At 42.6% G+C, this 71,833-nt stretch overlaps 1 protein-coding gene and 1 long non-coding RNA gene across 8 annotated transcripts; one reads left to right on the top strand and one right to left on the bottom strand.

Annotated features, from left to right (window-relative positions):
* Positions 1 to 18,021: 18,021 nt before the first annotated feature.
* Positions 18,022 to 22,511, bottom strand: LOC129079978 (uncharacterized). The gene is made up of 3 exons (XR_008530120.1): positions 22,459 to 22,511; positions 20,287 to 20,360; positions 18,022 to 18,156 (listed from the first exon to the last, which is right to left on the bottom strand). It is a non-coding gene; the product is annotated as an uncharacterized LOC129079978 (long non-coding RNA).
* Positions 22,512 to 47,665: 25,154 nt separating this feature from the next.
* On the top strand, positions 47,666 to 70,865 carry BCL6 (BCL6 transcription repressor). 7 transcript variants are annotated; one of them, XM_054585101.1, is made up of 11 exons: positions 47,666 to 47,724; positions 52,189 to 52,264; positions 58,188 to 58,226; positions 59,029 to 59,200; positions 60,777 to 60,998; positions 62,488 to 63,459; positions 63,850 to 64,037; positions 65,441 to 65,608; positions 66,684 to 66,814; positions 66,920 to 67,057; positions 69,668 to 70,865. In XM_054585101.1, exons 4-11 carry the CDS (start codon positions 59,040 to 59,042, stop codon positions 69,809 to 69,811), a joined length of 2,124 nt encoding a protein of 707 aa, XP_054441076.1. In that variant the 5' UTR covers positions 47,666 to 47,724; positions 52,189 to 52,264; positions 58,188 to 58,226; positions 59,029 to 59,039; the 3' UTR covers positions 69,812 to 70,865. The 7 variants fall into 7 exon arrangements, with proteins under 7 accessions (XP_054441076.1, XP_054441074.1, XP_054441080.1 ...); XM_054585103.1 differs by lacking the exon at positions 47,666 to 47,724 and adding an exon at positions 51,388 to 51,963; XM_054585099.1 differs by lacking the exon at positions 52,189 to 52,264 and having other exon boundaries at positions 47,669 to 47,724.
* Positions 70,866 to 71,833: the final 968 nt, after the last annotated feature.

Raw genomic sequence — 71,833 nt, 5'->3', positions numbered from 1 at the left:
CGAGCTCCCGACACTCCATGCACACCTGTTATGATGAGAGCAGTATTGCCATCCCTCTCCTCCTAAGGCCACCAAATGTGATTGCTCATCTCTGTAGCCTCAACCTCTAGCACAGTGACCCACACATTGTGCATGGTCAAAACTTGTTGGTAAATAGTGAATTGGTCAATTAATAAATCCAGCTTCTGTCTAGCTTTGATTTCAAGGTTCTTCCTGGCACTGAAGTCTTTCTCCCTATAAAGTACACCCAGTGGTCCACGATCTAAGGAATATTCTGCTCTAGACACCTCTTGCTCCACCTACAAATGCATCCCAGGATTATTCCATCAGTTGGATGTAGCAGGCTTTGCTGGCCCCTGGAAGGTCCTTGAAGCCTGTTCAGATTCCCAAGGGTCAGTTTCACCAGACAGAGGGGTGCCATCTAACTGGGTCTGGGGATGGGCCTGTCATTAGGGTGGTGACTGGGCCAGGAGAGGTGACACTGGCAGAGGAAGACGGATTTTGTCAGGGTAAAAAGCTGACTTTGCCCTGTGGCTCATGGCCCCCTAATAGCATAATGATCGTGTGAAAGTCCTTGGCCTGGCCTGGCTGGGCACTGAGAACTGGCAGCACCAGGCCTGGCACAGGAGAGCCCCACCCAGGTTAATTGATCTGTTTCTATCCTCCAACAGTCCCTGGACAGGAGTCAGCACATTTTCTTCTGTGTACAGATCTTCCCTGTGCCAGGCACACAAGAGAAAGTTTCCTGAGCTGAGCAGGTCAGGCAGGCTTTAAGTTGTCCATGTCTTGTTTGTGCTCCCACACCCCTTCATTTCTTTCCCATTTCTCTTTTTCTCTCTCTAAATATTCTTCTCATTCTCACTCTAGTTCTTTCTTTATGGATGTCTATGTCTTTCTCTTTTTCTCATTTTAACTTACGTGTCTTCCTTCCTCCCTTCCTTCCTTCTTTCCCTCCTCCCTTCCCTCCTTTCTTCCTCTGCCCCTCCCTCTCTCCCTTGCTTCCTGTATTTATTTGTTCTCAGTCTTTCTTAACCTCTGTCTCTTATTCTACACCCTCTGTTCAGTCTCTTCTTCTTTGTCCCATCCACAAGGACTTCCTCTTGCTCTCCATCCCTGTGCCACCTCATCATCACCAGCATTGCAGGACCCTCCCCTTTGCTCTCCTTCCTGCACTGTTGGAAGTCAGATGACTCTCTGTACTATCTCCCCCTCCTTCTCCTCCAAGCCTCTGAGCAAAGAGGCCCCATAGTCTCCCACTCTATCCAAAATTGTTTCAGGTACCACCCCTGGCGCCTGACCTTTACCAGGATCCTCTCCCAAGGGCCAGGCTGACCAATGTTAATGCACAGAGAACAAATCCAGGCTCCTGGCCAAGCCAGAGGAGGGTTGGCTCTGGGAGGCCCTCATGCTGAGAATGGCAGCCCGAAGTTTAGGAGTTGGCTTCTTGCTCTTTTCTCCCATTTTCTAAGTTTGGGCAGGGTCCCTCTGGGTACTCCGGCCACCTAAGTGTGCTCATGGAGGAACGCTATGAGTTTACAGCCATAAAGACATAAGGACAGAGATTTGCCCGTTCTCTGACTTTTCCTGATTCCTCATAAAAGTTGAAATGGAGGCCATTGCTAATCTTATCATTGTTCTGAGGGGTTTTGAGAGCACAATATAGGTACAGACAAAGTGTCTCTTCCTTCCATTAATTTATTCCATTAACATTACTGCGCAGCATTTCTGGGCTTGGAAACTGGGATACAAAGATGATGCTTCTTGTTTTCAAAGAGATTATGACTTAAGAGAGGACATGGATCTGTACACTGGGAAATTAGAAAAGCTTTGGGTAATTGCTAAGGAAAGTATGGATAAGATGTTAGAATATAAATGGACTAGCATATGGGAAGATACACAAAAAGAAGACATGTGAGTCCTTAATTTTTGTAAAAATGAAAAATTGTGTATAGTATTCTCTTCCCTGGTCTGCAGGAGATACATTCCAAAACCCCCATGAAATGCCTGAAACCACAGATAGTACTGAACCAATATATACTATGTATTTCCATATACACACATACCTATGATGAAGTGTAATTTATAAATTAAAGTAAGCAATTTGACAGATGGATTTTTTTCTTACTGTAGATCTTGGACCTCAGCACACTTTTTTTCTTTAGTAAATTGAGAACTGTCACCTTTACACTGAAAGAAAGCACCTAACAGCTTCTCTTTGGCATCCCGACTTGCCAGCATCATTAGTCTTGTGCTTTGAGGCCATTAAGTAAAATAAAGGTTACTTAAACACAGGCTCTGCAATACCACAGCAGTAGATCTGATGACTGAGAAGCTACTAAGTGACTGACATGTGGGCAGTGTGCGCAGCATGGGTACTTGGGTACCCTAAACAAAGGGATGATTCACTCCCCAAACAGGACTGAATGGGACAGGGAGTAATTTTATCATGCTACTCAGAATGGCACACACTTTAAAACATATGAATTGTTTATCTGAAACTTTCCATTTAATATTTTCAAACTGAAGTTGACCACACGTAACTGAAACTATGGAAAGCAAAACGGTGAATAAGAGAGGACTACCATATATGCAAGGTGCTCAAGAGGACGGGTATTAATTACAATGGAAAAAAGTTAAAAACTTGGGGAGAAAAAGTATGAAAAGAATGAGTGAAGCCTTAACAAAAACTAATGGGCAAAGATTTAATTTGCTTCCTACCTCCACAAAACCCTACTGATATTTTTATTTATTTATTTTTAGAGAGAAGGAAAGAAAAAGAAACACTGATAGGTTGCCTCTCACATACGCCTAGACCAGGGACGGAACTTGCAACCCCAGCGTGTGCCCTGGCTGGGAAACGAACTGGCAACCTTTTGTTTCACGGGACAACATCCAATCAACTGAGCCACTCTGGTCAGGGCTACTGATATTTTTATTTAAAGTCAATGTATATTCATCAATCCCTAAATCCCAATTCCAGGTTAGACATAGTAAAGACAGAAGAAGAAAGACATGGTAAAAAGATTTCGAACCAAGAGGTTGAGTCACAGTTGTCTTTAACGTGCTACTTTGAGCAAATCCCTTCTCTTTTAGCCTTTAATTATCCCAAGGTCCCATCAACTTTAAATGGAATATTGTTTTGTAGACTGGTAGCCATATGGTGGGGTCTGCCATGACCCTACCAACAGAATCTTCTGGGTCCTCCATATCAGTCCTATGTTCCTAAAGCCACAATCTTTTGGGAAAGAAAGTGTGAGGTGTATTTTCACAGATTTTATAAATGAGGAATAGAAGAATATTTGAGTCCTATACCCCACCCCACCCCCAACCTACCATTCATCCCATCTTTCCCGGCAAGTAGATGGAAGGAAGCAGAGTCGAAGATTTGAGTTATATCTAAAAAAACAAAAACAAAAAAAAACTGTATGGAATGAAGCAAGAAGATAACCCAGTTCAGCTCCTAATTTTAAGGTTGGGGAAAATGAGGCCCAGAAAGAGCAAGTGGCTTGGCCAGGTTCATAGGTCGGGTTAGCGATGCAGCTAGAATTCAGAGTCCTACTGAGTCAGCCGCCAGTGCTGTGTTACCCCAAATGTTTCCACATCTCCACCTCAGTTTCTCTGGTGCTCCATGGCCGTTTTGTCTCCCCACTTGGACACCCAATGCCAGCAGTAAGGCTCCATCCTTGAATGAAGTGTACTATGTTCCACAGAGCACACCAAGGGCCTCATTTAAGTCTGTACTGGTGAGTTCATGAAAACTGCCATCCTTCTTCCAGGTGAGTCATTGAGACTTTCTCCAACAGGCAGGTGTCCCATTGGCAAAGGTCAACACTGTTCCATGGAAGTGTATTTCTGGGGGCAGGTCTGCTGACAATCTTGAGGTATAGTGAATTCTCTTCTCACCCATGCAGAGGATGGGGTGAGGTACAATGTAGAGGTAGGCCAGAGGAGATGGAGCCCTACCTGTGTATTTGCTAGAGGACACACACCCCCCAGTTTCAACCAGGACAACCTGTCCAGAATCATGATCCTCCCTCCTAATCCTCAGGAAAGAAAACTGATCCTTTAGCCATTGAAATAACTGGTATCAGGAAGGGCGAGTGGAAGTCATCATTGTGGACATTTATATAAATAATAATTTTCCAGTGGGAACTGTGAACTGTCCTTGTCTCTTCTATTTTTAAATGCTAATTGCTTCTGATTTTGTTTACATAGGCGGAGCTAATAAGAACGTTTGCTTATAACCATTGAACTTAATGTATCTGTTTTTGGACACTTGTGATTTATTTTTGCACACATGCTCCAAACTGATGCTAATTACTTTCAAGGATCAGGGTTTCTATTCCAAGAGAGATGACGATAGAATGTCAATTTGCAGTCTCTGAGCATAATGTCCCAATTATCAATGCATTCCAGACCAGAATGGACTTGGCACCTTCTGGAAGGGATTTGGCTGCACTTTTATCAGCCAGTCCCTGGATGCAGCTTTATTCAAACTTGCTTTCTAGTAACTTGTGGGTATGCCTATACTTTCCTCTGTCTCGAAGGCCCTTTAGTGCCATATCAGAATTCCAAATACCTATCTTTTCATGTCCAAGTCCAATACTTTTCTCTCAGAGCCTTCTTTGATAGCTTTAGCTGAAGATAAATTTTATTTCCTACTAAAGCCCCAGAACATTTTGCTGATTTCTTCCTCAAAGGACTTAGCACTTCCTGCATTATGTTGGAATTATTTATTCACCTCTTATCTCCTTTCTTCATTATAAGCCTCTTAGTGACAATACTTTATCTGAGTTATCTTTGTCCCCACTGTATGCTGAAACTTCTCCAATGCCCTGTATGTATGAAACGCTTTGTGCATTGATTTAATTGAGGGTTTTTATCCCTAATATTCTGCTTGTTCCAAAAAAGATTTTAAGATAGTTTTAAATAAATATATATGAAATACAGAATTAAATACACATACACACATACACACACACACACACAAAATGACTAAAGTTTATAATCAGTTATATGAAATACATCTGGATAAGCCAACTTTTAACTGTCATACCTAGAAAAAAACAAAAGTCTGTGCAGGGGTTGGTGGGGGAGGATGTTTAAGGAATAGTGACAAAGGATTTAAAACTTGACCACTACCAACAAAGAAACCAAAACTTCTGATAGGATGTTTGCTCAATACAATGTTAAGATGAGCACAGTGGATGAAAACTATACTGCTGGGGGAAAAAGTTCACTTATTATGTAGAAGCATATAGTAAACAAGGAGGCGGCCACAGAGGAGAAAGAATAAACAGGTCTTTCCTAATTTGTTCACTTATTCATCCAACGAACTTTTATCGAGAAGCCTGTATGTCAAACACTGTGTTCACACTGTGTGTACAAAGATGAAAAGGAACATCCTAGTTTAACTGTTTAGACCAGAGTTCAGCAAACTATGCGCAATGGGCCAAATCTGCTCACCATCTGTTTTTGTTAATGAAATTTTATTAGAACACAGCCATGCCCATTCATTTATGTATTGTCTATGGGTTTTTTTACCCCCTCTGCAACTGCAGAGTTGAGTATTTCTGACAGAGACCCAATGTCCTGCAAAGACAATGTCCTATAGAGTGTTGGGGAATGAGGAAAGAGGGAGGAGTTAAAAGATGACAAGATTTCTTTTGAGTAACTGGATGGAAAGTAGGGCTCTTTGCTGACATGGGGAGCACATGAGGAATAACAGGTTAAGAGAAAGGAAAAATATTGACTTAATTTGGGGCACGCCAAATTAGGGGTATATATGAGATCTGTACCAGGAAGTTAAATAAGTGGCTTTGAATCTTGGGTGGGTAATCAATCTAAAAATCTTATATTGGGAGTCATTAAAATCCAGAGGGTAATATAAGCCATTAGAGTAGATAAAATTCCCGAGGGAGAGTATGTTGAGTGAGAAAAGAAGAGGGTCAAAGAAAAATATTTAAAAGCCTGATGAATGCCAACATTTAATAGAAGAACAGAGTTCAACTACTGCTTAAAAGAGACTGAGAAAGAACATCCGGGAAGATAGGAAGAAACCCAGTTACAGTTCAATGTCACAGAGCCCAGGGACTTGATCTAGCAAGGGCAAGAGTTTCAAATAATTAAGAAATGTCTACTGCAATAAAGATTGAAGCATAGATATAGTCAGGACAAATTTACGATTGCTTTCATGACAGCAACTCCAGTAGAATGGCGAGAGCAGAAGCAAGACGGCGGGGAGCTGAATCATGAATAGGAGGTAGGAAGTGGAGACAGGCAGACTGTGTGTGAAGGAATTTAGGTAGGTAGGACAGCTGCTGAGAGTCAGCAGGGTGGGGGGTTCTTTTCTGTTTTTGTCTTTTTCTTAGGTGAGGGGAGATTTGATCAGGCTTCAGTATTAGCTGGGAGGAAACAATAGTCTCATTTTAACAAATCACTAAGAAAACTTGGCTTCTGCAGATGACTTCATGAGTGCTGTCCTCTTAGAAAAAGAGAATCTGGTAACCCAGTGTGTTCTCTTTTGTAGTTAGTTTCCAAGAAGCTTAGAATCAAATTCAGTTCCCCCTAGATGTCTGGTAGTATTTACAGCCACTTCCTTCATCTGCTTTCTGTTCTGTTTTATATCTCAATATCTTATTTTTGAAGAATAATTATCGTGAACAGTTTACAAGGCACTTTCACACATGATATCTCACAGCATCCATCCCCCATTCGGCACAAATTTAATGAGTGCCTGCTGTGGCCATACACTTTGCGCCGTGAAGCACACACAATGATGAGCAAAACAGCACAGTTGTTACTTTCACAATCTGGTTCAGGAGATCAGACATTAGTATGACTGAATTATCATACTAATAATTAATAGTAGTAAGTAGAGCAAAAGGAAATGCTAGGAGTCCTAAGACTCTGAGTGGTCAGGAAAATATCCTTGAGACTGAAGGATGAAAGAGATGCCGAGATGGTTAGGGTAACATCCAGTCAGAATAAAATCTGCTCTGTGGAAGCCCTGTAAGTGGTCATTCAGTTCCTGCCTGGACACTTCCAGGGGTAGGAACCAGTGCTGCATTCTGGAGGAGTGCTAAAAGTCAAAATAGAGCAAAATTTGGCTCATGTAGCCTCTGCCTAGAGATTAATACCTTGAGCCCACACAAATAAGCTTAATTCTCTCTAGCATGGCTTTTCACAGCTGAAAGATGACAGCAATAAGCCCCCCATTCACATACTTATAGATAGATCGATTCTCTCACAGTGAAAAACAGGTTTTCCTTTCTTTTGTTTCCCAGTGATGTCATGTTTAAAGACACTTCTGTTTGTTTGCAAATACCCATTCTTAGCTTCTTCTACAGAAACACAGCTCGTTGCTTTCATACACATAATTGTTAGCTAGATACCTGGATGTCCAGAAGAGAAGAGGAAAAGCCCCTTACACTTTAGCTTCTCTTGCAGCTAGATGCAGCACATTACAATGTTTGCCAATAAGCTCTCATAAAAGGAAAGGGAAAAAAGCCCTGATTTGTAAAATTTGCCAATTTCAGTGGTGTTAATTCCTCCATTGCTAATTTCAAGCTACCAACATGACCCACTGAACAAGGAGTTGGGAAGAAATGCACACAGTCAGCTGTCACATGCCTTAGGAGTGGGACCATAAGATTAAGTTTTCAATGGAATGAGAGTGGAAGCAATGTGCATAACTGTTCAGTTGTGCCTTATGTGGAAATGAGTGACCTCTACTTACCCTTTTCCTTCTGCCATGGTCTGGAATACAGATATAGTGGAGAATCCATTTTATACCATGTAGACAGGACATCATTCTAGAGGCAGTGGAACAACCAGATAGGAGGAGCCTGGCTTCCAAATATTTGAGCCTTAGTTTCCTTGTGGGTGTCTTTTTTTCTTTTTTCATGTAAACAAGAAAGGAATTTCTAACTTGTTTCAGCCATTACTACTTTGACTCTCTGTTAGAACAACTGAAATTATATCCCAACTTAAAGAATCATCCATTACAAAATGGCAACCAGACCACAGCTCTATCATCATGCGAAATACAGCTATTTACAAGGCACAGTGTGAGCAGGCAAACTAGACATCCTCCCTGCTCTGGGGATCTCAGCCCAGACCAAAGCTAGCATGCAACCAAAGTGCTATCAGGCAAGGTAGAGGTCATGGATGCTCTGAGGCACTGCAGATTGTCAGCCACACAGATTTAAAGGAAGTGATGACAACGACGACAACAATGATAATGATGATGATGTAGAAGAAGAAGAATGAAGCAACATTTGAACTCAACCGTCAAAGAGAGTTAGAATTTTGACAAGTAGAATTGAGTGACAAAGCTTTTCTGGCAGAGGGGTTTTACCTTTCATTCAGATTTTAGATTCCAATCATTCTGAAAATGTGATTCCTCAGAAAATCCCTAGACTGTTATTTTTCCTTCTTTAATAGAACAAAGTAATACTGTAAAACTATGACAAAAATGTTTCAAATTTTTCAGAGGATCAATTGTTTTCTGAGTTTCTGATTCCTGTCCCCCCGCCCCCGCCATTTACAATGAAGCCCTTGATTTGTTTATTTCAAAGCATTTTGGTGGATTAATTAAAGCATTCCTCTAAGTGCTTTCCTAAGCAGTATATTCTGGGCTTATTTTGAATTACCAAAGGTGCATAGACACTAAAACTTCATTCCTTTAAAAGCAATCTATAATGCAAACTTTTCATTAATACTAAGACACCTCTCTTCCCATTAGTTTTACTTAAGGAAATAAATGAAGTCTTATTTATTTTTTAATTGCTTCACAGTACCCAGTATAGCAGTGAGCACAAGAGAAGCTCTCAGGAAATACTTATTAGTCTGAACAGAAGTCACAGAATTTGACACAATAAAGGAGGATGTTGGGAATGTGAGGTGAGGAAGGGATCATATAAATGGTTTGGAGATGTGAAGAACATGCCCACGTGTTCACAGTAGACAGGAATGAGCCAGCAGATCCTGGCACCAACGCCCCATTCTCCTCTCCCCTTCAGCTTACAGGTCAGAAAATAGAGGTCCTCAAGAAAAGTGGCCTTGATTTCCACAACTGGGTCTAGCTTTCCAGTGTCTTTCCAAGCTAGCTAATCCTTGTTTCCAATTTTTTTTTCAAAGTTGTGTTACAATAACTGTAATAAAAAAAATCTCATGCAGTTTTTTGACATTCATATTCACACTGTGTTTCTTCCTCAGAAAATTAATGCACAAATATCCATGAAGTAATAGGAACAAAGTCACATATTGGAATTCTGAGGCTTGAAAGTGTAGCTCCTTTTTGTAAAGAAAAAAAAAACTTTAAAGTTTGGAGGTTCTCCTAAGCCATCAGAGTATCTAGGTATTATCTGTTTCACTTATGCCCCTCTGTAGAGTTAGAGGACACAAGTCAGGCAGGCAGATTTCTATAGCCAAAGCAAAGCAGAAGAACCAGAATTCCCTCGGGGCTCTGAGGTTAGAGGGTGAGAACGAGCAGAGAGATCAAAGAACCAGGATGGTGCAGTCAGGACGGTGTGGATAGAACCCAGTTCTTGTTAGGTGCTGAAAGAAGACTGGGTGGGGTTCTTCATAGGAGCAGTGATGAATGACACACTTGAACCCCTCTAGCATATCAGTAACAAAGTGTATTTATAAGGAAAACTTTTTAGGGAGGAAGCAGAGTGCTGGACTGAGAATCAGCTTCTGGTCAAAACTTAGTAAATTTTGCGTAATTTGGACAATGTATCTCCCTTCTGAATCTCAGTTTCTACATCAAAAAAGTGGGATCTCTTCCATGTCTAGCAACCTGTGCCTCTTTCATATGTTAAAAGAACAATATTTATATTTCTGAGAGAATTTTAACTTTTCTGATTGAACTATATACTCTACCATTAACTACTATAGAGACTTGAGAATTATTTTCTTTTGCTTCTATTGCTTAAGAATTGGCTAAATTATTCAGCTTACAACCCATTTAATGATTCAAGTCATGTGAACCAAGAGAAGTGATATAGAATATTACTTTATTTTCAAATGTTGTAAGGAAAAACTGCATATATACTTAGCAAGATAATAATTATTTGCATTACTCTGGAGAGGTAGAAACAGTCATCTAAATTGAAATTCAGTCTACATTTTCCTGAACTCTACCATAATTCAAGACTTTAAAGATAACTTATCTTTAAATTTGGCACAGAGAGTTTTCTTTATTTGGAGCAAACAGTATAGATAACTGTGGCTCAAGCCACAATCGTTTTAGGCTTAAACTCCTGGAATAGCCTATTAATCCATCTTCCTTCTTCTTACCACATACACCTCCCTTCTCTGCCCACCTACCAGGTCTATGTCCACTTAGCAGCCAAGGTGATCCATTCAAAACTTCAGTCAGATCATGTGACACTTCTGTTCAAAAAACAGTGCCAGATACTTCCAGTCTCACTCAGAGACAGAGCCATAATCCCATCTAGATCTTGCAAGGCCCAACAGCCTCCCTTGCTTCCTCACAGACCTCAGGAATTCTGTCCTAGCCATATGGGCCTCCTGGCACTTCCCAGGATACCCAAGCATCCTCCCACAACAAGACCTACTCAAATGATATTCCTCCATCTGGAACACTCTTCCCCCAAGTGGCAACACCATGCCCTCCTTCCTTCAGACCGTGGCTCAAATCCCACTTATACTAAATAGTAGCCCTCTGCCTCCATTGCTCTTTAATCTCCTTCCTCTAATGCAGTCTTTTGTACAGTGTTTTTCATTGTTGTATTTTCTATCTATGTCTTTTTGTCTTTTTCTTCTCACTAAACTATAAGCTCTCTGGATTCAGAGATTTTTGTCTATTGTATTTATTCATTCTTGTAACTGTAGTGCTTAAAAGTGTAAGTGGCATATAGTAGGCATTCAATAAATATTTATTAAGTGAATATTCATAATGAGCTACTTTTTTCATATGTTGATGATTTTTTTCCATTGGGCAAGGTGTACTCTCTCTAAAAGAACAATTCAAATTAAGAAAAATCTGTTTTTTCTAAGATATAAAAACAGTGGCTACAAAAAATATAAAAAGTGCCTCTGAGATCATTACCAACAATGGCAGAGTTCAAGGTACGATGGAATGGCAGAGTGAGTGGTCAACTGAAGAAAGTTCGGGAGATTTAAAGACCCAGAAGTTCTATCCTGTCATCCACTAGGGAGCCATTTTTACCAAGTTGTGGAGCATATACCATAACCAGTGTTTTTCTTATCTCCTGGGAAACTTAATTTTACAGGTGATATGTAACTATGTGCTTCAGGATGGTGACTATACTGATGTGAAGATCTTTCCTTAGATTGTAAGGCCATCATATCTTACTTAATTCTATGAGTGTTACATTATCAGATGGCTTGGACTCAGGCAGGCATCATTCCTGTTTAGCTGGCTGAGCCATCAGGAAATATCAGAGGTGCACAGAGAGAGCACCTGGAACAAGGCCCAACGCCTTTGTGGAAGATTTCAAATCTGGGCTCAACCACTTTACACTGGGTGGATTAATAAAAGCCAGTTAACTTCCCCAGACCACAGTCCTTTCTTCTGCAAAATATGAGTCATAAACAATTCTTGTTCTACTATCTCATGGAGTGAAAATTTCTCAAAGTACGTAAGATTACATACAAACTGCTCAATAAATGACTAAATCAATGACTAGGTCCTTTGGTTGATTCCTGGAAAGAATGTTGGGCATGTATAGGTAAACAATCTCACCTGAGTCCTGCCTATCACCCAGACACTGAAAATGGGGGCGGGGAGGGACAGAAATCCAGTTTTATGGCATCTAATTTTCAGTGCTGTTCTTGGGGATTTGTTCATTCATCCAACAGCATCTAATGAGCACCTATTCTGTGTAGGGCATTGACCCTCAGATTTTGTGGGAGAATAGACTTGAAAATAATCTAGCACTTGTCCTTAAGGAGCTCACACAGAATAGTAGGGAAGACCACACATACCCCAAAAAACTTCTAATCAACATAGAAAGGAATTTGTCAAAAGACACACCTCTGAAATGAAATCAGTTCACATGGCCTTTGGCAGTCACTTTAGTTCTCTGAGCCTTAGTTTCCTCTTCTGCAAAGTGTAATAATCACAGGGTGATTGTCAGAATCAAGATGAGATATTATTTTGTTTAGGTGCTTTGTAAACTGCATTGTCATCCAAGCGTCATTTCTTCTCTGTCTCCTTCTCTTCTCCTTCTCTTCCTCTTCCTCCTCTTTCTTTTGCTTCTCTTCTCCCCCTTCTCTAGTCTCCATCTTGATCCTTCTCCTTTTCTCTATTCTCTTTGCTTTGAGAGGTACTCCACTCTCCATCACTGAGATGTTCTCAAGTAGCTGGGTCTAGTGTGATCATTAAAGTAACAGCTGGGTTGGAAATCTTTTGACCCAACTGGTTACCTTATTGTAGCACATGATCGGCTAAGAGTTTTAGTGGATTTAACCCTTACCTGATTTAAAACTTTTTTTTTCATTTTGTTGATACACAAAAAGATATAGAATGGAATCCAAGTGAATAATGACCCTTATTTTCTAAGGGTTTAAATATAATGAGAAGGAGGAGAGGAATTGTTGAGATATAAAATATAAAGTGCTCAATATTTCAAATCAATTAGCATTTAGGAACTAAATAGACACACCCACAGCTTCTCCGTTCATCCCTTTTATGTTATCTTTCTCCAGCGAAACCTTGGTTCCCTGGAATTTATAATAGACTATCCAGGCTTAAAGGAACCTTAGACATCAGATTATTTTATGTCCATTTTTTTAAATGGTAAACTGAAGCCCCCCCCAAAAAAGGAATCTGACCAAGGTCATAAAACTGAATTAACAACAAAAGAATCTAGAACTCAGTTTCCCTCGTTCTCATTCAATTATTTTTCCCTACCCCTTGGGCCAGCCTCCAGGTCCAATGGACTGAGTAGTTACAGACTCATGTTCTTCTATAAGCTCTCCTCATTTCTCTTTATTTTGGGTTGGATATCCTCACTCTTCCTCCTCACCAACCCCCACACAAACCTTCTTTCTGGGTCATACCTATGATAACCAAGGCTCTTGGGTCTTCAGGACCAGCAAAGCCAAAGTTGGACTCATGAATAGCCAGGCATCATGTTCCCTGTGCTCCATGCTTAAATCCCCACAGTAAGCACTGTCTCATTTAATCTTCACAAAAATCAGTGAGGTGTCATTATTTCAGTCTTACAGGCTAGTCAACTAAAGCCTCATTACACTGCCTTACTCACCCCCCCAGTTACAGCTAGAAAGTACTCTGGCCAGGATTTACATCTGCTTTAGTACCAGAGCAACTTATTGCTTCATTGCTCCTTCAGCACAGTCCTGACCTTGGGAAAGGGAACCCAGTGGTTTGACTGAATACCCAGGAGGTAATTGACTCCTACCTCTTCTACTAGGAGAGAAGGCACTATAATCCTGGAGCTGTTGAACATTTCTGAATCCCTTAACCACATATTAAGCTGTGAGAACTAAGGTGTGTAATCTTACTCCCACTCACGTAGAATAAGTAATAATGCCTCCCTAAGAAGAGTTGTGAAAATTAAGGATTAGAACAGATAATGTTTAAGAAAGTACTAGGTATAGTCTGTAAAAAAACTATATAACTAATTGGTTTCAATACAGTAAATTACTCATGCTTTTTTTAATCCAAATATTAATGATGACATTGTTTACACTATTTTAGTATAAGTATCCTCCAATATTTTAATTAAATGGGTAATAAAGAGATAAATAATTAAAATATTTTGTTGGATTTCTATAATCTGACCTCTTACCAAAAAAAGTGGAAGTTGGCTTATAATTTATAATTCATGTGTATTATTGTGCCAATCCTTTCACCTACACAAAACAAAAAACAAAAACAAAACATGGCTGTTTTCTTAACAAACATTACAGAACACATACTATGTGCCAGAGCCTGTTCAGAATGCACTCCATTCTCCATCATCTCATTTAATTATCAAGAAGTAGGTAACTTTATTATCTCCATTTTATAGATGAGGAAGTTAAAACTCAAAGCATCTAAATAATGTAACTGAGGTCGCAAAACTGTTAAGTAAAAAAGGCAAGTTTTTAGACATGTACGTGGCATATTTGATATGATGTTACACCATTGTCAAAACAAAATTTTTAAAAACTCCTGAGTGGCCTGTAATCAAGGTATTCAGTATAATAGCACATAGGGATCATGTTAAAAGCTAACTAGTAAATACATGTGTGAGAAAGGATAGGACTGAGGCAGAAAATCATAGGGAAATTTAAGCTAAAGAAATCTTCTGTAATTGACCATATATTGTATTGCTGTACTTTCTCACATAGAGAGACTTGTAGGCTTACCAACTAATTCATTATCCAGCAAATAACTGAGCACTTACTTTCTGCAAGGACAAGTGTTCAAGTCTAGAGAATATAGGATACATAGTCATAGAACCTCTTTAATGGACCTCCCAAACTCCTGGATAAATTGTCAGATATATACACATAAATTTAGTGTATGCATACTAAAGTAAAAATTGTCAGATATATACACTTAAATTTAGTGTGTGTATATACTACTTAAGTAAATTGCCTCGGGGGTGTGCTCAAAAACTGGTTCTCAATCATATTGCCTTTTCATACAACTGTTTAAGGAAAGGAATAAGAAAGAATGTCTAACTTTCAAAAATATGAGAATAGGTTTTGGAGAAGAGGTGAGTTCCTTAAATTGGTCAAGACATTAGGACATAAGATACTTTTATATTTAGTGGAACTTTGAGCTCTTTGCAAAAAGACTTTTTTAAATCCACTGTTCTGAAAGCTAAATAAAAGCGAACTGGGCTTCTGATTCCCCAGGGTTCATATTAGAGCCCAACTCTTCCATGGAGGACAAGTGGAAGGAGAGACTGGATTTCCAATATAAATAACCTCAGAGTTCAGTCAATAATAATTCCTTTTGAAGCCCTTTAAGAAACCTTTGATGAGAGCAGAGGAAAAGTACCCACTAGGCCAAGCTAGGAGAACAGGGAAATATCCATAGCTGATTTCATCTTGCAGAGCATTTATTACTGCAAGTAACAGCAAAAGAAAATGGCCAGTGAGGGCAAAAGTAACCCCTGACTTGAGGGCCCTGCCTTCAAATTTTCTCTTCTCCACTACTCAGGCAGTGTGGCCTTTGCTTTCCTCTTGCAATATCTTCACATCTCCAAGAAAACAGAAGGACTTGGGATTAGAAGCCATGACATTCACACCCTATTCCATCCAAGTAACAATCCTTGTCACTGGCAGGTTACCTTATGTCCGTGTGAGGTCCTCATCCTCTATGTGGCCTACGTTACAGGACTACTCAGATGATAGGATGGATGTTAAAGTATATTGGGACATAATCAAATTTCCCAGACCTGAAGGGAAAAATAACTTAAAGCTTAAAAGGTTTGAATACAGATGCCCATACCCACCCACAGTTGAAAACAAAAATGAATCCAGTGAACGATGCACATAAATCCACAAAGACATAGCTGGTCTGCACAGAATGGAGCCCAAACTTCTTCACCACTTCTCAAGGTCCTCCTCAAGATATTTCCAACCCTTTTCTCTAGGATTGTCTCTATGCTCTTTATGTCTTTTGTAATCGTGATAAATTAATTGCCCAGTGACTCAAGAGCCCAGAATATGGGCTTGTTCTTTAACAGCTGCCTTTTTTTTGTTGGGCTATTTCTACCACCTACAAAGCTGTTCCTCTACATGTCTGTATGTCCAAACTTGCTCAAATGCAGGCTCCTCCAGGAATAAAGCCTTCTCTGGTTTTCCTGTTTTAAGTCATCTCTACTTAATCTGAGCACTCCTAGCATTTTTATTTGTACATCATACTTTAATAATTTATATTCTCATGAGTTTATTGGTTCCTTCAGAAGAATGATTAAGTCTGATTCTTCTTTGTTTCACTTAACAAGGAAATAATAAAGTTAATTGCTGATATTTATTGAGCACTGAACACATATGATCTTGTTTGATCCTCATAATTAAGAATACTAATACCAACATTTTTATCATTTTGCAAATGAAGAAAACAGGGGCCCAGAGAAGTTAAGTAAGTTGTCTAAGTTACACAGCTATTAGGTGGTGAAGTCAATTTGGAAACCAGAGGTTTACAGTCTAAATCCATGGTTTTTAACATCCACGCCTCCACTTACTGTATGCTCTTAGCATATGAAGCACTCAATAAATACTTACTAAGTCAGTGAATAAACAACTTCATGAATGAAGAAAGTGTGTCTTCAAACATAAATATTTCAATTTTATGCACAGAACTTCACGTTTCCTTTCAGGTAGTAGACTACTGAATGAATATTTGTTGTTAATGACTGGAGGAATCAGTACCAGAACAGATGTCTCAGGGACTGCTGGGTCTAGAAAGCTCTCAAAGAGGAGTCATTCACTCATCCTTTCAACATTTACTCATCATTCATTCACTTATTCCTTCAACATTTATTAGAAGGCTGTTAGGTACTGAACAGATGGTATAGAAATAAAGAATAAATCAGACATGAGTCCTGGTCTTTGGGAGCTTACATTTTGGTAAGAGGAAAGTTGACTGGTGTTTTTAGGTCTAAGAAAGAGCACACATTGATAGAGTGAAGACAGCTCAAGCTCAGGGAATGGCCAATAAAACGTTCAGAGGTGAGCCGTAAGTTTAGCCTGGTGCCAAACATAAAGAAGCCTTTCCTTAAAGAGGAAATTAACTCAGCAAGAGTAACTGGATGACTCACCCATCAAAATAGGAAGCTCTGTCTGGTAAGGAAGATGGTGGCATTGAGGTGGCAGAAACCACGAGGATCCTGCAAACACTTACCACAGTAGAGAGATTTCACCCTTGCTGTTGGGTTACTGTCTGTGGAGTGAAGCACTCGTTCACTGGTCAGGGCTCAATAGAGGCAGTGCAGCATTGTGGTGGGAGATCCCAGGCTCTTGGAGTCACTGCCTCATTCTTACCAAAGCCGCTCTCACATAGCAGCTCTGCAAACTCAGGCAGATATTAAAGTGGTAAAAATAGCAATTCTTCTTTACTGAGCAGTGGAGACCAAAGAGTTAATACCTGTAAATGCATAGAACAATACCTGGCTTATATGAAGTACTCACTAAAGGTTAGCTATTTTTATTGTGCTTCTATCATTGACTCTAATTGTATATTTGAACTGAAAAAATCCCCAGTGAATTTTAGAAGGAAGAATGTTTTTATTTCACTTGGAGAAGAAATAGGAATATAAATCGTACATTTTGCATCCTATAACAATTTCACTCATGAGATGACAATTCTCTCATCAGCTTGGGGACAGACTTCTCTAAAATGCCATGTAATTGTCCTCAGCAGCAGAACTCCAAGTGGCTCATGATGTTCTATGTTTGTGGACTTTCATCCAACACTTTAAGAGCAGCAATATAATGTTTCTGCTAAAATCACATAGTCACATTTTCTTTCACTTTACCAGACCATTGCATCTAAAAAAAATTGATCATTTATTACTGTAACATAGAATGTAAATATTTCTTTATTAAGGTAAGTACTGATTTAATACATGTATTTCTTCTCTGTATATTTATTTAAAATATATACATTAGAGAAAAATTATTTATGCAAGAATTTATAACCAGATGCTGGACCTACCTCTACTACAAAAAAGTTCTTATTTTAAATTTTGCAGATAGCTTTTAACATAAACATGTTTTAGTACAAACAATGGTTTAAAAAATTATGACTAATAAATAAATATTCTCACAATGTTATTTCTATTTATGTTTACATATCAAATATTGCAAGCTACCACTAGATGAAAGGGTTTTTGTCTTGTTTTCCATAAGATGCATCAAATATGAAGAACACACTGATAAATGAGGGAGATACTTCCCAAATTGACTGATAACTAAGTTGAGTAGTCAAGGAATTTTAAAAAATCTCAGTTTATTCCACTTCCGCATCAGTCATATAAAATGTTTAGAGCTTGATGAGTGGGCCATGGAGTGAGTTTGAAATCATCTAGAGATGGTGGCTATGATGAAAATAGCACATGCTTTGGAGCCAGAAGACTGAGTTCCAAATCTTGACTCTTCCATACTGGCCATGTGTCTTCTGAGCCTCACTTTATTCACCTGAAAAACAATCATAATAACACTAACCTCAAAGAGTCATTGGAAAGGATTAGAGTTAATAAGGTATGTGAAGTGCCTGGAACATAGTAGATGCTCAATAATTTTCAGTCCTTATGATGGGGATCATGTTGATATATTTGCATGCAGATACAATTAGATGGCATTTGTTGTGTAATTATCTGTTACATATTCACATTTTAAAAGATACGTTAGCAATCCTCTCTGACAACTTCATGAGGTTGCTGCATGAGGAGCCAGGGGAGTTTGATTCATTCCTCTAGTCAATATGACTTTCTATAGCCCCTGTTTGAAAGCACACTGGAAAGAATATCACTCTCTTCCATACTCAATATGTCACCATTGATAATGAAGAGTAGAGCACTCTACTAGTAGTAGGGAGACCTACGATGTAGCCCTGACTCCATCTCAAAAGGGCTCTGTGGCTTTGGGTCAGTTGCCTCTCCTCTCTGTGCTTCAGTCTTCTAGTTTTAAGATGAGGAAAATGGATAAGAGTTGTCTGGAAATCTTTCATTTCTATAATTGTATGAGGTACACAAATCTATAGTTTTCTGACTTAAGACATAGGTTCAAGAAAAAGAAAACCTGTTAGAAATGGTTAAAGTCGTGGGAGAGATTAACTGTCTATCTTGCGTCTGAAAAGAAGTGATATTGACCTGATTTTCACATGTTCTCTTAAGAGCTAAAATCAAAGTAGATCAGATCAAATTCCTTTCCCTGTGACCAAGGAAGAATTTCCACACAAGCCTCATCATTAGTACCTAAGATGGTCATTTATAAATATTTCCCTAGTCCTGACAATTGATGTGTGCAGCACACATTTTTTGTGTTGACTGTCCTGACTAATGACTCATGTATGGGTTGGGATTTAGTGTATAGTCTGTGGTCATGGACCATGTTTGCACTCATTGAGGTCACCAACCATACATAGTCCCAATTACCTTTGGTAAGTGTTATTTTTCTATAATGAATTCCTTCCTATATTTGAATCAACAAATAAACTTATCTGAATCAACAGATAAGTTTAGATCATCCATCTTCTAAATATGACCAATCATGAAATGGGTTACCTTGGGAGGCAGAGGGTTCCCACTCTCAGAAATATCTAAGAAGGAGATCAATAGACACTTATTCAGGGTGTTGTGTCAGAGGTTCAGATATGGAGTTATCTCTAAAGTCCTTCTGAAGCCAACACTTTTATGATTTTTTGGTTCTATCTATTTTTACCAAAACAACTCCGAAAATGTGGGTGATGGGTTTTATCTTTATATTTTAAAAAATGAGTTGTTCACCTTTGTTAAAGAAGAGAAAGGAGTCAACTCTGCACATGGACTAATTGACTCTATTAATACTAAAGATAACCAATATTCCAGGATTCTAATCCATTGGGTTCTGGTTAATGCATTTTAGTGAAATATGAATGGCAACATTCTATAAAAAATAGTTCAGTAGAGATAATTGACATGCCCAGACCTGGGCTTGGCAAACTGGAGAGGGCAAGATGAAGTTCCCGTATTTGCCGTTGGTACCTGAAAATTCCCTACCTGCCTCCTCTTTGGATTCTCTGAGAGTCCCTGGACTTGGCTTGTTTAAGACCTGTTCTGTGCCTATGGCTCAAAAGATTGCTCTTCCCTCTTGGCATGCTGCCTGCTCCGACTCAGAAGTTAAAAGTTTGCACTTCCTTAAAATGTAGTATTTCCCAACCAAACCTGCATCAATCAACCGAATACTATAATTACGTATGCACAGCTCAAAGCTCAACACTGGTTAATGATCGTTGGCTTTGTCCTACACTAGTCTTATCATTCCTGATCCATCTGAGAATTGACCACTTGAAAGGAGGTGCACAGGAAGATCTAAAACGCAACAGGGAGAACACCGTGTCAAATTGCTATAGCTGTATGGGAGACAGCGTTTGCAGCATCTGTCCAGATCTGGTAAGGAGGTTGAGTCTTGGTTTAACTATGGGGTGTGGAGAGTGACTCGGGAGTTAAAAAATGGCATAGCAAAGTAACTACTGAAGTGGATTCTTGCCCTAACTCTCTTCTTGGGCTCTTTCGAAGGCCCTATGCCCCATCCCTGCATTTCAGTTTTCTGATTCCCACTACTCACCTTGGCATTGTCTTGATTTGCTGGCGGGATTAAGGAGTACGGCTGTCCAACGCTGGCAAGCATGACAGCTTGATCTGTGGATCAGGAAGGGCTCAGAAACTTTACAGGACTCACCCTGGCTTCAGGTGGAACCCAAGAATGGGGAGAGAGGCCCATCCCTAGAAGGACTGTACCTGAAAGGCCAGGTCCATGCTTGTTAGTGTAAGGTGAGGTGTCAAGGCCTGTCTCGCTCTAGTGTCTCTTTTAGAAACCACAAATGGGTGGTAACACCACTAGTTGGAGAGCAGGGCTCATGTTTCTGCTCCTGTCTGCTCCTGACTGGGGCTGCTGTGACCTTCTCTGAATAAAACTATTTGGCTCTAAACTAAAATGTAAGCCTCATTAACCATCCTCCATCCAAATAATACAGTTTTAACTCTCCCTTTCTGCCTTTTCTCCTCTTCTTTCCCCTCTGTCTTCCTTTTTCATTGTTTGGGTTAGAGTGCATGTTCAAGCAGGAGATTTAATGGTTTTTAAATGTGTTGGTGAAAAAAGGGAAGTGATACTGGCCATTGGGTAAATGGCGACATTAAAGAGAAGCTCGTGTTCTGTTCGCTACAGTGTGGCTGGGATTTTTTACTCCAAGAAGAGGATTAAACAACAGAGCTTTCCAGGAAAATATTGACTTTTACTTTTTACTCCTATTTTTCTTTCACAGTCCATTCAGAAATATTATAAGTATTTGATACCTGGAGACCAATTTCATTTTCTGGAGAGGACTAATGCTATTGAGGACTAATTCTAAAACTATAATTAATAAAAATAATAATATTTAAATGCTTTTTATACCCATGATGTTGATCCTCCAAACAACACAGCAGGGTCTAAGAGTTTAAGTATGAATATCATCCCAGTTTTCTCATGGACTACACCAGAGCCAGAAAGTGAAATGCTTTTCTCAGGATCAAATACCAGATAGACAGAAGGATCAAAACATTGTCACTTTTCTGATTTTCGGCTTAGTCTACGTTTTTCAATACCTTGCTGCCTCTTCCCACACAATAATCTCTTAAGATTATCTTTAGACTTTAGAGTTAGGTTCATGGAGTAACTAAGGGGACTTAAAAAAAAAAGGAGCTTTAGTATGATCATATTCTTATCCTTCTTTCTCTGTGCAGTGTCTGAGTATCAAAGGAAAGAATTATTTTAAAAATTATTTTTAAAATATTGAAATTGCTTTGAAAATTCACTAGTCCATTATTACTTGATTAATGCCAGCAAAAAGAAAAATGCTGATATTAAAGTCCCACTCATTTTAGTTTTTCTTGGTTCATTGCTTGTCTTAGCTGAGTGGCCAGCTATGTTCAAGTTTACTAGTAGGAAGTTTTTCTGGGAGCAATGATAGGTTATAAGGTTTCTGTTGAGATCCAGGGAGCAACTCTAGACAGATACCTATGTTTTATCAGTGGCAAGGACGAAATATAGAGCACATATTAAACTGGTCAGCACTACCCAAGAGCTTTGCTAGCTGAGTGATGACTGTTTGATCACTGCCTGTATCATAGCACTAGGGGAAAAATAAGTGATGATTATTAATCCGAAGTGGGATCTGCAAGTCCAGGTCTTGAAAAAAACTAACTCCAGTTTGTGTGCCTACCTGTGGGAAACATGTTCCAGTTCTTACTACATGAGGGTAAGATTAAAGGGCTCATTTCCCCCCTCTTTCTCCCTCTCTCATTTATTATCAGTTCATCAAATCAGCCATGGGAGGGACCTTAGAGAGTTCAGGTCTAGTGGTGAGTACAAAACCCCTGCTTCTCTCCAGGCTCTGTAGGGCCTGAGACAAGTCATTTGACTTTGTGGGTTTTGGTGTCCCTTTTTATCAAGTGGGGAGTTGGACTACATGACCTGCAAGACTTCCGGGTCTGATATTCTTTGATTCTACCTAGAATCTCAGATTCCAGTCAGAATGTGCTAAACTAAGAATGCCAAAAGATCGCCAGGCTTCTTGTCTCTGGCTTCCCTCTCTCTCACCAAGGTTGCCAGGATGACAGTGGGCAGGAGCAGCCCACCTTTCACCTAGTATATCCCCCACCCCAGCCACCCCTGTCCTTCCCCTCTGCCAATGACGGAGGCTCCTGCAAGCAAAACACACAAACGCCATAGGAAAGCCATTATGCAAAGGGCTCTCACCTTAGAGAGAAGAAAAGGGAGACACTGGAAGTGTGCGACCCAGTCAGTTGCTGAGATGGACACCCTGGTTGAGCGCCTTATCTTTGGCACCATCGGACTGGGTATTTCTTTCTTTCAACTCTCACCTGGATTAGATAGTATATTCTGTTCATGACTCTCAGAATCCGAGGATTACCTTGTTTTGCCGTATATGATGTACATTCAAGCTTTTGTCCAAACTTTCAGGAAAAAAATCTTGTGTTTTAATTTTTTAATTCAATTATTTACTTATTTATATTGAGAAACAAAACCGATTATCGTATTCCAGGGTATTATTTTGCATACAGATATCATTATGGCTTTCTAGAGTTACACATTATTTTAACATATCAACATAAATAAAAGAATTAAAAACATTTATATAGATACAGAACTAGTACTATCTATGTATAATGTTCATACTTATTTTTCCCTCAGAAATGTGGGCAAAAAAGTGCATATTATACATGGCAAAATATGGTAAATTTCCTAACTTAAAGCAAGTGATTATCTACGCTGTACTCCTGTTCTAACCACTTCTACCCAGTCTCTTCTCCATAATAAGCTTTAGAATTATAAATGCTTCCAATACATTATCTTAAGGGTTTTTAAGGGTTTTTTTTTGTTTGTTTGTTTGTTTGTTGTTGTTGTTTGGGCTTTTTTTTTTAGAGAAGAAAGGTATTAGGTAAGGTAAAAAATAAATGAACAATAAATATGAACAATTAAATAATTTCTGATTTGAATACCCATTTAATGTACAAAATTAGAAAGCAAGTAAATGAAAGTAAAAAATAAAACCTGCCATTATTTCAAAAATATTCACTGTGAGCATTTTGGTGAGTTTCCTTCCAGTGTGTATGCATCTATGCATATTTACGATTTGTCCTTCTTTTTTCATTAGGATTTCTAAGGGGTTTTTAGGACTCATCACTACACATTTTTCGTCTCTTACCAGCTGTGTACATCTAATTCCTATTATTCCACATCTCTTATGGTGGCTTTTTTCCTAGCTGAATCCTGACTGATACAGATAGCATGTTGTGGAAACTCCTATAAACATGTCAGGTCTGGATTTTGGTATTGGGTTTTCCATCTGGACACATTCCAGAAAAGACTTTGGAAGCATTGGACAGGATGTTCCCAAACAGCTCTATGGTTTTAAAAGTCATTGACTATTACATTTTAACACTTACTGAACATCTGCTATACATGTCAGACATTGTGCTAAGTGACATTACCTATATTTTATTACTTAATCTTAATTTCCGGGGGGCAAGTATATCATTGTTCCCATAATATAGATGAGGAAAACTAGGGCTTAGAGAAGTTACATGGCCTAAAATGGCATAACTAATAAGTGGTAAAGCCATGATTCAAACCTGGGCAATTCGGCTTCAGAGTCCATACCCCCGACTCAAAGTTGTCACCTGCTGACACACCAAGCTGGAGAGGCCTCACTTATTGGCAGGAGGGCAGATCTTCGGGCCATTGTTTGTGCTGTGGAAATAAGTAACCCTGTGAGATGAGTCCTGCTGAAAAGGACAGCAGGGGTGCTGGCACGCGCACTGGACTCAGAGTCGAACAGTCATGGGCTCCTGTCCTTTTGTTCCTGCATGCTAGCTACATGACCCCGGACCTGTCACTCTCCTGTCTGAGCAATTATGTTCTCATCTATAAAAAGGGAATGGTAGTCTCTATCTTAGAGGCTGTGGTGAGGATTAAGCATAACATGTAAACATACCTTGCATGTTTCCAGGCAATATAGTAAATGATAATAGAGTTGAATCTGAACCTGAGTAGAAAGTTTCAAGTTGAAACCTGGTTTTGAGTCTTGAATTGAACACTTGTCATGTGATTTTAAACAAGATATTGGAGCCTTCCTAGACCTAAGTTCCTCATCTTTCTAGGATGTGGTTGGACTAGTTGTTCTCTACAAACCTGTCTTGGATTCTGGGTCTTCAACTGGTCTTAAGTGGAAGGAATGTGCCAGATGGTAACTTTTCTCAAATCAATCTGAAATGAGGCCAAAATTCACACAATATAGCAGGTTTTTCCTTGGCCCCTCTGTCCTATGGAGGTTCTTGACTAGATGCAAATACTAGAGGCTTCTCAAATGTCTGAGGTGTGATGAAAATCACAGATATTTCTTAGGAGAAAGGGGTGAGGCCTTTGACTGACAGGATGCTGTTGCTTTTATTAGCTCTTCTAGGAAAGAAGAGATCACAGCTTCAGAGGTTTCCCAATGATGAAAGAAAATAACTCCTTAACTTGCTCCAAAGAATCCAGTTGGGAAATCTCAAAACCAGACAATTTCTTGGGTCCCTTATACTTGCTCACTTTGTAATTCAGCTGGAAGACAACCAGTTGAGTTTTAACTGGAAACTTCCTAATGCTAAGATGCTGAGCCCTGAGGGAAGTGGAGAAGGGGCTTGATTCTCACTCTAAAGATGCCTCTAGTCTGCCTCCATTAAGGAAACAAACCCAGAATTGAAGGGGATAGACAAGTTGTGTTGGGATTTCACAGAATGAATAATCAAAGTTTTCACCTATGTCCCCAGGGACTCCTCATTCAAGTGGCTAGGGCCTCCTTATCTCCAAAGCTCAAACTGGGAGAGGCCCAAGGCTTTGTCATTGGACCCTGTCTCATTCTATGCTCACTTCCCTGCAGATTTTATTCAGTTTCACAGTTTAAATCAGATCTTAACATTGACAACTCTTAAATTTCTATCTTCCGCTTGGATTTCTTTTTGGAATGCCAGACCTCAACATCTAGCTGCCTGCTTAGCCATCACCATTTGACTGCCTATTGTCTTCTCTAACTGAACAACACAACTACATTAGAGTTCCCAGTGTGCTTTCAACTCCTTCAAATCTGCTCCACCTGCAGCCTTTCCTTTTTGATAAATAACAGTTCCATTTCTTGCTGTTGCTCAGGCCTAAGGACTTAGAGCCATGTTTGACTACTGTTTCTCCATAACCCCCATCTAAGCTACAAGGCACTGCCTTAAAAATATATACAGAATTCAAACACTCCTCACCATGTCTGAGTCCAAGCTTATGACCATCTCTTTCCAGAATTATTATATTAGCTTCCTAAATAGTCTCTATGTTCCCAGTTTGGTCATCTCAACAGAGAAGTCAGAGGGATTCTATGAAAATAGATTTTTAGATCCTGCCCAATCCTTCAATGGCTTTCCGTCTCATCCAGAGTAATAGAAAGTTCTTCCATTGACCAGTGCGGTGTATACAATGCACTCCCCTCTTTCCTCTGTTCTCTCCCACCTCTCTTCCCTCCTTCACTCTACACTAACCATACCAGCCCCTTGGCTGTTCCTGAAACAGGCCAGGCACACTGTGGCCCAGGGTCTTGGTGCTTATCGTTCCCTCTGGTTCTCTGGCCCAAGAAATCCATATGTTTCTCTCCCTCACCTCTCCTCAGTCCATAATGTAACTTGCTCAGTGATGCCTTCCCTAGCATCCTATGCCCCTCACAGATGCCCTATCCCTCTTCCCTACTTTTTTCCCTTCTTAACATTTATTACCATAAAAACTACTGTACACGTTTACTTTCCAGTATATTGTCCGCATCTCCTTCCTTGAAGGGAACTCCAAAGGGCAGTAAAACACAGTGCCTGGCATTCAGTAAATGTTAGTTGAAGAAATTTGGTGGAGAGGTGGACAGGAGGCCATTGAAGCTATGCTCTGAACCAGAGGATCTGAGTGACCAGAGGCAGAGAAAACAGTGGTCGGAAGAGAGAGCCACTGGGCCAAGGCCGAGGGGGGCCCAGTGAGGATGGAGAGGACCAGCGTAACTGACTCATTCTCCATCAGCTTTTACCTTCCTGTTTTATATCTTCCACAACATCTATTGTTTGTCTTTTAGTATGTAGCAAAAATCCCATGGCTGCTTGGATCATAGAAAGCTCATAGATAGAGTTCAGAGTCAAACACCTGAATCTAGCAGTGTGTCCCTGAGCTTAGCCACTTAACCTCTCTAACCCTCTGCTTGCTCATCTGTCAGAGAAAGCTAACAACACTGGCTTGTGTGCCCATGGGATGTGGTGAAGATCAAGTGAGTAATGGATGGGGAAAGTGCCTCACATTCTGAAAGCCGGACGATTGTAATGGGGATTAGTGAAGTGCACGAGAGTGTCGCTGCAATAATTACTCAGGCTCACATATAGGTTATTTACCTCAATGGCAAGGAAAGGGGGAGAGAGCATTCCAAAGTGGTGACTAATTCAGGAATTCTTCATCTGGGCTTTTGAATACCGGAGGGATGCAGGAGGAGGGATTGGAAGATGTACTTCCTGAGGACATGGCTCTTGTCCAAACAAGGTGCTGTTTATTCCCCGTGCATCCTTAAATACATTTATTAGTTGGCTGTTATTACCCCTTTGTTTTAGAGATTAGAAAACTGAGGCTCAGAGAGATTAAGTAACTTGCCCAGAGTCACACAGGTATTTAGTATCACACCCCGGAGAAACCAGCTTTGTTGTAGGAGTCTGTGTTTTTTCCCATAGGCTACCTTTTCAATGACTTATGCAACTAATTCAGCCACTGACAGTGCTGCCTAAGTTGCCTGAATTTGGGCAAGTGAATAGTACACGAGCCTAACATCAGGGGCCGAGGCAGATAGCAGACTCTGAACTATGAAACTCTAGAAGTGAAAAGAGAGGTCTGTGTGCCACCCGTGAACCCCAGCCCTTTTCTAGACCACTGCCTTGTGCTGTAAATAGTTTGTCATGGAAGTACACAATAAAACTTTAGAAGAAACCAGGATTTTAAGCTAAATGCTTCATAATAGCATGAGAATAATAGAACTGGAAGCAATGCCCACTGGTCATTTTAATCATTAGAAACATTTTTTAAAAGCAGTAGTATAAGAAATGGCATGACTTTTTGGATGATTAGCAATCCCAGTCTAGTTTTTAATAGATGATACTTATGTAGGAGCTCACCACCTGTTGTCTGCCACACAATGGGGTTTAATCAATGTTCACAGAATATATGCAGGTATCTGTATGTGTATGCACAACATGTAGGGTAATGGATTTGTTGTTTGGATGTAAATTCACTTGAATAAAGGATGGATGTACAGATGGATGGATACTAAGATCATGGGGGACATGCAAAAACAACAACAACAACAACCACCCTATAACAGGAGACTGGCAGAATACTCGCTTTAAAAATGTAGGCACAAGAAAGAAAATTTATTGAGCACCTGCTAGGTTCTGGTGGAAGGAAATGGGAGGCATATCTCTTTGCATTGGCCTCACATAACCATAATAAACACTTACAGACAATTTTAAGTAAGTGATTTTTGTAGGTAAGAACAACTAAGATTTGGGGACAAAGGAGGACCATTTCTGCTTTCGTGTGAAGTACCAATTGCACGATGTTACGGGAGAAGGAGGTCTGGGTGCACTGAACCATGCCAGACTGCAAAGTTCGGCTGCATGAAAGGAAAGTTACACAGAGATTCATACATAAACTTTTTAAAAATTAAAATTAAAACAACCCCCCCACCACCACTAGCTATCACTGTTATGGAAACCCTGAATACTGGGTTTTTACAAGGAAGCAGAAAACTTGGTGAGACGGTTTAAGGACAATAGTATGGGCTTTTGGTTGAGCTCAACCGGGGTTCGACTTCCCCCATCTGCTTCTTACTTCTTTGATCTCAAGGAGACTATTTCCATTCGGAAACCCTGGCTCTTGACATAGGAAATGAAGAAGCCTGTCTGTCTCCCGTCAGTAAGAAATAAGACGAAGAAGGTGAAGGGGGTCAAACAGACAGTGACAGAAAGAGATTAGACTTTGAGTGGTAAGCACACAATAGAGTATACTGATGTTGTATTAAAAAGCTGTACACCTAAAATTTATATAATATTATCAACCAGTGCCCACTGGTCTTTATAGGCATGAGAAAAAAAAAGTTTAAAACAGTGGTATAAGAAATTATATGACTTCTTGGATGTTAGCAATCACTGTGACTGAGCATGGACAATAAATTTAATAAAAAAAAAAATAAAAATCAGATTGGTTCATAAGGGCCTCAGCAGAGTAGCAGGCTCACAGTGGTTCTCAGTCTTTCGCTCCTCCCCAAACCCTCATATGCTCCCCAAAACTCTAACTCCCTCTGCGCTGACACCCTTGGGCAAGGCACTTACTGCCTACTCTCTTCTCACCTACCACATTTGGGTGTTGGGCAAGATGATCTCTGGTTTTGTTACATGAGTCTAACTGTCTAGTCCTATTTTTTGTCAGATGGCTGGGATAGCTGGACAGTACATCAAACAGTCTACTTTCTACATTTTATGTTAACTAGCCATTTACTGTGCCTTACTGAATTTAATCCTCAAAAGAATACCTGTGTGGTAACAGTTGCCCTCCCCTGAACAAACCAAGGCAAGGGGCAGAAAGAGGAATTGTCCTAGACCTCTGGTATGGCATTCAACTTGCAGGGGAGGCTCTTTTTGAAAGGGCTGACAGCAGCATTTTTTTAAATAAGGAAATAAAAGAAAAAAGAAATGAGACCCTTCATTATACCCTTGGCCTTGAAAATCAAGTGGAAAACCTCCCCATTTTCATTCCATCCATTCTCCCTCTTCTTGCACTAAAAGCTTTAGTCATCTTATCTCTCTTTTTTGTTGTCCCTTTTGAATGTTGCCATTCTGGACTGAGGTCATGACTCCTCTAAGAGCCTTAATCAAATCTGGAAGGCAGCAGGACTGAACAGAGTCTTCTGTACCTGGTGCTTGAACTGAACGTGCACAAACAAAGCTGATGCTCAAACAAAGCTGATGCCCATGCTGCCTGAGGCCATGGGGTTGGCAATGAATTTTTACCAGCTCTTGCCTGATTGTCTTTCTTCTGTATTTGATGTGCTTGTCACTGGATCCATGGTATAGCCAGTCTCTTTCTCTAGCCACTGATTTATATTCCCACTAAATGGCCCAGAACTATGCCTATGGCAGGCACTCACTGAGCTGGAGATGGTACCACCAACCAGTGCAGTCTCAGATTCATCAAATATTTCAGCAATTGCACCAAATTGTTGGGCACACTTAAAGGTTTTGCCAGCCCTATTCCCAGCATTTCTCTGTTAGATTCACAGAGCCCAGTTTCGGCAAAATCTTAATAATGCAATTAAATTTTTTGAAACTGAAGCCAGGTTTCACATTTAAATGTTGACTTCAACCACACAGGAAAGGTTGGCCAAATGCAGGAATGACTGGAGGATTTTGGCAAAGAGATTAATTGGGATTTTCCATTCTCAGAGACACTGCATGAGCTAAATGCACAGGTAATACTCCATTGTCAGGGGTTTCCAGGGACCAAAGAGTGGGCAAAGCATGAAACTGAAAACCAACATGCCTCCTAGGGAATCACTAATATTCTCAAAAAAAAAAAAAAAAAAAGTTAAGTAGAGGCAGAACTGAGCTGTTTCTTTTTTTGAAATGCAACACCACCTACTTCTCTGGGTATTGTGGGGATGCAATTAGAACATATATGAAAAGGCTAGCACAAGGTCTTGTTCAGAATAGAGGTAATAATTGTCTGTAGTTGTTAATACTACAACATGGGAAAAGGCACTTGTCTGAAGTTAAATAGCCAGGCCTTGAACTTCACTTTGCAGGTAACTATCCCAGCTGATGCTTTATCAACCTGGATTCTAATTTCCAAGTCTTTCCAATTGGAATAATAATCATGGCATATTTCACAGGGTCACAATGAGAAGCATATTAAAGAATGGCTGGAAAAATTCTTTGCAACCGAGACAGCTTTCTAGACAAAACAAAGCCGTGTTAGGTATATACCTAACCTATGTCACTGTTTCAACTCTTGCCTCTGTCTGAAATGCCTGCCTTCCCCACACCCCTCTCCTCAACCTGCCTGTTGAAGTTTTCCCCTTCATTCATTGTGAGGTAGAGCATAATGGCTAAGAGCAAAAACCTAAATCATCAGGGTTCAACTCCCAACTGTTTGTTTGTTAGCTGTTTGATCTTAGATAAGCTACTTAACCTTTCTGTGCCTCAGCTTCCTGTCTGAAAGTGAGGAAAACAACAGCATCCGTTTTAAAGTGTTCTTGTAAGGATTAAATAAATTCACAGTATAAAGTACTTCGAACAAACAGTACATACTAAGTACTATATATACATTAGCTTTTACTATTTCAAGGCTATGCTTATTATTTTGATGTCTGTTTCAAGGATATGTTCATTATTTTATTATTATGTTCAAACTCCACCCTTCCAAGGAAATTTTGTAGATCTCTTAGTCTGAAGCAGGCATGTTTCCATATGCGACCATACTGGTTGTAGCTCAGTGATCGCCCTGGTCATTGCTTGTGTGCTTGTTGACCTCTCCTTCACTGGCCTGAGAGATCTGAGTGACAGAAGCTTCCTCTTTTACCTCTCTTCACATGGTAGATGTACATTGAATATGTGTTGAATTGGATGCAAGGTATGCAAATGTATACACACGAATAAACCTAAATATACTGGATAAGAGCTAGTAACAGCCTTTACATGATAACTGTGTTTTAAAGATTGAACACAATTGCAACCTTTAGCACCACACTTGACACATCGTATGTGCTCAGGAAATGTATTTACTTGGAAGGATGGAAAGGTAACTACAGGTACATAAAGTCCAATGAAAGTTTTCAGCCTATTGAGTCCCTCTCATCCAAAACATAATTTAGATGATTAATTTACTTACCTTAGGGGCCAAGGCTGGCTTAAGGTATCAAGGAGAAAAGAAGTAGCTCCTTACCTCAGACACTCACATTCAAGAGGAGAGACAGTCCAGTTACAAAACAACTACCAAGGGCCATAGGTGCAAAGCTGTGTAGGACGGAACTGCACAGGTATGTCCCTTAAGCAGTTCCGTCATGCCTGTAAGGCTAGTACCTCCTCGATATCAAATTGCCCAGGGAGTTTATTTGGGATGACTGCACCTTTTTTTTTTTTTTCAATAAGTATAACTCCAGGAGAGAAGGTTCCAAGTTGACTAAAGGAAGAGATGAGCAAGTTCATTTTAAGGGTGCGGTGGTTTACATACAGCAGGTGGGAATATAAAAGAAGGGAGATGACACCATGAGCCACATCTGTAAAATTATATCTCATACAGAAGATTTCTCAGTCTCGAAACACTGCAAAACAAAAAAAAGTGCTGGTACAGAAGGGAGGTTTTTCTCTCACCAACACTACTTCTTCCATTGGCTTCACTTTTTTAGCTCTCAGTTTTGCTTATCCCAGACTGGAGTATTTATTTCTAAGGACCATTCCACCTTTATTGGTTTTTTATTCTATTTGTTAACACCTGCTCTGATATGAAAATCAATCCTTTCTCGTAACTTCAAATACTAGCTGCAGTTTGAGGAATCTTAAATTTCTGTCTCCAAACTGGACATCTCTTATGAGTTTGGGTCTCAAATAGCCAACTGCCTGCATTTATCTCAGAGACATTTCAAACACACCAAGTTCAAAACTGAGTTCTTGATTGCCAGCAATTGCCCCCTTGCAAGATTTTCCCTCACAGTGTTTCTCACTCAGTAAATGGAAACATATATCTCTATTTGTCCAAACTATAGTATCCTTTTTTTAATTATTTTTTTTCTTCCATTGATTTTAGAGAGAGAGAAAGGAGAACAGAAAGAGAGGGAGAGAAACATCAGTGTGGGAGAGAAACATCAATTGGTTGCCTCTTGCATGCACCCCAGCAGGGGGCCAGACCCATTACCTAGGCATGTGCCCTGACAGGGAATTGAACCCATGACCTGTTGGTTTGCAGGATGATGCCCAACCGAGCGACAACAGCTAGGGCAAACGATGGTATTCTTAATATTTATCTCTCCTTTACCACTCCCTCCTGCTTAATCTAATGTTTCTTTCAATCTTGTCAATACCATCTTTACATATGTTTCAAGTCTTTCCTCCTATATTGCCATCTCCTTAGTCCAAGCTACTTTAACCTCTCACCAGGACTCCTACAATAGCCTCTTAAAGAAACTACTTTTGACTCTGTCTATTTCATCTTCCATACAATAGCTGGGGGGATTTTCTTAAAATATAAATTAGATCATGTCATCGCCCTGCCTAAAAACCTTAAATGACTTCTCCATACACTTAGAATGAAGTCTAAACTTTTGACCATGGACTACGAAAGTCTAAATTCCTTCATGATCTACAAAGGTCTGAATTTGTGTGTGGCTTAGCTCCTGCTTCTCCCCTTAATTTTGTCTTCTGCTACTCTCTCTGCTTGTGCCTCATTGCTTCTTTCAAGTCCCTGAACATGTAATGGTTTTAGCCCGTTAGGGTTCTTTGGCCTCTGTCCTCTCTGCCTGGCATACTTTCCCCCTTACTCTCGCCATTGTTAACCCATCCTCCTTTTTCAGATCTCAGCTTAAAGTTTACTTAATTAGAGAGGCCTGTACACAGGGTAAGTTATGCCGTGCCCCCAACTCACAGCACCTTACTCATTTCCAATATCTCAGTTATCATAACTTACAATAAATACTCACCTGTGGATTTACTTGTATAATACTTGTCTCCTCAGCTAAACTATAAGCTCCTCTAGGAACAAGTCCATAATTATTTTATGTATATGGAGGGTCTAGTCCACAGCTTAGCACATAGTAGGTGCTCAAATCATAACTTCTATAGCTATATATTAGTAAGAACTGAAAATATCAACATATGGTTATTCCATGCTTTAAAAAAAAAACAACCAAATGGGCAATAAAATAAGAAAATACAGTTGAATATGTTGTTTCTCCAGCCTTTTCAATTTCTAACCCCCATTTTCTTCATTTTCCTTCTGAACCTTCCGGCTTCAGAGTTGAGAAGGGAAGTGTCTTAGTATAATGTCCCTTTGATTTGCTCCGCCAGATACATTTAGTTTTGTGCAAGAATGTGGCTTCCACAGGTGTGACTGGGTGAGAGGTGTTGCGAACAGGTGGGGTGGAAAGAAAGAAAAAGGAACCGGATGGGGGAAGTGGCTGCCCTTGTGTGGCTTGGATATCATCCCAGTTCACCCACGCTGGAGGTTTTTTAATGTCACATATATCCAGGAGCCTCTTCTTCCCACCTCTAGGAATCCCAAAATAAATAAGCTGATCATGGGCTTGGTGCTGGCAGAACTGGCAAGCATGGGCAGATGGGCTGCCAGTTCTAGGAGTCCTCTCCGGCCACCACCACCCACTGTCCCTGAGTCCTTTGGAGACTGTGGTCCACTTTCCTGCTGAGTCTCCTGGGTGTTCTGTTCCACTTAGGTACTTATTATTGCAGATTGCAGGAGGTAGGGCATATATGGGCTTTTCAGTAATTTTTTTTTAATCTCTAATAAAGGTCTGTTGCTTCATCTGCTTGTGTCCTTCACCAGAGAGAAGCCCTTACTCCTTCTCTGCAGTGCCCACACTCGTATTTTCTTCCCTCCTCCCTACCAAGGCCGCCTTGCTTCCAATCTCTTTCCACATGCATTTCAACATTAGGGGATCCACTCGGCATTTGTGACCGAGACAGGAAGGATAGATCTGGCAACTCTCTTAGCAAGACTGAGCTGGCCCAGAGCTCTCTGTCATTCAGGACTTTGGTAGAGAGTTGTCCAATTTCCTTATTTTAGTAACTCACCCATTAACTCAATTGCTTAAAAAATTATAGAAATCTACCTTGTTGATCCTAGAAAACAAACCTGATAAATTGGGACATTGTTTGTGCCTTTTGCTAAGAGCCAAGTTAGCTCAAAACAAATGGATTTTTTTTTTTTCATTTGGGTGCAGGGGAAGGGTGTGGAGGGGCTAAGGTAGAAAGAGGAGAAAGAGGAAGAGGTATCGAAAAGGAGGATCTAATACTGGATTTCAGTTCTCACTACTGGGAAATGGTTCATTTCCAATTCTGCATTTCAAGAACAAAAAGACTTTCTGATTATCTTTTTCATTTTCTTTGGATCACTATGAATCCTTAGCAGTAATTTATGTCCTCCTGTACTTAAAGGGTTAAAACATTTTGGGAAGTGAAATAACCATATTTAAGAATGGTTACAAGTCAAGACAGGGCATTTCAAATACATTGTTCCCCACACATAATCTGAGTCACAGAATCTGTAATCTGTTCTGGAAAAACCTGATGGCTTTACTTACCTATGATAGTTTGCTCATTAGTTTGTCCATGCATTCAACATTCAACAACCGCTTTAAACTGCACGTTATCATTTCAAAGTATTTTCCCCTCAATTGTACTTGATTCTTATGAGAATCCTGTGATATCGTCCCTTAACAGAAATTATCATTTTGGAGAACAAGAAACTGAAAACCACAGAAGTTAGTCAGTTGTAGAACTTAAACTGGAACACAGATCATCAGATTTTACATCAAATTCTCTTTCAGTTCTACCTACTTTAAACAACATTTTCTAAGTGAGTACCGTGTGTTGGATAAAAGTTTAAGAAAAAAAACACACCAAGTACTCTTGTCTTTGAGGAGCTTCTAGCCTGTTAAAGACAGGCAGACATCAAGGCAGTGGAGTGGAGGTGAGCACAGAGGTCCTTCCTTGGAGAATGTTAAGAGGCTGGTATAAAAAACTGTGGTAGGAGATGAGTCGGGGAAGAAGTTTGAGGGCCTAAAGTGCTTGATTTGTTGGTTCACCATCACCATTAGCAAGTCCTCTCAATATACCTTCCCCAATTATGGCCTTTTTTAAGGTCATTATTAATCTTTTTCTACCCCATGTTCTTTTAAGCATTTTTCTGGCATTTTAGTGGCAGTGCCTCCGAAGGGTAAGGTTGTTCATACAACTTGATGTTTAGACATTAAAAGCCACTGGATGATTGTAGGTTGTTGAAGTCTTGTCTGGTAGTTTTCTGCATGTGCCATGATATCTAACTCCTCCTTGTCTGGCCATAGAAAGGGAATCGTTACAACTCCTGGCACATAGATTCAACCCTGAGGCAAGTTGGGCCTTGGTGACTAGGGTGCTGTGGAAGCAGGGTTGCCACCTGGAGATGTCACCTGACATTTTATTACCCAAAGGTCTGGAACACCTAGAGGGTTGGGATGGACTTGGACTTAGTTGGATAGGCATCAGGATCTATGAGGTGTCCAGTTCCTGTTAGGGATGGTGTTGTGTTCTAGAGTCCAGGCTGTGGGCTGAGGAATAGCATGATGCTGGGTGATCTTTCTGTTTATGGTAGAACCTGTTAGGTACAGAAGGCATAAAAATCTTGTTCCAGGGAAAGCTCTGGCCTGCAGGCTGAGCCAACCTGGTAAGGGTGGTGGTAGATATAGCAGAGGTTCTGCTTGTGCTCCACTCCAGGCTCTGGTGGACCTTCCTGTATTGCATACTGGGTATTGCTGGATGGTACATTGAGATTGCTGGGTTATATCCTGTTTTAATTAATACTGGTTGAAAAACTCAGAGGCTGAACCTGCTCAGGGAGGGAATCAGTGCCTTACACTGATGTTGGAGTGGGATGTCGGACACAGCATATGAGAAGAAGCCATAGAATTTTATTGGGCTCAGCCTCAGGATATTGGGGGCCCAGTCCTAGCTCAGTACTCTTAAATCACCTAACTCAAGTTTCAGCAGCGTTCTGGGCCCTGTGTTTCCTCAGTAGACTGTGTGCCCACTGGGGACAGGGTCCTATATTCTATTTATGTTGATTTCTCCAACATCTAGCACAGTATCTACTCTACCAACAAAACAAAACAAAACAAAACAAAACGCTGCCAATGAACCATGTGTTGTTTGAATGAGTGAATGAGGAAATAGAGTGAGCTGAGTATGAAGAATTAGTTAGTAGCTTAAGGAAAGAAAAGCTTATCAGAACCATGGTCCTTACTCTCACCCCTTAGGTTTTGACATTTACCTTAATGCCTTTTTCAAGAAACAGTGATTCAAATAATAGTATACCCCTCAAAGTTCCTAACAGCCTCATGAGTCTCTGAAGAAAAAAAAAAGACATTGATATAGTTTATTTTTGTACTGTTTTCCTTAACATTTATTAGTCAAGCATCACTAATGCTATAAGAATCAAATACAAATCTTTCACAGCGCCAGAAGGATTCCAAAGAAGGTCTATCTACTGGGAGAGCTCCTGGGTGGCTTCATAGAGACAGCAAAGTAACCAGGAAACCCTTTGACATTTACAAATGCAGTGAAACACCAACAAACAAGATAATCATACTAGATGAAGAGGTGGAAATAGTTCAAAGATTTACAGGATCTGTTTAATTTCATTATGGTCACCTTGCTCAGAAAGGAGTGGAGACAAGTGTCTCCCAGAGTGAAAGGTCTTCTCCAAGAGTGAGTGGGCAGTTCTCACTTTTGCTATATGCCCTAAAGATGTGGGTGGCTTCAACTCTAGGTGAAACATTCAAAAGTCTAAATTACAGGACTAATTTGTTTACATTTAAAAGACTTCACTTAGGGCTTTGCAATGTATTGAGGGCGAGTTTGTGAGATAGATATCACACTAATATATAAACTTTACACAATTTGGAAGATAATGAAAACAATATATGCCACCTTTTATTGTTATTCTATTACAGATGTCCCAACTTCTCCTTCCCCCTTTGCCCTCCTCTGCCCAGCCCACCCCCTACTCCCACAGTTAATCCCCACAACTGCTGTCCATGTCCATGGTTCATTCATACATGTTCTTTAGTCCCTTTCCCTTCCTCCCCCCATTATCCTCCTCCCTCTGCCCCTCTGGTTGCTGTCAGTCTGTTCTGTGTTTCTGTGTCTGTGGTTCTATTTTGTGTGTTAGTTTATTTTGCTGTTTAGATTCCTCTTACAGGTGCGATCATATGGCATTTGTCTTTCACCTCCTGGCTTATTTCCCTTAACATAATATTCTCCAGTTCCATCTGTGCTGTCACAAAAGGTAGGAGTTCCATCTTTCCTTCTTCTGTATAGTATTCCATTGTGTAAATGTACCACAGTTTTTTGATCCACTCATTTACTGATGGGCACTTAGGTTGCTCCCAGCACTTGGCTATTGCAAATAGTGCTGCTATCAACATAGGGGTGCATAAGTTCTTTTGAATTGGTGATTCAGGATTCTTAGGGTATATTCCCAGCAGCAGAATTGCTGATTCATAAGGCAGTTCCATTTTTAATTTTTTTAATAATTTTGTGGAAAAAACATACTGTTTTCCACAGTGACTGTACCAGTCTACATTCCCACCAACAATGCACTAGGGTTCCCTTTCCTCTGTATCATCACCAGCACTTGTTGTTTGTTGATTTATTATTAATGGTGGCCATTCTGACCAGTGTGAGGTGATATCTCATTATGGTTTTACTTTGCATCTGATGGCTAGTGACATTGAGCATTTTTTCATATGTCTATGGGCCATTTATATGTCCTCCTTGGAGAAGTGTCTATTCAGGTCCTTTGCCCATTTTTTTAATTGGATTGTCTGACGAGTTCTCTATATTTTTTGCAAATCAAACCCTTGTCCAATGTATCATTGGCAAATATGCTCTCCCATATGGTCAGTTCCCTTTTCATTTTGATGATGGCTTCTTTAGCTGGGCAGAAGCTTTTTAATTTGATGTAGTTCCATTTGTTTCTTTTTTTCCTTTATTTCCCTTGCCCTAGTAGATATATTGGCAAAAAATATTGCTATGTTGGATATCTGAAATTTTACTGCCTATATTTTCCTTTAGGACTGTTACGATGTCCTTACTTATAAAAGAATAAAGGAGAAAAAAATCATCTATAATCCTACTACCCTAAAATAGCCATTGTAAATATTTTCTGTGCACTGTTATTCATGTATAACCAGTCTAATTTCTATGAAGAGTACTGTTAAACACTTATGAACTCACTACAAATATATATTTATATATTCATATACTATATATCCTACTTCTTTTCACTTTACCAGTTTCCATAAGTATTGTCCTGTTCTAATACTTAAAAATTAGTTGTATTATAATATACTTAACCATTCTCCATCCGACAGCCTTCCCCAACCCAATCATGATGGCACGTGTAGGTTGTTCAAAATTTTTTTGTTAGATATAATGCTTGAATGCATATATTCACTCACAGATATCTTCCCCTGTGTTCCAAACTGTGCCTTGAAGATAGATTCCTAGAAGTAAAGTTCCTGGGTCAAAGAGCATGACTATGTTTATGACTTTTGAGATATATGACCAAAGAGATTACTGAGTTATGTTGACCTAAATGGTGGTGTACGACTTTATTTAATCTCACTGCATTTCATCAAGAATTATTTACATGTCAGCCTTCAGTAATATAAGTGTTGATTCAAAGATCTCATTACCAGTTGGCAGAGAGCTGATGGAAGTAGGAAAAGATGAAGGGAAAGAACGAAAAGACAGTTAAAACTCAAGTGCAATATTGGAATTAGACACCACTGATAACTGACAATTGGTTAGAAATGAACGAGACACTTCTAAAATAATGTACAGTGTATCAACGTAATAGCAATCCTCAGGTTACAGTGAATACTGCAGCAAAATAAATGATTCAGGGTGGAGTGGTTGATGGGAATCAACTCCACCACTAACCTGTGGGATGCTCTTTGCAAACCATTTTCCTCTCTTGACCTTCCCAGTTTAGATTCTGGGGTCATATCCATATAAAAAAAGATGAGTTCATGGAGCTTTTGGCATCCAGTCAGCTGTTCTTTAAACACCCAGTTTTACAATTGTGCTATTCAACTATGATGAGATCCCCAGTCCTATTGCTGCTGTACAATGAAAGAGCAAATATTCTAGGAATTTCTTGAGGCTCCCCCAAACACAGTATGAATCCCCAAGTTCTTGTGTCCCATATTGACCAATGGAAAGAACTTTCAGGGCCTTGTTTCCATGGAGGGTTTCCACAAAGAAATGTGGAATAAGTGGGTTGATGGGGTGCCTTGAGTCATCTACCATCAGGACAACTTTTGACCTTTGGTGCCTCTCTAGGTTTTGGGGTGTTTTTTTTTAAGATTTTATTTATTTAACCTTAGAGAGAGGAAGGGGAGAAGAAAGAGGGAGAGAAACATCAGTCTGTGGTTGCCTCCTGCGCACTCTCTGCTAGGGACCTGGCCGGCAACTGAGGCATGTGCCCTGACTGGGAATCAAACCAGAGACTCTTTGGTTCACAGGCCAGCACTTAATCCACTGAGCCACACCAGCCAGAGCTCTAGGTTTTTCCTGGTAGTTCTTTATACAGAAATTAACTAAATAGCTTTTAATTTAGTAAACTAAAAGGAAAAAAAGCAGGTTTCCTCATTTTTCTGACTCTATTTTAGGGGCATGGTTTGGGTGGGAAGCAAGACCTCAGATTTGGAAAGAGTCCTGGCATATAATGTGTGTATATATACATACAAACACACTATGGTGAATTTATATCAATTAACAAAACAATATTGACACAGTATTATTAACTGAAGCCCATCATTTATTCAGATTTGCCAGTTTACCTTACATCTTCTTCTGTTCCATGCTCCCATCTGGGTTACTACATCACATAAAGTTGTCATATCTCCTTAGGCTACTCTTGGCTCTGGCAGTTTCTCAGACTTTCCTTGTTTTTGATGACTGTGATGCTTTTGAGGAGTGCTGGTCATGTGCTTCGTAGATTGCCCCGCTATTATTTGATGTTTTCCTCACAAATTGACTGGGGTATAAGAAGAAGACCACGTAGGTAAAGAGCCCTTTCATCACCTCATCTCAAAGGCACATAAAACAACATGGTTCATCATTGGTGATGTTGACCTTGATGACCTGGTTGATGTACTGTATTTGTCAGGTTTGACTATAAAATTACTCCCCCTCCCCCTTCCTCTCTCCTTCCCTCCCCATACTGTACTCTTTGGGAAAAAAGTCACTATGCACAGTTCACACTTAAGGGGTGGGGGATTACACTCCCTCTCCTTGAGGGCAGCATGTCCACATAAATTATTTGGACTTCTGCAAGGGAGATTTGTCTCTTTTCTTTATTTATTAATATATTCAGTAATTTATTTATATCAGTGTGGATTAATGGATATTTACTTAATACTTTGGATTATAATCTAATATTACATTATTTTATTGCTCAAAATTTTCCAGTTTTGGCCATCAGGATTTCCTCAGGTGGCTCCAGGGTCTTTTTGAAATATCTCTCATCAATATAGCTTTTGTTTGTTTCTTTGTGTGAGCAATTCCTTACTTTATGGTGTTACAAGATGTTCCATTCTAATTTTGTGTATTTCCTGCTCCAGTCCTAGAACTAGAATCAGCCACTTGCCCAAAAAGCCTTGCTTTTGGGAGAATGGTATCAGAAATTACAATCTGTATAGATGTGCTTATTGTTACTACAGCATCACTGCTTTTAGGTCAAATATTTTAAATTTAAAATTCTTTAACAACACCATGCACACAGCCACAATACAATTGCACCATCATTAAAGTTACAGACTTATTAACTATATTAAATCACAGTTGCTTAGGAGTGGGGGTTTCTAGACGGGGTCCTAATTGGAGCCCACATCCCAAACATGGGTATGATGGTCTTCTCCTTTCCAGCCTGCCTGCATTCTGCTAGGGCTGATGGTGAACCTCGGGGGAGATCATGTCAAAAGTCCAAATGTGAGGGCTTCTGTGAATGTAAGGCTACAGAAAATGGCTATTTTGCAGGGTTGCCTACCCTATATCCTCTTTCCATGACAAGCCATGGAAAAACCATAGCTCGAATCCAAGTTCTGGATCTGGCTCTGTCAGGGATTCAGTATGTGTGGCAAATACATTCTGTCTGGGCCTCACATTTAAGGGATTGGGGGTTACACTTATAGTTTCCAGTTATACAAAACCAGCAGTATAGGACAGTGTAATTGCTAAGGACCCTCCCAGTTCTAGCATATTATAACTCTCAATAGTTTTCCATTGAGAGAATGTAACTGGCTCCACCTCTCCTCGTCCATAGGCATCAATGTTTCAGAAGGCCTGAGCCAGTAGAGGATGGTTGGGGGGTGGGGGGAGGTCACTGATGAGTTCTGTTAAAGGCCTTATTTTATCTATAGACAGTCAGGTCTGACAAATTTTAGACCTTTATTTTTTTTAAATTTACTGATTTGAGAGAAAGAAACATTGATTTGTTTTTCCATTTAGTTATGCATTTGTTGGCTGCTTCTGTATGCGCCCTGACTGGGGCTCAAACCCACAACCATTGGCAACATTCTAATCAACTGAACTACCTGTCCAGGGCCTAGACCTTTCTTTTTAAAAAATAAAGAGCAAAAAAATTATAGGAAATATTAATCTGATGGAAAGTATCTCTTTCATAGCCTTCAAGTTTGTTCTGGTAGATCAAGGCTTTTATATTATTACTACTACTACTACTATTATTATTATTATTATTATTTTAGGGCAAATTCCTTATCTGTTATTTCCTCTGACTTCAAATAACTGCCTTTAATGCAATGATGGCTGGGCTACCTCTAAGTTTCTTACCAGGAATCTCTCTCTAGGTTTTCCCCCCCACCTTCCTTCCTTCTTTCTGTGTGTGTGTGTGTGTGTGTGTGTGTGAATGTTATGACATTTTTCACATCTACATGGGGCTCAGTGGCTTAGACTGCCCAGTTTACAAGTGTTGTCTCCATTTTATCATTGACTGGGACAGTTTCCAAAAACAGAATATAAAAAATGATTCTAGTATAGAAAAGACACTTGGGAATTGTCACATCTGATCCTGAATTGTGGAGATCAAAGGTACAAGGTCTTAGAAACTGCCTCCTCCAACTCCTAACATTTAAAATCTTCAATTGGCTTTTGGACCCACTCAGCGTAATCCCAGACTTTGGTCTGCAATTGGTTAAAAATTGATAGAGGTGAGGATTCTTGGACTGCTTCTTTACTTAGAATTACAAATTTTAACCCCTTACCCTATCCCAAATACACAAATACGCACAGCTCCTTTCCATCTCCCCCTCCTTACCTTAAAGTTATATAAATATGTATTTAGATATGTAGGCATAGAATTTTGAACTAACAGACATCATGCATATCATCAGGGTTATGCCTTCATATAGTTGAGGAAACTGAGTCCTGACAAGTGATTTAGCCCAGGTCCCATAAGGACTTCCAGGCAGAACTATGATTAGAAACCAAGGGTTTTTTTTTGCAAACTATCTAGTGTTTTGGTTTTTATTTTTTCCCTACCTCACACTATGCCCCTGTGGAGTTACACGTTTGTCTGTGTGTGTGTGTGTGTGTGTGTGTGTGTGTGTGTGTGTACATATGCTACATAGACGCCGACATGTAGGAAACATGCACCAAACATCTGTAGTCTGACCTCAGGGAACAGTTTAATGACTCGAATTTCAGGCAGCTGAAAGGTTTCTACGGGTGGAGGCTGAAATAAACAAGAAAAGCCACTGTGGAGATGTGAATGGAAAAGTACCAAGCACTCCCTCCCTCTGCACATTCTTCAGCTCTCCAGCTCTCCCTGCCATCAAGCCGGCTTCAGATAGGCTTCTGCGTGGTCAGGTGTACAGAGGGCGGTGTGGAGAAAAAAGAAAAAAAAATGCAGGCACAACACGCAAATCAAGTTTTTCCACTTCTAGCCTTAGGTAGTAAAGACAGCTAAGACAGCTAAGCACAGCAGTGGGACAGAAGGATGGGCCCGCCGCCCTGAGTTTACAAACACTCGAGTGCGTTCCTGCCTTCATCCCCTCATAGTCCAGCTGCTGCTTTCCCTCATGCTAAGGTTTCATAGGAAGTGAAAACCCTGCTGTTCAAAACAGTGATCGAATGCAGTAAACAAACGATTACATGCCCCCTCCCCCAATTACTTCTCTATTTGAAGCCCCCGATATTTAGTTCCACTTTATATAACTAGGAAGAGTGTGGAAAATCAGTATTTTGGAGGAAAACTCTGAGCTAGGCTGAAAAGAAAAAAAAAGTAAAGTCTTAGAATAATACAGGCTGAAAGCAGGCAGCATATGGATCAAAAATAAATGTTGACACTTTTTCAGAAGGTAGTGGCTGGAAATCATCTATTTTTTTTTAATGTCTCAAAATTTTCTGCTTAATTTCTCTAAAACATACCGAGAAAACTCCTTCCTTTCTCGAAGGATAATATAATGAGCTTGTTTACAATTGCTCTAAACAAAAAAATTTAAATAAAATGAATAGGTAAAATTTTACGTGTCAGGTAGATAACATCTCCCATACCCATCAAATATAGTGGCACTTATAGCAGCACGGGTGACAAGCATAACAAACCCAAATGACCATCAAAACTCAATGCTCATCATGACTTGGAGTTTCTCCTGAGAACTATTTTTCACTCTACAGAGCCCAAAGCAGCCCTGCTTTCCTCAGTTATGCCAGAAAGCAAGGCACCATTAGGTAGTCAGATCACCCTGATTCTAAAATGACACAAGACCATCAAACCAAGAAGTCCCATTTCTTTGTTGTGTTACTGGGGTCATGCGCATCTCTAAGTGGGGGCCATCCTGTCTTCCCAATAGAAGAAAACCTGGGAGAGCTGTGTGATTGATAAGCAAGGTTCTTTCCAGTTCAAAAACCTATAATTCTGTGATGTGTTAGTTTAAAGACCTATCGTGGTGGCAGAAGTTCCTGACAGGGGAAACCAATTTCCTGTTTGGAGCCCTCTTAAAAGGTGGACCAGACAGTGTTCATTCCAATAGTAGTTTCCTTTTTAGGTATGGCTGAATTGTGAGGAAGTTTTTGTGAATAGAACTGGATGCAAAATCTCTTCCTTTCCTTAAATAGATGTGATATTAGGATCAGGATCTTTTATTTTGTAACAAAACTCATATTTACCCAGCAGCTGCAATTAGGAACCTATAACTATGTCCCGTCCATCAAGCAAAGGGGTGGCCTGATCCCCAATTCTGAGTATTAATAGCCAGGAGAGTAATGAAATCACAGAACTGGTTGATACACGGTCACTCCACGTCTACAGGAATCACACATAAGACCCCAGACACGAGATCTCTCTTTACAGCTTTTTCAGGATGACTTTTAAAAATCGGAATATATTTAAGTCAATCCTTTCTTTAATCCTGCAACGTAACACTGCTGTAGTGAGGGAGACTCACATAGTGATGCCAACTGGCTACTAATAGGGAGAGATCAGAATGAGAGAAGGAATAACATGCTGAAAGAAATTTAATTGGTATAATTTAACAAAGTTATTTTCCAAGGAACTGAAAAGAGATTAAGAGGTGAGTGCACAATTTTCCTTACCTCTCATTCCGTAGAGAGAAGGGGCACTACCTAAAAGTAAGTTTCTACCTTTGGAATACTTTCAATAATTTTTTTTCTTGCAATGGTCTCCTGTTTGGATCAATTTCTTTCCATGTCAACGATTTGATTTTGGGGGAAAAAAAGTAGAAATGTGGGACTCTGGAATTTGGTCCCAGAAATAATGTGCTGAGAAGGTTTGAGGATCCTAGTAGAGTGGTTAATTATCTATAAATCAGTGCTGGTGGGTTCTCCCTCCAAGCTCTCCCTGCAGAGAATAAAGAGGACTGAGGTACAAGAAGGGTGAATTCCTTCCCTGCCTCCACTCGGGTTAGTTCTACTGCCAAAGGGAGATTTCCCTTTGCTCTGCAGCGCCCCCATGGGGCTAAGATTGGAGTGGCAAAGAGAACGCATGAGGGACAGGCTGTGTGTTGAAGGTGGGGTTGGGGGAGGGACCAATGAGGCTGGACCACAACTTTGACAAGAGAAGTGTCCAAAAATCATAAAATCTCATAGTACCATCAATAATAGGACAGAGCTATAAAATTCACATTCCAAACCACACAGATACAATTAAGAAAACTCTAAGTTCATATTGCTCATAAAAGAAAAAAATATTACACATATAAACACACAAAGAAAATCACTTCAGTAAAATCGGGTGTCATTTTAAATCCAGTGGGAGTCATTTAAAACTCTTTGAAAAACGAGGGAGAAGAAGACAATAAAAAAGCAGATAAGCCTCTGGTAGAATGAATCTGCACTTAACAGTATCATGTGTCTTCGAGGGTAAAATGTTCATTTCAACAACAGTGACAGGATTAGGCCTAGGCATATTTTTCAAAAATCCTTCACAAGACAGGCTTTTCTGCAGAGGCTGCAGTAATCCATCTGTAAATAAGTATTAAAATATTCATATTTCACAGGGACAGACATGCATATTTCCTAAGATCCAGTCTTTGTGCAAAATAGTCAACCCCCTTGGACTTCTCCAGGTTCTAAAACCCCCAACACAGCCTTTTAAAAAGGGGGCAGCCACCAACCACAGCATTGTCAGCAATGGATATGAACTTCTTATGGACTTCTTTTGGGAAAGAGATTCCAAATATCCCAGGAAATAGCCAGCTATTTTTCGTAGCTCTGCTCACTTCTCCATTATAAACCCAAATCTGGGGGGTGGAGAGGTAGATTATTTTGGGAGGTAGCTTTATTGGAAATCACCACGTGCAGAAATTTTGTGGAACCTTTAAGAACTCATCTGTAATTTAATGAGTCACCTGAAGGATTCTCATAGCCAAGGCTCAGCGCAGCCTGACCTTTGAAATTTACTTCTGTTCCAAACATTTCGGGTTAATTCTTGAGGAATCTGAAATATTATTTCCCTCTGACACCCCATTTTTAAAGAGAGAGACATAAAAGAAACAAGAGTCTCCCTCATTCAGGGATGAGTAGGAGGGGAAAAAACCCCAACCAACATTTAAAATAGGGAAACTGGCAGTTCTGAATAAACAAACCAAGGCCCACAGTGAAATGATTCTGCACTGCATTCGCCTTTAAAAAAGAAAGGAAGGAAGAAAAAAGATTTCCCCTTTCTCCTCCTCCTCCCAACTCAGCTCGAAAGCTGAGGACTGTACTGCATGCAGTGCGTTGTGGTTGTAGCACAGTCTGTTCTAAATACACGCAGTATCTGTGATTCTGGCGCGGCAGGCCTTTAGAATTCCCTCAGGCTAATGTCTTAAATAAAACACAGACAGAAAAGATTTTTGACAATGACCTTGAACCAAGACAGGACTCGGGTTGGAGGGGTGGAGAGGATCAAGACTTTAGGAAAAAGCAAAACACAAACAGGTATTTGGCTCAAAGAATTTTGTAGAATACATGAGTACACATACCCAAATACACAGTTTCTTGCAGTAAGAGTCTACAATAACAGAAAGAGTAAACCCACCACTTGCTGTCCTGGAAAGAAACGAACCCAAACAAAACAAATCCTTTGAACATGTCTCTTAAGTGCAGCCTCCTCTCAGTAAAAGTCCAAAGGGAAAAACAAAATTGCACCCCACCCCTCCCAAAAAAGTGGGGGTTGGGATGGTTACATACGACCAAAAATTTCAGCTTCTTTCAATAATAGCATCAGTATTAAAATAGTATATCTTCTTTTAAACGCTTGAGAGATTAGGGGAAGATACACACAACAAAATCCAACGGATGCAAGATCCTACAATTTACGTAACATCACAAACTTGCAAAAGAAAAAATCAGAAGCAAAAATCCGAAAATCATCAAAATACAACCACCCCAAATCCCAAGCCATCACATCAGCAAAGAAAAACTCTCCCAAATAAAAATAAAGCAAATGAACCCACCGAAAACTGCTTGGCAAATATTTTTCTCGAGGTGCCTAATATTCTAGCTGGAAAGAGCTGTGGTGTTTTTTCTCTTACTCGCTTCTAAACCTACTATACATAACAGACTTTTTCCAATGGTTCGAATCTCTCGCTCCCTTTTGTGTAAATTAGCTCGAGGAGCTGACTTTATGGGTAAGAGAGGAGAAATTAGCCCCAGACCCCGGGAAAGCAAAGCGCACTCCCCTTCTTATGTCACCGAATAGCAAATTAGTTCTCAGAATTCCAGAGGCCGAGCTTTGCTACAGCGAAGACGCCGACGTCACAGAGGGAGAGCCCACGTGACTGTGGCGGAGCAGGCCGTACCATTGTCCTGAGTCCGGGGAGGGAGGGCCACTGTCTGTACCCTCGAGCCTCGAACAGGAACCTCCAAATTCGAGACACTTGGCCCATTAGAACCTCTAAATATGTCGGACAGTGGAAAAATATTAGGTCTTGTAGGGCTTTTTACGGGCGAAAAGAGGCAAAAGTCTCGGAGAGCTGACGCCAAGTCCTCCCCTGCCATGTAGCAGTGGTAAAGTCCGAAGCTCAAATTCCGAGAATTGAGCTCTGTTGATTCTTAGAACTGGGGTTCTTAGAAGTGGTGATGCAAGAAGTTTCTAGGAAAGGCCGGACACCAGGTGATTATTGCTGTTGCTGCCGCCGCTGCTGCTGCTGCTGCCGCCGCCGCTGTTGCCGCTGGTGCCGCTGCCGCCGCCGCTGCTCATAATCATTATTTTACCTTTTAATTCTTTTTTTCCGCTCTTGCCAAATGCTTTGGCTCCAAGTTTCCTATGTGTATCTATTGATATAAATGTATATATTTATTTATTCTAGCTGTCAGGTGTTAAAATAAATGCCGAAGATTAGTCCCACGTCTCTCCCACTCTAAGATAGAGATTTTTTTAAATGTATTTATTGTTTTATTCTTGTTGCCTTTTGAGTGAATCGGCCGGTTTGGGGAGGCTTTTGCCACCCTCCCTTGTGTTGTTTTGGTTTTGGAAAAGGAGGTGGAGGAGAGGAAGGAGGGGAGTTAGGGGGCAGCCGGAGCTGAGAGGACGAGACAGTGTTTGGGGGGTGATTCGGGCAAGTCTGGGGGCTGTCTGGCCCTAGACCGCGGAGAGGACGCGCGCTCGCGCTCTAGCTTTCTGCTGCCTGCTTGCGTACGGCTTATGATCTCGCTGGATTCGTGCGGCTGTGTTTTTTTCCTCTTTTCTAGCTTGCAAACTGCCTTCCTCGCTAACCTCGCTCCTGCCTCCGCTTCCCTCCCTCCCTCCACCTTTCCCTCACCTCTTCTTCCATCCCCTCTCCGTCCTTCTTAGTAACTCCGGGAGGCGAGGCGGGAGGCTGCCTGCTCGCTCGCCCCGCTGGCTCTTTTCCACCGGCCTTGGTCCTCTAGATTCACTGCCTCCGAGTCGAGATTTGAAAGGGAAAATGTTAGCTTAGTCCTCGTGGTTTTTTTTTATTTTATTTTATTTTATTTTTATCCCCCTAAAACCTAGATGAAGTATAGTTTCTACTCTTTACTTTCAGAGCTGTGATCTCCCTAACGAGATGCGAGTGTTTTGGTGTCCCCTTCCCCAGTGTTTTGGAAGAGGTTTAGCTTGCCTGGGGGCGGGGATGTTGAATACTTTGAAAATTATTCTTTCTTGGTTGCAGTTGAGGGAGTTCGGAACACCCTCGCGCTCCCTCTCCCCATCCTAAGGAAGGAAGCTGATGGCGGGATGGGGTTTTGGGGAGTGGGTGGGAAAGGGGGTGCGCGTTTGCACCTGCGGTGCTGTTTGGCGTGTGGGGACTCTGGGAACCTTCACAGGACAGCGCAGCCAAGCAGGAAGGTGGCGGGATTTCTTGGCGGTTGCGGTGTTTGTATTTTGGGCGCTGCGTGACTCGGTGTTAGCTCCCAATGGTTCCTAAATTTTAGTTTATTTTTCCCATGGTGCAAGCTTTGTAAATGACAACTGTGGGCCAGAGAGTAGCCGACGTCAGGCTTCAAATTCCCGAGGTCCGTGCACTGGGCGAGGGGAAAAACAAAACAGCCCCAGCCTGCGTTCCTCTGTGCAAGACCCGGGAAGAGAGAAGGGCACTTTGTGGTCCTGGCCGGGCGACCGGGCGAGGGAGGAAGGGGCGCGGGAGCGAAAGGGAGATCTTTGTAAGTGATTTTGCAAAAACGGATTGCGAGGTTGGTTGGATTTGCAACCTGTGGCTCTCCTCGAGGGAGTAGGAAAGGGAGAAGGCGGCGGCGGCGGCGGCGGTGGCGGCGGCGGCGGCCGGGCCGGGAGCGGGTAGGGAGTTGGAGCCTCCGAAGTCGGCTGCTCACAGGGGCAGCTGTAGCGAGGGGCCACCCCGCTGCCGGCTGCAGTGACCGTGGTAAATGTCTTGAGAACTGTGGATTGCGTTGCCTGTATGATGCTGTGTTATTGGAACTCTGGCGAAAAATGGAACTAGTGTTGCAATCATGAGTTTTAAAGGTCCCCCATGGAAAACAAGAACACAACACAAATTTTAAAAGAATGAAAAAAGACCCCTTTTACGTTGTATCCCTTCTCAGGATAATTAAGACTTGGTGGTGGGGTCCTGGCAGCTGAGCAGGGGCATTGACCCTAAATAGGGTGCTGAAAGTCCAGAGGTGTTACTCTGGGTCTCTCACTGTCTCAGAGAGCTGGCCCTCCCCTTATCCCCCCTAAACTGATTTCATTTTTCATGGAGTTTTTTCCAGTCAGTTTATAGTTTCCAGGAGAAAAATCTTATAATGCTTTTTTTTTTTTTTAGTAAAGTGAATGTCAGTAGATGCATTTTTTTTTTTTTTTTTTTTTTTTTTTTTTTACTGTCCGGAAAGAAAAAAGTGGGGCAGGAGAGAGGGAACCAGGGAAAGGGCTGTTTAGAAATACAGTTTGTGGCTCTGAGCGATGCCACTGGCTTCCTCTACAGAGACTGCCAGTTTCCCTTTTTCTTTGCAAGGTGTGTGTGGTTTTAATAAATAACTTTAAAAAATAAGGGGGGTAGCAAGATCCATTGGGAGACAGGTATCTGTTTTGCTCACTATTTACTACCAAGAGCCTCTGGCACTGGAACAGAACCTCGTAAATCTGCAGCCCAAGTTGAAGTTCATCTGGCCCTAGTCCACACGCTATTCCTGGAGGTAGCAAACATGAGCTCAAAGGAATGAGGCGAAATCACATTCTTGCTTTAAAATATATACATATATACTTTTTTTTTTTTTTAAGAAGAAAAGGTATTTGTCTCTTAGGGAGAAGGAAATGGAAAGACAGCACCAGGAGATGTGCATTCCCCTGCTGAAATGACTGCAGTTGAGTCTTCAGGCCAAAATAGAAACTTGTAGATGGGAAATATCCCCCCCCACACCCATTTATTAATAAAAATTTCCAATATCCTATTATTTGAAAGACTTTCTAATACTGCAGGCCCAAGCATTGGCTGATTTTTAAGGGTCTCTTGATAGAGACAGTAAGGCCAGAAGTTGTTTGTGAAAACTAGGCAACTTGAAGAAGGCAGCCAGAGGAAGCGGGAATACTCCAACTGGCTTTTTCCTCTGTGCTCAGTTTGGAAGGGTTTTACCCATGCTTTCTTGAAAAGACCTTCCAGTTCATTCTTGGTTTGGTGGACAGGGGTGGGACCCTAAACTCTTAAGCTGTTGTTTGCTGAGCCTTGAAGAGTTCCAGTTATTGGTTGAGTAAATGGTAGCCATGACTAGATGTCAAAATCCTTCCTTCCCTCTCTCCCCTACCCGGTAGCCACACTCACTACCCACTTTGTTGTGAAAAACTTAAGATTCAGAGGAGGTGGTGTGGCAGCGCCACCCCTTGGTGCATGAAACTCTTATGTGCACAAGTCAAATATTTGAAAAATATTGTGAAATGACCTTAGGAGGATTTTTCCCCCCTTTAGGAATGGGAGATAAAGAACTAACTTTTTTTTTTTTTTGAAAGGACTTTGTGATTGGTCTCTCAAATGGGAAAGGAAAAGGTTGCTTTTCAGCTAGGATGGTGTCCTACGATAGGCAAAGTCGTTCGAATAAGAGTGTGCCTGTGTGTGTGCCAGCCCCAGGGAGGGGAGGGTTGCCTAGTTGGCTTTAAGTAAGTGAGTTCTCCAAGAGGAGGTAGTCCCCCTTCCCTTTTGGACTTGACTTCTCAGGGCACCTGAATGCTGCTGCCTGTGAGACATTGAGATAAGAAGGAATGTTCTAGTGTAAAAAGTCCATGGTGACTGGAAACCCTGTACTTTCGCTAGCGGCGATGGTGTATGGGGGAGGGGTGGATTCGGGAGTGAGGTCAGGGGGCTTGCTTGGGGCGGTGGCTGTCCGGTCTGTAGCTGCTTTCAGAGTCCAGTAGGAGTCAAAGTGGTGTGGCGCATGCCGGTTTCCTGCACTGCGCAACAAGTGGGAACGCTGCCGCAGTGATCCGAGTGAGGGTGGTGTGTTGTGGCAAAGCTGGCTGATTTCTCTTCGACCCACTGGAAGCCGGGACTGCTTCTCCCAATCTTTCCTGCTTCCCAGTCCAAGATCAGTGACCCCACCAAAAGACCAAACTCATCCCCTCAACCCCCCCTCCCAGATTTTCTCGGAGCGCCGTCAGCCTGGGCGGGACCCTGCCCTGGCCTCAAGAGACACCTTTCTTTATGAGCATCAGGAGTTTATTCTGGACTTTCTTTGCTAGCCGACCAGTGTTTGACAGAACGCTCTGCTAAATGCCTTCGAGTGTCGAGTGACATTCTGCTTTTTGAATGGAAGTGCACTCTTTCCCTTTTCAATACGTTCAGCCTTTCCAGCTGGAAAAATCAACGTGTATTTCACGAACTCAGTTCCAGATAATGTGCTGTGGTTGCTAGAGGTGTGAGCATCGCGAAGAACAGAATCACATCTAGTAAATTAAATGTTTTCCAGCTTTGCCTATGAAGGCAACCCCTCCCCCTAACAGACAGAAAAAACGGGGGGCGGGGTTGGGTGGAGATAGTTGGGGATAGTCGGGTGAGGTAGGTTGCGGCGGCGCGGTGATTTTCGGATGGACTGAGTCTGCCACCTAGTGATAGGTCTTGGCTGAGATCCCCGCTTTGGGCGGTGAGTTGACCGCTTCATCTCTGGTCTCCAGGTATCCTGACCAGGTGCTAGGGCTGACAAGGGAGGACACCCTCCAATGAGGATGGCATCTGACCTTCAAAGTTTCAGTAAGTTGGATGAAAATTAGAAAGTCTCCGGATGCTTGCCCGGTTCATGCTTGCTTAGTGATGGTTACCTCCAAGAAGAGAATTGTAAAATAACCCGTTTGGATCACACTATCTCCTTTTCACTGTGGCCTCTCGGGGTGGAGGTTGGGGAGCAGGGGAAGGAGGAGTAGATAGTGGAGGAATGCCGCCTGGGTTCTAGGACATCTCTTTACAGTTGAGGAAACAGTCCTGATGAGGAGGCCTGTTCATGGTGAGATAGGACTTAGCCTGGGCCAGATTCTAAGCTTCTGAATCTCCAGGTCAATGAGTGAAAGTCAAAGGCATGTTTATTTCCGCTCCTTTGACGTTATCTAAGAGAAGGAACAGCAGTCAGAGAGACCTTGCTTTTAACCTCTAGGTCACTGCAGTTAGAAATGGTTCTCCACCTGTCTTAGAGGAGTTAGTTCATAAAGTATGGCCTAAGATTTTCAGTAACCAACATGAAAAGCCTACAGTTGTGCTGAAAGGTGGAGATGGGATCTCAGGTCTTGGGGATGCTTCTGTTAGGGAGTGATTAAGGCCCAGTCTTTAGACATGCAGAGATGCACCTTGCTGCACCAGAGGCTCACATTTAGATCCTGAAATCCCTATCTAACCCCTTCTTCCTAAACTTTGCTAAATGGCTTGGAGAGGAATCAGTTGTGTGGGTGGGTCGTATGTATCGGCAAAGTGTAATCAGAATTTGTGCCACACAGGCTTCATAGCTAACTTTTCTTTTTGGGAGCTAAAAACTTAAGATGGCAAACGTGCTTCCGTGTCCTGGCGGCCCCTAGTGACCACGAGCACGCACACCCGTAGGAGACGCAGTCGTCTCCACCGGCCTGGCCCGCCAGAATCGAGTTTAACCTCTCCCACTGTGGGAGCTGCTGGAGGCCGCCTCGGAGAAACGCTCCTCTGTTCGGGTTGGAAACGAATCTGGGGACATGTTTGAAGAGCGGTCAAGTTTGACTCATCGCTTTCCAAGGACAGTTAGTGCCTTCCATCTTCATTAACGTGAATAAAAAGACCTTGGCTGACTTCTGTCCAGATCAGGTTTTTAAAGGCATTGTTTGGTTGGGAAGATCATGCCGCTCCCCTCCCCCGCCAGCCTTTTTGCAAAGACCGAGTGGGTCCAGCCAGGATGGCCGAGATATCTTTGCTCAGGACGTTGTTTGCTGGCACTGTCTGCCTGACCCTTTCTGGAAGCCTGTCGCAAGCTGGGAGCATTGGGAGCGTCCCTTCTGCAGCTCCTCTTCAGATCTTGCTGATAAAACACATCCCTCTATTTTATTGCATTTCCTAGAAGCTTGCAGGCTTGCAAGAGCGCTGTTGTCAGGAAACGTGATAGAAATGAAAGTCAGGACATAATGTCCCTGAACACCTCAGTCACACAAAACGACTGCCGAGGCCACCAAGTTATCGAATTCGCTTTCATCAACTGTCGACTCCCCATCCTCCCGCTCTCCAGCGGAGAGAGTCCCCCACAGAACCAAAACAACTCCGCAGTTTGACCTCACCCCATACCGCGGGACCATTGCGGCCAGAACGGAGCAATTTCTTAGCTGTGATGCTGCGGAGAAAGAGTGCTCCTCTGGCAGGAAACCCTGATGAGGGTTTCACTGCGGCAGCTCCAGCCTTATTAAAATTCCTTGTCCCTGTCCCTAAACAGTGCTTTGCACTTCCACGTTCTCCTTTGGATTTCTCGAGTTATTGGAGTTATTAGATTACCAATAATCCAACGGCTGGCAGGGATTGGGCGGGGGTTGGGGGAGGGACGGGTGGAGGACAGAGTTCTCCAAATCCCGAGACTGTCGAAACTGGGTCAATGGGAAGGAAGGAGGGGCGGGGCAGCAAGGGGGTTATTGGTTTCAAGCTTTGGTGGGAGGACTCCCTCTAGTGTTAAGTAGCGGTAAAACATGATTAGGTTTGAGCTCCCGGAATCACTGGACACCTAATTTCCAATAAGTGCATTTACTTAATTTTAACTTCACTTCCTGGATTCTCACCCCATACGATATTAAATTTCAGCCTTCGCTTTCACCATTATTCCACCGGGCGAAGGGATGAGAAAGCCTCCAAGTGGGATTTTATGAGGCTGAAGAGGCCCAATGTTTTTGAACGGACCTTAACACCGCCTCCTTCGCGAATGGGTTGCGTGGCTCAGTGTGTCGCCAACGCGTTTTTTAAGACCCATCTTTGGCCTTTAGAGCTGCGTCTTTCTCACCCCCAGTTCCCCAGAACCCGCCCCCGAAAGCGCCTCTAGGAGCCCGCTATTAGGAGATGGCGCCCAGGGGTTATAATTCCAAGGAAGGCCACGGGAAGGCAAGACAAATTGAGCGTGCCCCTGCGCGTGGTGGGGTCGCCGGCTCGGCCTCTGCTGAATCCAAACCATGTTTCTACAGGGTTTCGGAGAAATCGAATTTGGAAATCCCTAAATCTGGCCAGGTTTGGCCTGGCAGGTCCTATTCTAAAGACTTTTAGCGGAAACCCAGGCGGCTGGGTTCCCCTACTTGCCAACGTAGGCGGAAGGGGCTTTCGATTTAGTTTTTCTCTAGTTTTCCTCCAACTCGTCTAGGGTGCGCTGAACGGGAGACCCTGAGCCCCGGGGACTCCATATTTTAGACCTAAACGCCTCACCAGACCACCCTTTTAGAAGGGAGTTGGGGGCCAATCGAAAAAAAGATATGATGCCCCAAGCAAATAAACGCCGGAATTGGGCAAATGAGTCTCGGACTAGACCCGAAATCCTGGGTTTTAGACCTTGTTCTGCTACTGACTTGTCTGGGATTTAGGGGAAAGTGTGCCGTATTCCCCGCGAGCCTCCCAGGCCCCCCCCCGCCCCGCACTCCCCCTTCCTGGTGAATCCCCGGTGGCCTGCTCGGCGCAGGCAGCGATCCTGGCTGCCGTCGGGGGCCGGCAGCTTCCTGGAAAGTTACTTCTCGTTGGAGCCGGTGATAGGCAGAGTGTTCTGTGAAATCCGCTGAGCTGAGATCGACTACGTTCCGGGAATGAGAGGGCTGTGCCATTCCCCTTCCTGCCCCCTGCCTTGACGGCATAACAGGGGGAAGAAAAAAAAAAAAAAGGCACACTCACAATGTTAGTTACAGAGGTGCACGAAAAGTTTTATCTGAATGCAACCAAATTAAGGGCTGTCACGGCAGTACCACGGGGCCTCCGCAGAGCCTGCGGGGCCTTGGAGGTGGATGGGCAGGAGTGGCGGCACAACGCCCCCGGGTGGGCAGTCCCTGGCAGGCAGGTACTGTATAGTGGGGGTGAGTGAATCTGTGCCGGCTTGCTCCCGCGCTCCTGGCTCGGGTTTGTGCCGGTGTATGAGCGAGAGAAGGGGGCTGCCTAGTGCCCGCTGAGGGGAGGAGGGAGGAGAAGGATGGGATCATTGTACTGGCTAACTTTTGTTGGAACCTAGCTTCTGGCCTTCCTCTCATGTCCTCTCATGTCTCTCTGTCATTTTTTCTCTTCTCCTCTCTTCTCTCTTCTCTCCTCTCTCCTCTCTCTCTCCTCTCGCTGTGGAAGGGCCCTCTTTTTTCTTGTCCAGATCCTTTAAAAGTATCTGTCATTTTCCTCAAGTTGCCTACTTTTAAAACACCAAAGTAGAGAAAGTGTTCGGGTGGTGAGGGAAGGGAAGGGAAGGGGGCGGGGAAGAAGACAACCTTTAACTTTGTGGTTATTTAACTCTCCCTTGGTAGTTACCGTGGCTGGGGTGGGGTTGGGGTCAGGGGAGTCCAGGTCTGGGCCCTTGCATTTGTCAGTTTCTCCTTGACATCTCTGCTCTCTTGGTTATTTTTGTGGAATGAGTCTTGTGTGCTGCATTGGTGAGATGTCTGAAGCTAGCAGACAGGTTTGTCCAGGACTTGCTGGTGATTAGTTTTGAGATGTTGGGCAAGGCTTATCACTTGGAGCCTCAGTGTCCTTCCCAGTAAATCAGAGCTGTTATGAGGATCAAATACAATAATGGACTGGAAAGAACTAAGTGGTCTATAAAAAACCAACCGAATGCTAGTGGTGCCTTTGCACTTGCAGCATGTAGAGGGAAGCCTGTTGCCCACACCCACCATAACCCACATATTCACTATTTGTGGGCCTCCTGAGACGGAGCTATGTAGGAAGGAGTGGGACTTCATAATGACATGGACCTTAGTGTATGTGTGTTTGTTTTTGGCCAACCCAGGTAGAGGTTTAGGATAAAAAGTGCCCAGCCTAAAGCATGGCTGATAGTAGACCCAGGGGAATTGTTTTGTTTGTTTCGGTCTGAATCTGGAGTGAGTCATTGCCTAGTGTCAAGGTGAAATGGCAAATCTGGGCTTTCTGTGGTTCCAAAAGTGTGTGACTGGAAATCCACAGGCAAGCTGGTGGTTGAAGCTGGCTGAAGGACAACCTTAGGTATTCCAGAAGTGTTTAAGGATCTTTTCCATGAGGGGTGAGGAGAGGGTTTATAAATAAACCTCACATGTGCATTCAGCATTCTTTTTCAAAGGAGACAATCATTGAACTTTGGTGAGGACCAATTTACTGTGTCTCTTTTTGCCCATTTTGAGTTAGGATGGGGAGAGGAGGAAATAGGTTCTTTTGTCTTTTTCTGTCCTCTCCCTTCCCCCATTTTCTACCCCCCATTCCCACTCACTCACTTGCACACCTAACCTTGAAGCCGATGAGATTGAGTGACTGACACTTGGGACCACAGAGAAATGTCAGAGTTTTTGGTTACAGACTCAAGGAAACCTCTCATTTTAGAGTGCTCATTTGGTAAGACTCGGCAGCCTGGAATGGGAGCAAAGTGTTTGTGTGGGGGACAAACTTAAAAATGAGATTCACCCACATCAGGGTGCTTGCGTGTTTTACAGCACGTAGGCTGATTTGGAAAGGGATCAGGAATTTGAGTGAGAAGATCTAGGGCCCGGCTACTCACCAATCTCTGTGGCCTAACAGGACCTCCCTAGCCTGGGGCCCCTTTACCTGGAAAATAGCTGTAAGGCCTAGGCTTTTTTAAAAAAGTTGAGTCGGGGAGAGGGATGAGGTATTGCTTTGTTCTGTAGCCTGTATACAATCATAAATGAGAGTCTCCCAACACTCCTTTAAATTACTTTGTTTTAGAAAAACCAATTCAGATAAGGTACATATTTCACGAGAACTCAGTCCTGACCAGTTCTCAGCTAAACCACACAATTAAGTCTTTTACCAGCAGGGGGAAGCACACACTTGGAAGATTGTGACACTGTTATCTGGTCTTAGACCCAGGAGGAAAGGGAGAGAAAACTTTTAAACAGAAAGCAAAGATTCTTAAGAAAAGCATAGATATGCCATCTCAGGTTGTATTCCGTAGTGAGTCTTAAGTGTTTCAGAGTATCAGGAAGTACTGCCTGGCTGTTTGTCCTGGGCAAACCACTTGAACCCGTGTCTCAGTTTTGTCACCATTGAAATTGGGATAAAGATATTGACCTTATTGGCCCCGTGGAATCATTCCTAAGACTTGAAAGATAATATTTCAGCAGGTTTTGAAAAAGCATACGAATTTTTCAGACCCCTGAAGGATTATCCCCAATACTGAACTTTTTCTTTCTTTAAATTTTTCCCATAAATTCAATGGCTTTAGGGTGATATACATTTTTTACATTGAGAAAGGAAACATACGTGTATACATATATGTAACTTATGTATGTAACATATGCCCATAACTCAGGGTATAAACATTATCGTGCGGCTTCGGGTGCCTGTTGTTTTTGTAAGAGCAGAGCTGGAAAATGTTTGCTAGCTTATGGTAAAACCGCACCAGCTGGCGGGCTGCAGCTATCAAAGTAAAACTAAACACGTGTGTCCTAAAATAAGACTATAGTGGACAATCTTACATTCATTAAATCAATTTCTGTTTGCTTTTTTCTCTTCCCTTTAGGTTGTAAGCAAAATTTTGGACTGTGAATCGAGGCATTGGGTAAGTAAATTGAATTATTTGCCTTCAAATTTTGTGGAAAACCTATTTCTCTTGAATTTTCCAATGCATATGCGTCTGTGAACTTTTCTTTATGTGAGGGAAAGGATAGCCGATCCCCTCTCCATGACTCCCAGCCCTCCTTCTTTACTCCTGCATTAGACTATCTTAACATTGTTGTGTGATCATTCATTCCCGTACTTATTTCTTAGTTCAAATTAATTTAGCCACCTCCTATACCCAAGCACTGTGCAGGAGTTTGATGTACATTGAGATAATTCTAAAATCTCATAGGGGAGAAATGAGATACTGATGAGAATAGCCACAATTTTTGAGAACCTAGACCGTACATCAGGCACTTATCTCTAATTTTTACAACCACATAGTTGTTACTGCTATCACTTTGGGAAACCAAAGCCCAGAAGCATTGAGCAATCTGCTCCAAGCCACACAGTATAAAAAGGTAAAGCTAGCATGCTGACATTCAAAGCCTGGTGTCACTCCCTGCCTCTTAATGCTGGCACAGAACTTGGTATATGGGAAAAATACTCAACAATATTTCACTCCCTTCCCCATTTCCGTAAAGGGCTTTCTATTCGGACTTATTGGGTAAAAATGATCCTCCCCATTTTATAGATGTGAACAGTAGTACCCAGAGGTGGGCCATGAATTGTTTAAAGACCACACACAAGGGGCCTCAGTTTGCATTCCATATGTTAGCAGGTGGAACAAGCTGTATTTTATGCTCCTGGTCAGCAGAAAACAGATTTCAGAGAACTAACAGGATTTCGACCTTCTTTTGCAGGTGAAGACAAAATGGCCTCACCAGCTGACAGCTGTATCCAGTTCACCCGCCATGCCAGTGATGTTCTTCTCAACCTTAATCGCCTCCGAAGCCGCGATATCTTGACTGATGTTGTCATAGTGGTGAGCCGTGAGCAGTTTAGAGCCCATAAGACAGTCCTCATGGCCTGCAGGTGAGGGTCCAGAAGGGAAAGGTAGATGAATACAAGGGGAGTGATGGTGCTGGCGGTGCTGGCAGTGAGCAAGATGGAATATGTGGGCCTTCTGCTGTGTTCTGGATCATGTCTCATTAGTGTCCAGATCTCCAGCTCATGGCCTGGCAGAGTAGGTGCCCAGGAATGGAATGAATGCACACACCTTTGGAGAAGAAAGAGTTTCTGTTCTTTGGGAACAGAGGGAGAAGAAATCAGATACTGTCTCAAGAAAGGATGTGTTTGGGGCAAACATGGAGTATAACTTCAGTTTACATGTTGAAAAAATGAAGGATGAAAGAGATTTTTAAAGTATACTAAGTGAATTAATTGGAAATCACTTGTTCTTTTATTCCATAACTGTATTTGTTTTTATACTATGGCTATATTTCCATTGGATTTTATACTATGGCTATATTTCCATTGGTAAGTTAGTGAAAGTGAACCAGCTACTTCTTCATATTCGTCAAGGATTTCATGTGTTCAGAGCAATTTTATATTCCATCATCTCCCTGGATCTTCACAGTGGCCTGTGTTATGGATGGCATGATTGTCTCCATTTTATAGATGATAAAACTCATAGTGAACTGATGTAGAGTCAAGTATCTTGATTGCTAGTAGAGAACTTATTCAACATCTGCAACAAGCACCTGTTTTGTTTTGTTTTGTTTTATAGTGGAGAGAACAGGTTAATGGAGATACGGCAATTATAGTTAATGGTAACTACATGCTTACTATGGGACAGGCATCATTCTGTACCCTTTACATGTTTATTCTTGTCACAGCCCTATAAGGTAGACATTGTTGTCCCTGCTTCACAGATAAGGAACATGAGGTGCAGAGTAGTTAAGTATCTCACCCAAAGTTGCATTGCTTTTAGTGGTTGAAGTGGAGCAGAATTGAGATGGCATCCTACAAGTCTGGCTTTGTACTGAGTGCTCTGTTAGACAACATGGTATCCGGAGGCATAGCTTGAAGTTGGATTTGGATCTTCTAGGAATATTGACTTTATGATAATCTATGGGCTTTTAGAAAAAAAATCAGTAGAATGTAGATGTAGACATTATTTTACTTATTTGTCACCATTATCCAACTTTACTTTTTTAATATAGTTTTTTTAAAAAAATATAAGAGTTTTCAAATAAGAATAAAGTGGTGGAACAAGGGGAAACCTTATCCCAAAGATATAGACAAAAATAGTTAATGCAAATAAGTGTTAAATTTAACTCTGGTCATCTGCGCCATTAACACTAAAACAAAAACAGGTTCTAAGACTTTGAGAGAATCACTTAACCTCTCTGATCTTAGTCCTCCCATTTGTAAAGGGGGTGAATGATAATATATACCTGGCAAAGATGTGGGGAACACAAGATAATATTTGAAAAGTGCATAATGACTCACTGGCATTTAGTGAGCACTTCATAAATGGCACTATTACTATAATTGCCATGGAAGTTGTGGAGCCCGGGCCTGGAGGGAGGGGCTGCATGTGATGCTTACCATAATTGGTGACAGAGTCTATATATCTGCTATAGTGAGACATTTGTTTGTTTTACAGTGGCTTGTTCTACAGCATCTTCACAGACCAATTGAAATGCAACCTTAGTGTGATTAATCTCGATCCCGAGATCAACCCTGAGGGGTTCTGCATCCTCCTGGACTTCATGTACACATCTCGGCTCAATCTACGGGAGGGCAACATTATGGCCGTGATGGCCACAGCTATGTACCTGCAGATGGAGCATGTCGTGGACACTTGCCGGAAGTTTATCAAGGCCAGGTGAGCTGCCACCTGATGGAAGCCTTGGCGATGAAAGGGATCAGAAGGGATCAGAAACCCTTGATAATGTGTACATTTAGGGAAAAAAAAAATTGTTTATAATGTGCCACAACCTACATTTCCACTATCTTTGCACACTCCTGCCCTTAGAGACTCCTGTGCTCCAGGCCAACTTGACTCCTTACTGCTGTCCCGATTTGTCTTGTACATCCTCACCTCTTGGCTTTCCCCCATTCACTTGATAATGCCCTTTTCTCCCACCCGTCCTGCAAGGTCAAGCTTGGATGTTAGCTCCTCGGTAGATGTTGCTATGATTATCGCTCAGCTTTTTCTTCAGTTCCTCCTCTGTGTTCCAAAGCCTTTTGCCTGTCCTTTAGAAGTTCCTGCTGTTTTAGCTAACTCCCTATCCAAGGGCTGGAAAGACATGACCATTATTTAAAGGTGAGGAATTTGAGAGCCAAAGAAGCAAGGAGCTTTGTTTAGAACCATTTGGTTCATTGCTCTTGGGGTCATTGCAACCTGTCTTAAACAGAAGGGTTTCCAGCCTCTGTTTAAACCCCTCCAGGAGCCAGGAACTTAGTGCTCCCAGAGCCACACACAGTCCACCTTGGACAGCCAGAAAGCTCCTCTTTAGGGCGAGTTGAAGTGGCCTCCTTAAGCTTTACTCATTGGTTCTAGCTGTTTCCTGTGATCGTGTTTGAGGTGGCCTATTTTTCGCCCACATAGTGTTTCTTCAGATACATGCAGCTAGAGCTCTTTGTCTCCTATGGGTGAAAATGGTGGCAAGACCATCACTGCCATTGTCTGTGAGCACTTTCTCTAGGTCAGGCCCTGTGCTTGGAGTGGTTCAGTAACTTGTTCCAGGTCACACTGCTGTTAAGTGGCTCAGCTGGGATTGGAAACCAGGTCTGGCTGCTTCAGCGTCCGGGCTTCCTGCACAAGCAATGCTGCCTGTTCTCCAAAGTACACTTCCCTGCGACTTGAGTCCTTTCTTCGACAGGGCGCCAGTCTGTCTCTGACCCTCTGCACACGTAGCACCAGAATTGTATTTCTTCCCGCCCTGAGCTTCAGTTTCCCTGTGTATACAATGGAGGCAGGAACACCTGCCTTCCCTTCCTTGCAGGATTTTGCATGGGTGACATGAGACAAGGGCTCTGAAAGATTTACGTCCTTTAATAATCTGAGGAATTAGAGTCACCTACCTACATACATATGTGACTTAAACATACAAGGTGGTGTGTAAACAGGTCTAGATTGTATGGGAAACTCTCTTCTCTTCTCTGGGCCTTATTTCCCCAACTGGGGGCTAGATTGCTAGACTTCAAGCGTAAATGCCTTGTGACTGCATATATTTCCCTACTCCAGAGCACAGCTCCTGTGTCTAGCTGACCCAAGCACAACTGTGGTTACATAGACCAGTGTCACTTGGAAGGTCATCTGTGTAGTAGTTCTCACTTGGAGGCCGGTTTATTCTCTTTTTCTTCTGCAGTGAAGCAGAAATGGTCCCTGCCATCAAGCCTCCCCGTGAAGAGTTCCTGAACAGCCGGATGCTGATGCCCCAAGACATCATGGCCTATCGGGGTCGTGAGGTGGTGGAAAACAACCTGCCGTTGAGGAACGCCCCCGGGTGTGAGAGCAGAGCCTTTGCTCCCAGCCTATACAGTGGCCTGTCCACACCGCCAGCCTCTTACCCTGTGTACAGCCACCTCCCTGTCAGCAGCTTCCTCTTCTCCGATGAGGAACTGCGGGATGCCCGGATGCCTGTGGCCAACCCCTTCCCCAAGGAGCGGGCCCTCCCCTGCGATAGTGCCAGGCCAGTCCCAGGGGAGTACAGCCGGCTGGCCATGGAGACATCCCCCAGTGTGTGCCACAGCAACATCTACTCACCCAAGGAGGCAGCCCCAGAGGAAGCACGGAGTGACATGCACTACAGTGTGGCCGAGGGCCCCAAGCCGGCAGCGCCCTCGGCCCGAAACGCCCCATATTTCCCCTGTGACAAGGCTGGCAAGGAGGAAGAGAGACCTTCCTCAGAGGATGAGATTGCCCTGCACTTCGAGCCCCCCAATGCCCCCCTAAACCGGAAGGGTCTGGTTAGTCCACAGAGCCCCCAGAAGTCTGACTGCCAGCCCAACTCGCCCACGGAGTCCTGTAGCAGCAAGAATGCCTGCATCCTTCAGACCTCTGGCTCCCCTCCAGCCAAGAGCCCCACTGACCCCAAAGCCTGCAACTGGAAGAAATACAAGTTTATTGTGCTCAACAGCCTCAACCAGAATGCCAAACCAGAGGGCCACGAGCAGGCCGAACTGGGCCGCCTTTCCCCTCGAGCCTACACTGCCCCGCCGGCCTGCCAGCCGCCCATGGAGCCTGAGAACCTTGACCTCCAGTCCCCAACTAAGCTCAGTGCCAGCGGGGAAGACTCCACCATCCCACAAGCCAGCCGGCTCAATAACATTGTCAACAGGTGATTTCACAGGCAGTCCCGGCCTGGGCTCAGGGGTCACCTGGCAGGGTTCCAGGCTCACTTCTGATGGGTGCAGGGGCTGTGTTATTGTCTTGCCTGAAATGCTGAGCATATCTGAGGTGTGGGATAAGTGTCTAATGACTGAATTAGCCTAACTAAGGGAGTATATTAAGCATCAGTATGTTTTTTTCATAGCAAGTGAGAGAATTCCCTTCTATGGTAGAAGGGCATGGTCTTGGTGTGGCAGGGGACACTCATTCTCGCTTTGGCCTGAGGGAGGCTGCAGACTGCAGTACTGAGGGCAAGGAACTTAGCCTGGGGATGGGGACCAGGGGAGGGCTCCACTCTGCTCCAGTTCCAGCTGCTAAGATCCTTTACTTCCGCCCACAGGTCCCTGACAGGCTCCCCCCGGAGCAGCAGCAGCGAGAGCCACTCGCCGCTCTACCTGCATCCCCCCAAGTGCACGTCCTGCGGCTCTCAGTCCCCACAGCACTCAGAGATGTGCCTCCATACTGCTGGCCCCACGTTCCCTGAGGAGATGGGAGAGACCCAGTCTGAGTACTCAGATTCCAGCTGTGGTGAGTCCCTTCCCCTCCTCCCCTGGCCAGGCGGAAGGCTGGCCCCTGCCTCTCCTCTGCAGGGTTTGTCTTCCATTTTACTTATACTGTTGTCACTGATTGAGGGAAACTCCTAAATGGAAGTTCATCGGCACCAGCTGATTGCCCCACTCTTGACATCTTAGGGAACTAGGCTGACCAGAGCAGGAGATGGGGTGTTAGAGTTAATCTGGGGTAACTGAGAATGAGCAAACACACTTTTCAGCATCATTCCAGAAGAGGTAGCATGTGGGCTTGCTCTAACTCCCAGACCTTTCTCAGCCCCTCTGGACCCAAACTTAAGGTGCAGGACCTATGCACATGTTAGTGCACCTGCTAGGTTGTCCACCCTATAAGGGGAAGCATCTGAATTGATTGATTCCTACATCTCCTATAAGTCCTAGTGAGTCTGTAGAACAGAGTGGGTATTCAGTGAATGTTAGTTGAATTAGACTAGATAAAATGAATTATTAAATTGAAATTTCTGGGTGGTCTGTGTTTGACATCCCCAGTTTTTACCAAACAAAAAAGTCTATGTCTTCTTGCATCTCTAGCTGCAGTAATAGAGCCCAGTAATATCAAATTAGGGGTGAGCCACCATGAGGCATCATTTTCAAATTGTTATAACAATGGGAAAAAAATAGTGACGCTGAGCGGTTTGGCACAGGGTTGTGGACCTGTAGTTGAGAGAGCAGGGACTGTCCCTGCCTGTCCCCCTGGCCATTTGCCTTTGGCCTGCACTCTACTTCCTTCTCTCTGAGGCTCTGTTTCTACTTCCACCGTCATCTGTGTTCTCCCAGTCTCACAGAAGTGCTTGGGAGACATGAAGTGCAGATCAGTGCACGGGTAACCATGTTTGTCATTAATCTTCCCAGTGACTTCAAAGTATCATTGAATTTGATTTATATCTTACATTCTTGTGATGCTTTGTGTCTTATCATGTGCTCCTATGAAGTAAGTAGAACAGGGGTTTATTATCCTGATTTTGGAGATAGAGACGCAGACAGAGGATCAGGGACTTAAAAGGTCTTGCTGAGGGCATATGAATGCAAGTGGAAGTATGAACTGATAGGAAAGTAGTTCTCAGTGCTCTCCAGCAAAGGAAGAGCCCTGCCGAGCTTTCCTCAGGCTGGTGCTGACCGTAAGGGAACCTGCTGGTTTGAGCTTCCCTTCTGTACCTTAACATTCAAATCTGTCTCCTTTCTCCTTTGTGACTGAGACTGTAAATGCTAAGAAAAATAAAATTCCCACAGGTCCCTTGCTCGGGGCCGCCATGTATGTTGGGTGGGCAGGGGCACTGGGGGTAGATATAGAGGTGAGGGGGCCTTGGAGCCCCATCTCCCTTCCTCATGCTGATGTTGGTGTCCCCTCCCACCCTCTGACAGAGAATGGGGCGTTCTTCTGCAATGAGTGTGACTGCCGCTTCTCTGAGGAGGCCTCCCTCAAGAGGCACACGCTGCAGACCCACAGTGACAAACCCTACAAGTGTGACCGCTGCCAGGCCTCCTTCCGCTACAAGGGCAACCTCGCCAGCCACAAGACCGTCCATACGGGTATGGCCCTGCCCCACCCCACCTGAGCTTGCCAAGGTTACTGGGGTCAGGAAAGGGAGAGGACTCCAAAGAAAGCAGTCTAGGGGCTTGGTACCTGGTCGGGGAGGCCGAGAGCAGGCCCCGTCCTGGCCCGAATGAGGTCCCTAGCCCTGCCGCGGCGTCTTTGCATAGTGACTTGTCCACTTCCTGTATCCTTTGTCTTTCCTCTGAGTTGCTCTGTCCTGCTTCTCTACTCTTGCTGGAGTCAGAAATGCTAATCCCATTTTCAAGGGGGAGAAACTAAGGCTGAGAGATGCAAAGTAGATTTGGTTTGGATAAAGCGACAAAGAAAAAAACTAAAGGCCTTTTGATTTCCTCTAAGGGCTTATTCCTTATCAACTCACATTCCTTTACCAGGTAGCTTCTAATAACCTGATTGTTGTCCAGAGTTGACTCTCTTTTGGTATTTTAAGTGGCTCCTTTATCCCAGAAACTTTCCATGAAGGAAGGCACTGGCCTTCTGTTGGTTTCCTCTGTCTGAGCATCTATTCCAACTCAGGCCCCACCTCTCAGCAAATGGAATCCAGCTGTGTAGTTGCCGCAAGTGGAAAAGTATGTTTGTTCTCAAAGAGAGAAATTAGAGTAGCCCGATTGTATCTTCCTGCTCAGTGGGTTGACTATTGAATGAGTCTTATCCAAGCAAAAAGCTAGAAGAGCTTTCCCAGTTCATCTAAATTTGCCCCTCAGGTTCCAGAGAGGGAAACTGAGGCCCAGAGAAGGAGAGTGACTCTTCCAAGTCCCACTGTTAGATAACCTGAATGGCAAACCTGGTACCAAGGCTTCCCGGAACCTCGCTCTGACCCTTTCCACACCCAGCGTTGTCTCTACTCCTCTGTGCTTCTTGACTTTGGTCAAGGGGCGCTGGCTACCTATAGGGGGTGGTAGGCAGGCCCGGAGGCAGGTGCCCAGATCCTCTCTTTGACATCTTCCAAGGGACAGAAAGTCGAAACCCAGCTTGCTTTGAAATCCAGGGGCCAGGGACTGTGGCTCCCTCCACTGAATGTAGCTATCCTTTTTCCCTTTCTCTCGGTAATAGGTGAGAAACCCTATCGTTGTAACATCTGTGGGGCCCAGTTCAACCGGCCGGCGAACCTGAAAACCCACACTCGAATTCACTCTGGAGAGAAGCCCTACAAATGCGAAACCTGCGGAGCCAGATTTGTACAGGTGACCAGGGGGCTTGGGGAAAAACCCCTCAACCTCTGCACACAGCTGCTGAGAGAAGTACAGCTCACCCTGACAGGGCCACTCATGCTTTGCTCTTCTATCCAGGTGGCCCACCTCCGTGCCCATGTGCTCATCCACACTGGCGAGAAGCCCTATCCGTGTGAAATCTGTGGCACCCGTTTCCGGCACCTTCAGACTCTAAAGAGCCACCTGCGAATCCACACGGGAGAGAAACCCTACCATGTAAGGGAGCCTCTGTGGCTACTGGCTGACCTGGGAGGAACAGGGAGGTGGAGGGGTGGGGCAGCAGAACTGTTTGCTCCGGTCTCAAGCACACAGTGGAATGATCACTGAACTGGTGATCGTAGACCTGGATTCAGGCCTGAGTCCCGAAGACACCCTGCTTGAGCTGGGCCTGGGTCTCAGTTTGCTCATCTTTAAAGTCAGGCTATTGGGCTACCTGATCTGGGCCTTAGGGAAGAGGTCTGGACTATGGACACACAGACAGTGGAGTCATTCATTTATTCTACAAATGCTTATTGGGTACTTACTCCTCTGTACTGGCCTCGATATCTTCTTAAGAGGAGCTAAAAGGTTTGAGAAGGCGCAGCCATAGGAGTATTAGGAGACACTGGTGATATAAAGTAAAGCAGAGAAAAGGCCATTTCAAGAAGGAGCAGAGGGCCTGCATCCAGAAGCCAGGATCGCTCCTCAGAATCATGGTATTCCAGAGCAGGGACTTGGCAAACTATGGCTTGTGGGCTAATTCTTTAACATTCTGTGAGCTAACAATGTTTTTTTATATATTCAAGTGTCTAAAAAAAAAAAAAAAAACCCAAAAGAATAATATTTTGTGATATGTGCAAATAATATAAAATTTAAATTTCAAAATCCATAAAGTTTTATTGGAACACAGCCATGCTTACTTATTTACATCTTGTCTGTGGTTGCTTTCATATCACAACAGTAGAGCTGAGTAGTTGTGTCAGAAAATGTAGTAAAATAGCCCACAAAGCCTAAAATATATACCATCTAGGTCTTTACAGAAAGAGTTTGGGGATCTCTGCTGTAGAGGCAAAGATACTGCCCGGGAGACAGAGATATCTGGGTTCTTCCTCTGACCTTGGGCAAGCCCTGAGGATGCTGCCAATGAGCCGTTTTCAAAGTGCACTTTCAGTCACTGAGGTTCTGTGGCCCCGCAGGGCAGGCCTGAGACTGCAACCTCTCCCTCCTTTCCAGTTTCCATTTAATTTGAAAAGAAGGTCCCCGGCTTACAAGTGCAGAAACCACTGGTATGGATGATGCTGACTTTGATGAGTTTATGGCATCACTGTAGGTAGTGATAAGCACAAGAACAAACCAATGAATGGTTAACCCATATCACAAACGTTAACCGCAAAATGTGGTCGTTTTCATTGGCTTGTTTATCAGTCCTTGAGTAACCATCTTCTTACTTGCTGTATGTTCTTGGGCAACATCAGTCATCAATCCTCTCAGTACCTAAATTTCCTCAGCTGTAAAATGAGCCCATAATAGGACCTACCACACAGTGTTATTGTATCAACTTAATGAATTTGCTAAAGTGTGCGCAGTGGTACTTCGCATATAATAAGAGGACAATAAATATTGCTATTATAATTATTCACTAGAAGGTTAGATGCACAGGATGTCTGGTTAAGAGTGACCTACAGAGTGTATTGATTCAGTCCCTCAGGGAGGGAGAGCCAGGGCCCAGGGAGAGAAATGACCTGCTCAGGACACGCAGCAGAGGGTGGCACGGAGGGGCCCCGTTTCTCCTGAGACCGTGGCTCTTTCTACACACTGTCCCACCCGTTCTGTTTTTTATTTCTCAAAATTTATTTGTTTTTACTTTAAAACCTATTCTCTCTATGAACATATCTTTTATATCCCTTTTATCTGAGAATAGTTTTAAATTTATAGAACAGTTGTAAATGGGGTACTGAGTTCCCGCATGCACCCAGTTTCCCCTGTTGTTAACATTTTACATTAGTAATATACATTTGTCACAACTAATGAACCCATACCAATGCGTTATTATAAAGTCCATACTTTATTTGGATTTTCCTACTTCTTACCTAAATTGTCCTTTTTCTATTCTAGAATTGCATCCCGTTTACCCCCTTAAGTCATTCATTTCACTCTTAAGTAACTTTTCCACTAAAACTGTTAACATTTGTTCAATCAAAGCAAGAAGCAGCTCTATTTGGTTATGCCTTATTAGCTTACCTAAAGTGTACACACTAAGAAAGAATAGAGCTGCATTTTTTAAGGTGTGTCTTAGATTCAATCATTTTCATGAATTCAGACATTTTGCAGTCCATTTGTCCAAATGTGTTTAGATTTAGTGCGTAATTGCCTAAGAGGTATATTCTAGTAGATACCAGGAAGATTATAAAGTTGAGTGAGGAGTGGTCACTGCCCTCCAGGTATTCCCCACCTGATAAGGCAAGGCTAGAAGTCTTAACAGAGGTTCAAAGGAAAGAGGGATTCTTTTCAGTCTAGAGAGATTCGGGGAAGCCTTAATAATTAGGAGAGTTTGCATCTGAGCTGCATTTTTGCCTAAGACTTGAAACTTGTGGAATGCATTAAGTCAGGGAAGTACAGCTCAAGCAGGAGAAAAATATGAGCAACACTTTGGAAAACGGGGAAGGGACATTTGCATAAAGCTTACTGGTCCCTAAACAGAAGCCAGGATGCAGATGGGTTCTTAACCCAGCAGGCCATCAGAAAGGAAGAGCTGCCTGATTGCTCCCAGGGAGAAGTGCCTTCTCTGGGCCTGACTTGTTTCTTGGGTCGATGACAGCTAACAGTTTACCTCTGGTTTTCCTTCAGTGTGAGAAGTGTAACCTGCATTTCCGCCACAAAAGCCAGCTGCGTCTTCACTTGCGCCAGAAGCACGGAGCAATCACCAACACCAAGGTGCAATACCGCGTGTCTGCCACTGACCTGCCCCCGGAGCTCCCCAAAGCCTGCTGAAGCATGGAGTGTTGATGCTGTCCATCCGAGCCCCTTCTCAAAACCTACCCAAAGGATACTGTAACACTTTACAATGTTCATCCCATGATGTAGTGCCTCTTTCATCCACTAGTGCAAATCATAGCTGGGGGCGGGGTGGGGGGAGGGGCGTGGGGACCGGGAGCCTCGGCAGCTCCCCTTCCCCCACTGCCATCAAACATTAAGAAAATAATATTGCTTCTCCTATGTGTAAGGCGAACCATGTCAGCAAAAAGCAGAGTCATTTTGTATATCAAAGTTGGGGGAGTATGCAAAAGTTCTGACTTGACTCAGTCTGCAAAATGAGGAATGTGTATGTTTTGTGGGAACAGATGTTTCTTTTGTATGTAAATGTGCTTTCTTTTAAAAGAGACATAGGTATGCTATCAAACAGAGGGCTTTAATTTTTTTAACCAAAGGTGAAGGAATATATGGCAGAGTTGTAAATATATAAATATATATATATAAAATAAATATATATAAACCTAAAAAAGATATATTAAAAATATAAAATTGTGTTAAAGGCTCGATTTTGTATCTGCAGGCAGACACGGATCTGAGAATCTTTATTGAGAAAGAGCACTTAAGAGAATATTTTAAGTATTGCATCTGTATAAGTAAGAAAATATTTTGTCTAAAATGCCTCCGTGTATTTGTATTTTTTTGCAAGTGAAGGTTTACAATTTACAGTAAAGTGTGTATTTAAAAAAAGAACAAAAAAAGCTGCAGAAGGAAAAATGTGTAGTTTTGTTCTAGTTTCCAGTTTGTATATACCTATACAATGTGTCCTACGGTGCCTTTTTCATGGAAGTTTTCAACGATGGACAAGCGCGCCATCCCTTTCTGAAGTGTAGGCAGACACAGGGACTTGAAGTTGTCACTAACTAAGCTCTCTTTCGGAATGTTTGTCTCATCCATCACATTCTGCGTCATGCTTGTGTTATAACTACTCCGGAGACAGGGTTTGGCTGTGTCTAAACTGCATTAATGTGTTGTAAAATATAGCTGTACAAATACAAGAATAAAATATTGAAAAGTCAAGTCAGCTTGTCCCAGGGGTCTTTCCTTGTGTTGGAATCGGGACTGAATGGACCTGGTTTCCTCTGCTCTTAACCTTGTGGAAAGTGCTCGCAGAGGGTGGCAGCTGCTGGCTAGGGGAGTCTTGGAAAGGCCAAGGCTCCTGATAACTAGGCAGAGACCCATCTTTGGCTCCCAGCACCAAGCTGGACCGCAGGCCCCAGACCCTCCTCATGAAACATTTTGGTAGGGATTTTGGATGGATCTCTCACCCCTATATCTGGCTAGTTACCTCCGCTTTCTCTGCCCCCATCCCCACGCCCACACTCAGAGGTCTAGGCTGAACCATTAATGACTTCAGTTCTAGCCCTTCTGACCCAGTGTGTGGGTCCTTTCTGCCTCGGGGCTTTGGAGAATTTGCCCATTTCAGGACATGAGAAGGTTGGTCTTGCCTCCTGGCTTCGTAAACAATTTGTCTCTGTTTGGGTCCCGGGAGAAGGTATGAAGGCCTCCGGCCCCAGGCATACATTTCTCAGTCTTGGTGTCTTTTTGGTATCTGCTGAGTGGTTGACAAACATCTGTAGACTGGGAAGCTTTTTCCAGTGTGACTGGGGACAGTCATTATCCTCTGGGTCCCTTTCCCAACCCAGCCATGAGGGGACTGGATTTTCTAGATCACCTATGATTCCAACATTCAGACATAAATTCGACCTAGCTTACTTTGGCACCTAGTTTTATTTTACCTCAAAAAACCCCAAGGATCGAGTTTGATCGGTGGGACCTAAGAACAGTGAGGACAAGTGTGGTCCTGGCCCCTGGCCCAGAAGAGGACATCCATACACCGCCCTCCTTCCCTTTTCTACCTGGCGGCAGGGCATGGGCCTGAAGCAGAGCCTCTCTGAGCCCCTTGGGCCACTGGTAGGAGGGTGATGTCCCTTGGCAGTGCCTTTGCCATGGACTCTGTGCACGTGCTGGGAAGCTTACGGG

The sequence above is a fragment of the Pteronotus mesoamericanus genome, unplaced genomic scaffold (genome assembly GCF_021234165.1).
Source record: "Pteronotus mesoamericanus isolate MK-2021 breed Mesoamerican mustached bat unplaced genomic scaffold, CSHL_Meso_final contig_82, whole genome shotgun sequence".
NCBI lineage: Eukaryota > Metazoa > Chordata > Mammalia > Chiroptera > Mormoopidae > Pteronotus > Pteronotus mesoamericanus.
Note: the sequence above shows the minus strand (reverse complement) of the source record. Positions and strands in the feature narration are given on the sequence as shown.

Coding starts and splice junctions, on each gene's coding strand:
- BCL6 (XM_054585101.1), top strand. CDS start 59,040: ATGGCCTCACCAGCTGACAGCTGTATCCAGTTCACCCGCCATGCCAGT. Junction 65,609..66,683: donor CCACAAGACCGTCCATACGG/GTATGGCCCTGC, acceptor TCTCGGTAATAG/GTGAGAAACCCTATCGTTGT. Junction 66,815..66,919: donor GCGGAGCCAGATTTGTACAG/GTGACCAGGGGG, acceptor TCTTCTATCCAG/GTGGCCCACCTCCGTGCCCA.